Source organism: Panthera tigris, chromosome B2 (assembly GCF_018350195.1).
Source record: "Panthera tigris isolate Pti1 chromosome B2, P.tigris_Pti1_mat1.1, whole genome shotgun sequence".
Taxonomy (NCBI): Eukaryota; Metazoa; Chordata; class Mammalia; order Carnivora; family Felidae; genus Panthera; species Panthera tigris.
In genome coordinates this window covers 88,263,265-88,335,353 of record NC_056664.1, presented here as the reverse complement: position 1 = coordinate 88,335,353, position 72,089 = coordinate 88,263,265, and the positions used below count along the sequence as shown (strand labels likewise).

At 41.2% G+C, this 72,089-nt stretch overlaps 1 protein-coding gene and 1 pseudogene across 1 annotated transcript; both read right to left on the bottom strand.

Moving 5' to 3' along the window:
* Window positions 1–5,269: 5,269 nt before the first annotated feature.
* On the bottom strand, window positions 5,270–8,844 carry LOC122238853 (translation initiation factor IF-2-like). Its single transcript, XM_042987615.1, has 3 exons — window positions 8,269–8,844; window positions 5,753–5,845; window positions 5,270–5,542 (listed from the first exon to the last, which is right to left on the bottom strand). Exons 1-3 carry the CDS (start codon window positions 8,842–8,844, stop codon window positions 5,270–5,272), a joined length of 942 nt encoding a protein of 313 aa, XP_042843549.1.
* A 28,603-nt stretch (window positions 8,845–37,447) lies between these two features.
* On the bottom strand, window positions 37,448–64,299 carry LOC102963766 (annotated as a pseudogene).
* Window positions 64,300–72,089: the final 7,790 nt, after the last annotated feature.

Genomic DNA, 72,089 nt, shown 5'->3' with positions numbered 1-72,089 from the left:
CCGCGGCGCCGCTCTACTGGGCGCGAGCGCGTCGCTTGGTCAGTTCCCTAGCCACCGGGAGCAGGTGCCTGCCGCGGGTTTAGGAGCCTGCGAGCCTGGTGGGAGAGACTCAGGCGCGGACCCTGCCTGCAACAGCGGGACCACCACGCAGGGCCAAGTGAAGGGCGCGGATACTGCCAAGAGAATCAAAAGTTGCTGCCGGGAAAAGAAAAAAAGACCCCAGGGAAAGTGACTTTCGTCCCCACCTCTCACCCTTGGCCCTGTGCGTTGTAGCGCTGGCGCTGCCGGGGGTGGTGGCTTTGTAAAGGAAGCCAAAACAACGCTCAAGGGGAGCACTTTGGGGCCTCCGAGCATCTTAATCTAGACAGCAAAGTGGAGCGGGCCAGAGAATTCATCATGACTAACGAGGAGCGAGCTCTTTGGGGAGTGGCTGAGTTGTTTATAAATCACCACGTTGAGCACCCGCCCGGGCAAGGCGCTTTGGCTGAGAATTTCCACGTGCCCTGTGTTTATGAGCGTGTGTGTGGGAGAGAGAAATGGTTAGGGGAGGGGCGAACCCACAGGCCGCCAACAGGACGGACCTGCTTCCCCCCACGCGCGCACCCGCGCGGCAAGGCGAGGACACACACGGAGTGGCGCTCAGTCCCAGCGCAAGCGCGGAGCCACTGCAGCCGCACGCCTGGGGGCTGCTAGGAATCCCGTAACTTTGCCCGGTTAGGAAAAAATGAAAAAGTCCTAGCCTCGGAGCGCGCAGACTCGGCGGCTGGCGCTGGAGGCTCCTCGACAGGGAGCGAAGGGGCTGGGCGGCGGGCAGGACCGCCTCCTCACGACAGCGGCCCGGAGTTCCCGGCGCTGGGCGCGCGGCTCTCCTGGGGCTTTGGGAGCGCACGGGCGGCGTGCCAGCAGCGTCCCATCCAGGCGGGCCTCAGCCCTCTGCCCCCCCCCCCCTCCGCCTCCCAGCTCGGAGAACTCAGAGATCCCCAGATGGAGGAATCCAGCCACCGGGAAGGGCAGTGTCCGAATACTCAGCAGCTCACCACCCCCCCCTTCGCCCTTTCAGGGCAGGTGTCTGCTTTTCTCTGGATTTGATTTCACATTTCTCAAGGGACAAGGCCCTCTGCAGCCCGTGGGGTGATACACTCGAGAGAAGACAGGGTTTCCAGACACATCTCTGAGAAAGCCGAGGCGGCCGGGTTCGCAGTCAGTTTAAAGGTCTCTCCACCTGCCTCTTCTTCTGCCGCCTCCCCTCAACCCCAGGCTTTGGGCGCTCGGTTGCGGAGTGGGGGCAGGAATATGCTGCACGTGTACATCAAAACTTCCTGTCTGTAAAGGGACTTCACTGGGACTCTGATACCCATCCCACGTAGAGGTCCCGGGTCTCCACTCCGCCCCCACCCGCCCGCCCCCATTTTGCTGGCAGACGTTGGAGCCAGAACGTTCTCAACAGGGCAAGCGGAGTAGTTCTCCCGGATTAATACACCCAATAAATCCCCGGGAGTACACAAAGCAATGCCCAACCCCTGGGCCTCAGCCTCCGCACCCCACCCCCAACCTCGGAGCCGGGCCAATCGCCGGGCGGGCAGGGCTGGGCGCGCACCAGGGCTCTGTGTCCCACCTCCCCCCCGCGCTTCCCCCGCCTCCCTGCTTGTCGCCGGAGGCCCGGCTGGCGCGAACACCGGGTCCAGAGTAGCCTCGGCTTCCTGTCTGTCTCCCGGCGCGACTCTTCCCTGGGGCTCCGGGAACCGAGACTCTCCGGGGTTTTAGCTCCAGATGGGGGCTTCTTCATTTTCCCTCCCCCGCCACCCCCACCGTCGTGGGCGCCTTTTTTTTTTTGTGGCTGACCCGGCCAGGGCAGAGTCTGCAGGTCTGCCTGCCTTTCTCCAACCCGCATAAAAGCGCGTTGAAGGTGTCTCGGGGAGACACCTCCAGGTTTTGATTCAGCTCATTCCCTTTCACTGTTCAAAGCAGCTGTTCAAATACTGAGGCTGCTTACGTTGACGTGGAGAGGATTTCAAACAACCCTAAAATGCTTTGAACTGACAAGGTGTCTTGATATCTCCCTCACTCCAGCACAGCTCTCTGAGATCACTCGCTAGGACAATGGCTGAGCAGGCTGTTCGAGCGGGCCTCGCTGCCTGGGGGCGGCTGCGGGGTCCCCTGGGCCCTTTCAGCGAGAACAGACTTGAGGCACCCTAAGAAGAGATGCAGGCAGCGGCGCTAGCCTGGGCCCTTCCCTTAGGTCCCAGGAAGGGCTGTACTCTGTGGGTATCCTGACCTGGACTGGTTTGAAGAAATAGTGCGGACTCCCTCTTGCCCGGGTGCTCTGCGTGGAGAGGAAACAGCTCAACGTATCCGAACGTAACCGAAAAGACCCCTATTTATCTCCACCCTGTCACCCTCCTCAAAAGAGTGAGCTGGGCCTGGCCCCTTAACCCATGGCCCCCAAAGTCTTCACTTGAATAACAGTAATGGTATCAGTCCATGCTCTCTAACTTGAACTCTAATTTATTAACTCATTCATCTACTAAACACACACTATAGGTAAAACAAAAACAAAAACAAAAACATTTATTTATTTCTCTGTACCAGGACTTGGCAGAAAAAACACCCATAACCATTCCCACACACTGTGCTGAAAAGGCAGTTATTAAAATAGAGAGATGGTATTCATTTGATAGATCTTAATTTATTTCTTATTTAGGTAGTCTCATGATAATAAAAATCAGGAAACAGGGAAATTTCTAGGAGGTGGCAACTGGCTTAAACTTGGATAAAATTGCCTGTTGGTGTCTCCTTTTAAATGTATCCTCCTTGGAGGAGGGTTGTTTGAATCTCTTCTTTTCCCACTCCTCCCTCCCTCCCCCCTCCTTTCCCCCTTCCTTCCCTCTTTCCTCCTCCTGTGTCCCAGCCCTTCATTCCTGTGCTTTCTGCTCTCCTGCTGGCCCCCCAGATGACATTTCATTTGAGAGCTCCCCCACAATCGAATGGAACTTCTTTGCTAAGGGCCTACAGAATGTCAAAACTGAGGCTCCCACCTCAGAGCTACAGCTTTAAACAGCCAATCCACACAAAGAGGCAGCTGGCTGCTTTAATGAAAACCTCCTGAAAGCTTCAAGAACTGCAGTCTTGGGGATGCATTCATAAAGAGCATGGAAAATGCATTTTCAAGTTGCCAGTCCTTATGAGAGACACAATAAACATTTAGCTTCTTAAAAAAAAAACAACAGAAATTAATATATTTAATTATGTAGCAGCACACTGTCACCACAATTTAAAAAATCTCATATTTATATGAATTACTGCCTATACATGTATTTTACAAGTTTCTAAATGTGCATCTGGCTCTATGTCATGAATGGTCTTGAAGAAGGAAAAGTTTTCTGAAAGTGGAAACTCCCATTCTTCATATGCTTGGCAACTCTATGTTTGTCCACACCTCATATACAGATGATTCTTCACTACTGTGTAAACCAGTGAGATATAATGTTCTAAGTTCAGTATTTGAAATGAAATTATTTGAATTCATGGATATTAATCTCTTCCCCCTTTACTCCCAGTTCTGAATCTTGTCATTAAAAATGATCCCCCCTTTGTAGTCCGCAAGTGAATATTTTATAGTCAGGCACGGTTTGAAGACTTCTAAAACCACATCACCCAGGCAGTCTAGCTGTTTCAGGGATTACTTTGAGTAATTTATCAAAGGAAGACTGCTAAATTTTGAGTGGTGAATATGAGGCCTTACAGGGGAGAAAGCATAAAGGACACATTCCATCAGTGCGCGAGATAAATTCTATTTGGAGTTAATACAGTTTGTTTATATTGAAATATCAGGAACAGAACAGGAGGTGATTGGTGGCTCCTAGTTCCTTTCCTGAAATTTTGCTTTTAAAGGACTAATGACTTCCTAGCAATGGAGCCTGAGGGTGCCCACCTCCACCCCCTCCACCAGCCCCCCTCCGCCCCTGCCCTTCCCCCCACACCCCCCACCCCCCCGCCTTAAAGCAGGTGGATAGCTGACTACCAGGAGGGAATGACAACTCTGATAAATTAAAGGGATTTCCCACAAACCTCCTTAGCTCTAAAGCATTTAAAAATAAAGCTCTTGCCCCAGTCCGTTCCCTTTCTTATGCTCTGGAATAATTTGAGAAGCGAAAGGCAAGGGGTGAGAGCACGGACACACACCTGCGCAGAGGCGCAGTGAAAGGGCGTCCTTAGCCGTTGCACTGGTGCGGCGTCCAACAGCTAGGGCTGGGTTTCGATCGCTGGGGGAAACAAGACTGCATTTGGTTGAGGCTGGACTTCGGTTTTCTTATTCTGGCTGCACAGATCAGGAACGTAAATCCCTTCTAAATTGTACGAATGCACTTAACAATCGTGTTGTTAGTGTCCGGGGGACCGCATTCAGCGGGGGAGGGATGATGCGCGGGAGCGAAGTTTTTCTTAAGGGCAGTTAATCACAGCGGTATTAGCTGTGGGCCAAGACTTCCTCCTGGCTTTCTGAGCTTTTAGATCTGTCATTCTAGGCACTTTGGGACTTAATAAAGTTAGGGATGACTATTTTTTTAAAGGGAGGTTTTCAGAACGTGGGTCCCGGTGATGTAAAGGGTGGCATTGTCCGGAAAACGACGCAGAAAGCGAAGGTCTAGGCAGGTTAGAGCATTGAGAACAGTTCACTCCTCTTGTCTTTCCTTCGAGTTTTCGATGGTAATCTGGGGCAGCCGGGTCCCAGCATTAAATGCAAAATAGGAAAACAGGACACGGCCGAGTCACAGGCCTGATCATATTAACGCCCTAGGTCAGAGGGAGAGAATAATGAATAGGCGCGGAGCTCGGTTCGTGGAAGGGAACCTAATTAACCTTGAGAGAGTGAAAGAAAGTCAGAGATCATGCCTAGGATCGTGGTTTAGGATGCTTATATTTACGTGAATGTGAATGTGTGCGGATGGGGGGGGGGGCGGGAGGGAGGGAGTAGTCTGCTTTGTGCATTATACTAATAATTGTTTTCTTAACCCTGAAAGAAAGCTGGAGTTTGTGCTACTCAGGACCATCTAACCACCCACACAATCCCGCGGAGAACTCCGCTGTGGGAGCTCCCGAGCTCTGCCAGGAGGTTCTGTGTCCCGGCCTCGGCCTGCGTGGGGGATCAGCAGGGGTAGGGAGAAGGGGCTGCGCCGGCGTCCCAGCGCCCTGGCCTGACCTCGGGAGGGACTGCTAGGGAACAGAGCAGGATGGGGGTGGGGGCGTTCCCTGCCACTGAGCCACTGAGCTCCTAGGCAGGTCCTGGCTGCGATCCGGTGGAGGAAGACGAGGGCGAGAAGCGGGAGGCCGGGCCATTGTCCAGGGAGGGCGCATTTTTGTCCGGATGCTGCTGGTTGCTATAGCGAGGAGGGAAATCCAAACAGAAGGGCTCAGTTCGCCTTCTTCGGGCCTGGGAGCAGCGTTCTCTCCTCTCAGCCAAAATAAAAGTGCCGCCCGGGGCCTGGCACCCCTTCCCGGGAGAGCTGACCGTGGGCTTGAGGAGAGGCCCGAAGGATCCGGGCACCTAGCAAGGGGAGGGGTATCCAGCCCCGCAGGGAACAGCCAAGCAGGTTACTGCTGGAGCGGACGGAATGCACCAGCCACAACTCATTCTCTCTCTCTCTCTCTCTCTCTCTCTCTCTCTCTCTCTCTCTCTCCTCACTCCCCACTCCCACCCGAGGTGACGTCTTTTATTTAGGAAAAACCTTACAACCTCAAACTCTTGTGACATTACCAGTGGGTGAAACTCCCTCTTCACCGGGGCTGATGGCAGCTTTTCGGTGTTGGAAGCGCCGTCGGAGGAGAGCGACCCGCGCGCTGCGCGACGCTGTGCGGGAAGGAGCGACAATACCAGCGGCAGAAAGACCTGTTTGTTATAAGTTTAAAAATCACTCAAAGGGAAGTTTCACTAGAAATGGGGGGTGGATGAAAATTTCTCACATTTAGAAGAGACTCTTATTTTGCAGTAGTGTGTGTGTGTTTTAATGTCTTGCTATTCAACTTTAGAAACTGTGTGTGGTGGAGAGGTTACAATAAAGGCTCTTTACGGCTTATAATTTCTCCCAACAGTATAGCTCAGAATAGCTAGGGGAAGACAGCAATATTTAGTTAATTGTGAGCTGTTATCTTTAGAAAAATTTGAGTTGGTATTTTAAAAAGGGAGGATATTAGTTTACTCTAGGTCAGGTAAAAAGTTAGGAGGTTATTTGTGGGGACAAGTTATCCACACCAGATGGGGACAAGATAGTAGGGACTTAAAAAAATTAATTCTCTTACTCTCCTGTGACTTTCAAATTCTCTCTCCTCCCTCCCTCTTTTCTCCCTCTTTTTTTCTATTTTCTCTGTTTGTCTCTTGCCTAGACGCTGCCCAAAAAAACTAGAGAGAAAACTTTTATTTGACCAAAGGAAGCCACTTGAAAGACTTAGTCAAAAGCATTTTTCTCCCTCCTCCATTTAAAATATATCCTTTCCTTCCCAGTGACAAGTCCCTTAAAACACACACACACACACACACACACACGCACGCACACACACACACACTTCACACAACTTTGTAAGAAGTTTCTTAATTCATAATAACATTCACATTTTTAAAAATGCTTGAAAGAAATCATGTTAATGAAGAGAACATTTGCAGTAATTTGGTGATAATTATCAGAATCGCCACATATTCGCAGAGGCTTGAACAATACGTGTTCAGAGAAAAGCAAAACACATTATTTTAATAGTCTGATATGCAAACTATGGACCGTTCAATTATGTGGCTTAATAATGCATACATGATGTGATCTTGTTATTGGGATGGGAAGGTCTACGGTGAGTCACTCCTAAGACCAAGTGTGCTTTCACATCCAGTAAAATCCATTGCCATGGATCAGGGGCCCCTGCCAAACTGCATTTAAGAGAATAAAAATTAATGACTGAGAATTTGAGCGTTAAATTAACATTAATTATATGACCTGCATGCTGGAAAGATTAAATTTCTTACGCCCTAATTAGATAACGTCTCCTCATATATCAAGCAATTTCCATTTTCATTTCAGGTTTCAGAAATAAAATGCAAGGTGGGGAGAGGCAGTTAGTTCAGGGTTTTCCTTCTCTGAGGTCAGAGTTGGAATGTCCACCCATCATCTCCTCTGCTTTCCTTGCCTTCCCCATGCAAAGCCTCAGGTTGGAGGTCATATGAGAGAGAAGTAAGCTCTCTCCACTTCTTATTGTCAGCGGTAGTTAGTGAGCAGGGGGCTTGGTGGGCGGACCCCTAGTAGACCTGGAGCATTGGAAGCTGTCCCAAAGAAGGATGGGCCACCAGTCAATGTCTCAGGCCAGGAAAACTAGGGGTTAAGATCCCTGGCAGGGACTCAGAAGAAAGGAAAGTCCAGCCAAAATGCACCCCGGACCCTTTTAGAGTAGACACGTCTAAGCTAGAAGTGTAAGGACACAAGTGATCCTCAGTGTTGTGTTTGGAAAAGAAAAAAAGATTTTCTTAGGTGAGGAACAACCAAAGGCAAGACAAAGCGCACTCATTTCTTTCCGGGGGAGGTTCATAAGAGGTTGGTCTGCGATCTCCGCAGCAGGGCCCTGACATTTTGAAATCTCACACCATGCTAGCCACAGGCACCCATGCCAACGAGACAAGTACGGCCTGTCTGACCCTGTCTGGGGCCAACACGTGGCTGGCGTCGGCCACCAAGGTGAAGAGTGAGCCAGGTGCGCGTGTATGTGCCTCTCCCATATTTGAAAACCTGTTGCCAACGGCGGGGGCGGGGGGGCAGGGAAAGGGCAGGATTAAGGTAAGCAGTACCCTTACCCCCCGAGGACAGATGGTCTGTGGTGGCGCGTCCCTTCTCTCTATTCCTAAAATACAATTTAGGGGTCCTAGGGCTCCGAAGAGAGCTGCCATGTGCATTTGGTTTGGAAACAATGCACGTGGACTTAAATTCTTGGGATTAGAATTCGGAGTCTCCCCTTGGATATTCCTGGTGGCCCCAGACCTCTCACGTTTCCTCCTCCCCCTTCCTCCTCGCCTCCTCATCCCTAGGGACAGTAAAGACTGCCGGACCGTTCGGACAGCTGCCCGGAGCACCGGGCGGGACGAGCAGGGCAAGATTAAAACCTCAAGGCGGCGGATACTAAGTCACTCAGAATAGAGTTTTCACGTGTCAGTGTTTCCATTCAGCCACTTTCAGGCTTCTGGGGAAAAGGGCAGGCGTGCGTGAGCGCGAGTCTACGCGGTCGTAAATAGTGTGTTACATGGCAGGGTGAGGGGGGAGATGTTAGGAAAGTTAGCAGATGCGGGCGGGAGGGGGTCTCTGCCCGCGGGTTCCCCATCCCCGCGCAGCCTTTGGGCGCCGCAGGGGCTGTCGCGGAAGGGGGCGGCGCTGAGAGGGGCGCCCCTGCGGGCCCCAGCAGGGCAGATGCTTTCCGAGGCTCCAGGCGCCGCGGCTCCCTCCAGCGCTCCTGCCCGCCGGGCCCTCGGGCCGCCCGCCGCACGGCTCCCCCGCGCGCTGACCGACGCACGCTCTCACTTGGCTGCTGCTTAGCGCGCACTCCGGGTCGCGGGTGAAAAGGCAGTCTCAGGGTGGGGGTGGACCTGAAAGTTAGCCCACTCGTTTTCGCGGGCTCGAACACGTCGCCTCGGATCCGTGCGCGGCCTGGGGCCCCGGGATTGCGGGGCGGGGAGGCGGGGCTGGGCCCCGAGGCCGCGGGTGGGGAGAGGCTGGGGCGGGGGGCGCTCGGGAAAGTCTGGCGGCGTTTAGCTCCCGGCCAGCGCCAGCTCGCGCTCCCCGCCCACCTGCTGCTCACCGAGGGGGTCGGAAGGGAGGGCATCAGGATCCGGGGGTAACGTAGGTGAGGCGGGAGTGAGAACGGATGAAAGATGGTCCTTCCCGCTTCTCCCCCCCCCCCCCCAATACAGAAATTTCTGTCTTTTGGCAGAGAAACTTCTCTCCTGGCTGGTCTACAGAATTAGAACGTCGCAGCTGTTGTGGCGAGAACTTCGCAACCCCCCGCTACTTGGGCAGAGAGGAGCCTCTGTTCGCTCACCACAGCTCCCTCTTCCCATCTCCGCAGCGCTTTCGGTTTGCAATGTGTTTCTCCTTTACGCAGACCCCACCCCCCACCCCCCAGCGTGCCTTTGCTCGAAATGGTTACTCCTTTTAGAAATTGGAAAATCAATACTAGTTTAGCTTCTTCCGTGAGATGATGCACTGTCTAACCTTACTGGGAGGGAAACAGCCGAAGGCACAGCTCCAGCCCCTGGGGAATTTTACATAGAAATTTACAATGAACGATCCTCCTGAGCGCTGCTGAAGTGCGCTTTGGTTAGTAGCATTACTATAAGCCCAAGATACACCTCTTACGTACGTATTCACTGGTCGTGGTTGAGGTTTGGTTAAATGATTGATCAGAAGCTCTCACTGTGGGTGTTTATTCTTCCTGTTTTCTTAAACCACTTCTTGGATGGTTTCCTGTTAGTTTTCAGATGTCATTTGCAGCACAGACAGATTTCATATGCCTAGTGCAGATTGTCTTCAAAGTTCTAGTTTAAAGAGCATTATGTAAGCCTCTCTCTATTTACATAAGAGCTTTAACTCAGACGTCTCAGAAAACCATTTATTACCAACTGAAACCCATCCAGGGGAGCGGCATAACCGACCTGTATCTTTATGACACTCTCAAGAACAGCAGTAGTTCATTCTATTTGAAAAAAGAGAAAAGCAGATGTAACAAAGAATTGGAGTATTTTGCATTTTTATTCAGCTTGGTTTTATATCACTTAAGCATTATTCTTAAGCTCCAGGCAACGCCAGCTTTTATAGGATACACTTTTTCTCTATGTGGTCAGTATTTAGGCGACAGAGCTGGCCCCGTCTCCCTCAAGTTTAATCCTAAAACAAAGATCTTTTAGAAGTAGAATCAATTAAATACAAATTTTACTAAATTCTAAGTCACTAAAAGGATTCATGAATTCATGATCACTGTAAACAAAAACCAAGCCATAATAAAATATATAGAATGAAAAGGCTTATTTTTTTATTAACTATCTGGACCTTCATCACATTCCTTTTCCCGCAGATAATCACTGCCAGTGGTTCTTGCCTCCCTTTCTTTTCCCCTTCTCTTCCTCCCTCCTTTTTTTCCTTCAGTCTACTTACTAAACTTTGGGGAAGGCTTGTATTGTTATACATTGTTACAGTTACTTTTAGGAAGATGGAGCCTGAGATAGGAAACTTAGTAATAAGGGGTTCAAAATTGGGACAATATAGGAAAGGACAATATCTTGTCCCAAATCGCATAGGATGCTAGCTTTGGGGTATTGCTCTGTGTTAACTGCATTAGCTGAAAAAAAAAAAAAAGCCATTTAGACACTGGCACCTTCATATCCACAGAAAAGATCAACAAGGGTCCTAGGGATATGCATAACTATTAGAAGCAAGAAACACTTCAAGAGAGTTGTTAGAGTCTGAGGTTCTTCCTGGTGGCTCTCTTTTGTTTAGACAATCTTCTTTCTTCCTGCAGACCCAGGACAGATGCTCTTCTACAGCCATGTCTCAAATATGGAATTTGCCTTATTAAGAACTTGTCTTGTTAGGGCATTTTCTCATAGGACGCCCCTCCTAAGATGTAATTAAGATGTAATGAGTAGTTTTACCAAGAGGATTTGTGAATTAGACAGGTTGTGTCTCAAGTGTCCCCTATCACCTGCCAGCCCTCTCCTCACTCTTCCCTATCACTCTGGGCACACAGTTGCAAGTCTGCCTTTTGTGATAGTTTAACACATTTAGACTCTTTTCTCTGAGGGACCCCTCACTATTGCCTTCCCTATCATCATTAATCTGATAAGGTAATCAATACTTAGGTGTTAAAAACTGATAAATGTGGGGCACCTGGGTGGCTCAGTTGGTGGAGCACCTGACTTTGGCTCAGGTCATGATCTCAGGGTTCAAGTCAAGATCTCGAGGTATGTGAGTTCAAGTCCCACACCTGAATCACTACTGTCAGTGCAGAACCCACTTCAGATCCTCTGTCCCTTTCCCTCCCCCGCTTGTGCATGCTCTCTCTCTCAAAAATAAATAAACATTTTTTAAAAAGCTGATAAATTCAAAGAGACATTTACTTTTTCCAAGCAGTTGGAGGGTCCATGTTATAGGCTCACAACAATGAATCTCAGTAGTGGAACTGGAATTTAAGACTGTGGTTGGCAGATGGGGAAGATATTTTAGGCAAGAGGAATTCACAGCATTCCTAAAATAAAGCCACATGGCCGTGAGTCATGTTCTTTGTCCTCTCTTTAAAGACCAGCTCTACCTCTGTGATGTACCCAGATATAATATTTCTACTGAAAGAACAGTGCCATTGTAGAATTCTTTAATAGTAATTGAGCAGTTTTGGAAACATTTTAATGGGATTGAGGTTGTATTGAAGAATTTGCTTCTAGTAACAGGTTCCATGAAACTGAAACCACTCTCTGGGGAGAATGACCCATGATTGGCCAATAAAAAGTATTTGTCCCCATAGTGATTGGTTCAGGAAGTGCACATGACCTGAGCAGACCAATCAGAGCCAATGAGCATTATCCTATAACTTTGGCCAGAGTGATGATAAAGGAGAGAAAAAAAAAATAATGTTCAGATGCCTTATACACTAAAATAAAAGCCTTGATTTTCTAGGTTCTTTGTTGTGGAAATAATGTGCTAGATAGAAACCAATTCAGAGAAAAGCAAAAGACAGAGTAACATAACATGGTGTAATTGAGCCCCTGGATTCAGCTGTGTGTGATTTTTGTTTGGTTTTGTTTTGTTACATAAGCCAAGAAATTAGCCCTTACCTCCCCCCAAGTTAGTTTGATTTTTGGTCACTTGCAATTCAAAAAAAAAATTTTTTTTTTTGAGAGAGAGAGAGAGAAAAAGAGAGAATCCCAAGCAGGCTCCATTCTCAGTTCCCGCTGTGGAATTCATGACATGAGATCATGACCTGAGGCAAAATCAAGAGTTGGTGGCTCAACTGACTGAGCGGCCCAAGTGCCACTGTCATTTGCAATTTAAACTCATGATTCTCATGCTCTTAAGGGCAAAAGGTTGAGTTAATCATAAATCTCAATAAATGGCATGTTATAATCATTGATTCATGCAAAGTCCTTTTCATAGATACCTTCTTTCCTTCCTTTTACCCTCCTTCCCTCCTTCCCTTCATTCTCCTTTATGTCTATATCTCACTTTGGTTCCTATCTCTGTCATAAGCCGCCATTCTAATATGTTGCATGTATTCTTGAAAATGCATACTTGGGGCGCCTGGGTGGCTCAGTCGGTTAAGCGTCCGACTTCAGCTCAGGTCACAATCTCGCGGTCTGTGATGAGTTCCAGCCCCGCGTGGGGCTCTGGGCTGATGGCTCAGAGCCTGGAGCCTGCTTCCGATTCTGTGTCTCCCTCTCTCTCTGACCCTCCCCCGTTCATGCTCTGTCTCTCTCTGTCTCAAAAATAAATAAACGTTAAAAAAAAAAATTAAAAGAAAAAAAAAGAAAATACATACTGATTTTCTGAAGGAATTATTTTTAATTTATGTAAATGACATCATATTAATGATCGCGTTCTGTTTCCTGCTCTTTAACTCAGTACCCTGTATTTAATATTTATTTATTTATTTTTTTATTTATTTAACATTTATTCATTTTCGAGAGTGAGAGAGGCAGAGTGCAAGTGGGGAAGGGGCAGAGAGAGAGGGAGATACAGAATCTGAAGCAGGCTCCAGGCTCTGAGCTGTCAGCACAGAGCCCGACGCGGGGCTTGAACCCACCAACACTGAGATCATGACCTGAGCTGAAGTTGGACGCTTAACCAACTGAGTCACCCAGGCACCCCAATATTTTTTAATGTTGCTTATGTGTACATTAATTTGTTGCTTCCAACTGCTACACAGTTCTCCTTCATGTGTGTATTAGTCAAGTCCCAGCAGGCAAAGAACAAACCACACTAGGTATCTCAATAGAGAATTTAATAGAAGGAGTTGATTACACAGGTGTTGGAGAGCTGAAAATGAAAAAAGCAAAGACTAATGGAATATAGAGGTAATAATTGCACAAAAAGTGGGGCTGGGAGAACAAAAATAAAAGATTGAGGCTACTAAAGCTTTCAAGTCTGGAGAAGGAACCCCAGGGAACTGGGACTCAGACCTTTGAAGAGGGAGTGCTCCTCAGCTGGTACTAATACATGGAGGTAAAAGGAATAGTCTTGAAGAGTTGGGACTCAAACCTCAGGGGTATTGAGGGCAGAACTAACAAGGCTGCTTTTATAGGAGTGACAAAAAATGTTGGAGGTTGAAATACACTGCTGCTTCCAGGGTGAAGTATCTTTGGGTGATACTGACAGGTGTCAAATACTTGGCCAATTTTATGTTTTGCTTTTATTTTATACACTTATTATTTTAATTTTTCTTTTGCTTTTATACCAATTGGTACTCACATATACAACTTCCTGTGAAAATTTTCTTTAACATGTTATGATAATCCTATCAAACATTTAATGGGTATGAACTTACCAAAGTAGATAAGTAAATAACAAGCAAACAAATAAACACACACACACACACACACACACACACACACACATACACTTTTAAACTATTTTGATGCTGAAGAAAGAATTTTGCAGGATAAATTCAGTAAACGTTTCATCCTCAAAGATGAGAGTCTCTGGCTTTGTCTTGTAGGGTTTAAGAATATTTCAGCCTTATTTAGGCCAGGGGAGCAAGCAAATCTCATCTAATTCACACTGTGGGGGAGAATATAAGAGCAAGCATTTACTAAAATTGGAAGCAGGCATTACTGGCTACTCAAAACAGTTTCTAAGAAATGACCATCCAGTAAATAATGTGTTGTGTACATTAATGTTTGTGAGACTGTCCTCCCTGGATGATGGGCTCAGCTCTTCCTGCAGAGCCCAAAGCAGTCCAGATAAAAGCCAAAAAGGGTGCATTTGCCCATTTGTTTCCTAATTTTCTCTGGGTACTCAGTCAAGGCAAAATTGTCTGTTGTATACTGGCTATTTAGTACATAGTTCTATATTTATGGAATTATCACAGTACATATGAAAGTAGAACTCGTTTTTCTCTTTTTCCATTTGAGATACATGAGCAAATCTAATCTTTTCTTACGCTTTTTATCTACTTAAAAAATCTTTAATTTAATTGACCAAGGAAACTCTTTCTGCCTTATTTCATATTGTCTTTCTCAACCCACCATCGAACTCTTAATACACGCCCAAGGGTATAAAGCCAATAAGACACTGTGTTAGATGAAGATGGAAAACAAATATAATGGCGTTTCTCATACTATGAGCTCACAGACTAGTGGCGGAAGATGGATAGGTCAATATTATAATGTGGTATGTGACATCTTTCACTCATTTACTGACTAGGTTTACTTATTCTATTCAACATTTGCCCTGTACACCAGGTACTGTGCAGTGGTTCTCACTCTTGGTTCACGTTAGGTGAACCCATTTGAGAAATCTAAGAAAGACATGTTGGTCTACCCTCAGGGATAATCATTTAAATGGTTAAGCTTGGGTCCTAGGGTTTTGGAAACTGCCCAGGTGATTCTTATGTGCAGCCAAGGTTGAGGACCCCTGTTCCAAAGACATTCTCCTGTCCCCTAGGAAACTCATAATTTCATGGCAGAAACAGACAAGTAACCAGACAATTGTAATCCAGTGTGAAGGACCTTATAACAGATGAGTATGGGGAGCTATGGCTCTTCTTCCTCCCATTTTTACAGATGAAGAATTTAAGAGTCTTACATGTTAATAGATTTGTCCAGTATCATGGATCGATAGATCCAGGATATAAATTTAGATCAGTCAAATTTGACTGATCTAAACCATTCCACTAACTCCCAATAGAAGGAAACTATACTTCCCCATAAAAGGAAAAGGTAAGAACCAGGACTATTTATTTTCATTATTTTACAAAGGAATTCATAGTGTTTTTGTATGTTCTTTTTTTAATTAAATTTTTTTTTAACATTTATTCATTTTTTTTTTTTTTTTGAGTGAGAGAGACAGAGCATGAGTGGGGGAGGGCCAGAGAGAGAGGAAGACACAGAATCCGAAGCAGCCTCCAGGCTCTGAGCTGTCAGCACAGAGTCTGACGCCGGGCTCAAATCACAGACTGCAAGATCATGACCTGAGCTGAAGTCAGACGCTCAACTGACTGAGCTACCCAGGCGCTCCCGTTTTTGTATGTTCTAATATGGATATAGTATTCGTATGAGTTTCAAAAGGTTTGCAAGTGAAAAACTATAGCAGCAGTAAAACAATACTCAGGTGATTCCATGTTCTCAAAATATTTTCTGAACTGGATATCCGTAAAGAAATCCTGCAAAGGCAATATTTTTACATCATGATTTCTATGTGCCTTGGAATATCCACCTAAAACAATTGGACAATGTTTATTTACTTATCATTCTCATGAGAGCATGATAATAACAAATACAATTCTGAAATTCAGGGTGGAGTCCTCTTGGATAATCTGACCCATGATGATTAAATCTTGAAATATACAACATGATGTAATTTGGACATCCCCTACGCCTTCTCAAAAGTGTCATTCTAGTTAGACATTTTTGCTTTCCTAGAGACTTCACAGCATCTTCTATTTTTTTATGCAGGAAACTGTAAAAATCTGAATGCAAAGTTTCTGTTTAAATTATTCTATTTTAGGTTTTTATTTTTTATAGTTTTTCTTTAGGAAAACTTTTGCCTGTGGAAAAACATCTCAGCTCATCATAAAAAGGGTATACGCAGGCAAAAAGCAACATAACTTTTCTACATTTTCTACTGATGTTTTATACATCAGTGAGGTTGTGCGTGACATGTCCAAATTGAAAAGAAAAAAACTGAACCAGCATCTCTGCGATGTCCATCTGGAGGTTTCCTGAGTAAGGAGTATTAGCCAAACTCTAGAAGAAACCCCTAGCCCTTGCCAATACAGCACTGGAGCTGGAGCCGACAAAAAATGTGAAACAAAGCAGAACTTTACAGTTTTAACTACACTGCAGCAGTGACCCAGTGAGAACAAGTCACTGGGAGATAGTCAGCTTCTGAAGTTTGTTTATTTATTTATTCATTTATTTATTTATTTAGAAAGGTGGGGGGAAGAGAGAGAGAGAGAAACAGAGAGAGAGTGCCAGCAGGGGGAGGAGTAGAAGAGGGGCGGAGAACATCCCAAGCAGGCTCCTCACTGTCAGCACAGAGCCCGATGCAAAGCTTGATCTCATGAACCATGAGATCATGATCTGAGTGGAAGTCAAGAGTTGGACGCTTCGCTGACTGAGCCACCTAGGCTCCCTGAGAATGAACTTCTAAAAGTAAACTTTGAAAAGAAAAAAAGCCCAGTGATGCAAATACTTTATGAGGCAATAAACAGTTAAGTGTCATGAGATATTTGAATATTTTTTTTAATGTTTATTGATTTTTGGGAGACAGAGAGACAGAGTGGGGGAGGGGCAGAGAGAGAGGGAGACACAGAATCTGAAGCAGGCTCCAGGCTCTGAGCCTGTCAGCACAGAGCCCGACGTGGGGTTCGAACCCACGAAGCACGGAGTCATGACCTGGGCCGAAGTCAGACCCTCTACCAACTGAGCCAGGTGCCCCTAGTGTCATGAGATATTTGATAGTTATATTATAATGGTTTTGATTCAGAGATTTCAGAATATCTGAAACAGACATATCACAATTATTCAAATTATGAGTATCTATAGGGGCTCTTTTAAATGTCACATAGCCCTTTCATTTTTATCTGTGAAATTGTGTAGAAACTCTATTGAGCTGATTGTATAAAAAGGTCCTACAAAGTTCAAGATAAATTTTATCCCCTAGGTCTCATCTTATAATAATAATAAGCAATGATTACTATTTTTGGTCATTGTGTATGATAAAAACCACTTATTTCCTTTCATGGGTTGATAGATGTAAACCAACTTCCTTCTGGGCCACATTGAGGAAGCAGATGTTTGTATTTATTTGGTACCTTAAAGAGATTGGGATCTACCTGAAATTTAACATGGATACCTCAGCATGAGATGCCCCACAATAGGCATTTGATTCCCAGGAAGCAATTTATGGCGGTTGGAAAGGGCTATATTCCAGGATGCAAAGTTGTACATGTGATATATAGCTTGCCTTACATACAGATTGTGTGTGTAACTGTGCTGTTGTAATGTTGCTACTGACCACAGTCCCCATATGAGGAAGGATGCAAGTGATGATTCCTAACCCCAAACCTAACTGTCTTAACCCTATTGTCCTACTTACCAAGAAATCTCAAGAAAGCATAGCTCCAGTGTTGTTCGCTCACTGGCTCCTTGATTAATCAAGAACCAATGTCTTTCTATTTTTTTCCCCTCAGTTATCTCTCCTTTATCCTCCACTAGCTTCCCTGAAGGTTACAAAGTTGTTGCTGCAGGTCTAGACATCAGATGCAGGTACCACGATGTTGGATAGTAGAAGGATCTTTGATTTCTTTGATTCCAGTGTCTCTTTAGTGAGAGGCAGTTAAATTTTCCTGAGGCCTCCAGTAGTCTATGACCATAGACTGGAACTAAGTGATATGCACATGCCTTCACCAGCTGCTAGCCAAGGAAACAGGATCATCCCAACAGGATTCCTAATCATGGCTTACCCTGAGTCTTATGAGGAGAATGGACACTTAAATTGGAGCCACTTGGTAAAGAAGAAGGTGGAATGACTCTTAGCTGGGCAAAACTAGGTGACTCTCTGGGGAGAATAAAGAGCGTGATAGAGGAGAATGAGAGAAAAAAATAGTTTAAGGAAATAAAAGCTCAGAGATGATTCTTCATAGGAACAGATCGGTTTACAGCTATTGGAAGCAGGTGGCAACAGGGTAGAAGGATTATAATTTTAGCCACCTTAAGTGGTCCTCTATGCACACTAAGTCAGCAATGTGGGTAAAACAGAACGGGGAATTGGAAGCTTCTGGTATTGGTTACTGAATTAATGTCATTTTTTTTGGTTGATTAAGCCAATTAAGGTGATTTTACAATAAAACTTTGCAGGAAGAGGCTGCAGTTAAGTGACTTGCTCAGACTCACATGATAAATTTGACTATTCCCTCCACTTATGCAACCTGGAAACAGATGTGGAAATAGTCTAGGGTGAATGCCCAATTCCCATTCGTTCATTCATTCATTCATTCATCCATCCATTCATTCCCTCACTCATTCATTTCTTTCAAATATTTATTGAGCACCTATGTGCCAAGTACGTTTTAGGTTCTGGAATTAATATTGAAATAAGTATAGAATGTCTGTCATGGAGCTTACATTCTTGAGGGGAGAGAAAAATAATAAATAGATAAAGAACAGATGGTGATAAGCTCTATGGAGAAAAATAAAGCACTACAGACAAGGGTGAGGCAAGTTTGGTATTTTATATGGTGTATTGAGAAAAAACCTTATTAAAAGGGTTTTTGATCTGAGAACTCAAGGAAGGAGTGGCCTTGTGGTTATCTAGGGGAGGAATGTTCCAGACAGAAGGAAAGAAATTACAAAGGTCCTGAAGTAGGAGCTGGCTCGAAGGCCAAAAAGATCAGAGTGGCTGGAGCAGCGAAAGAAGATGGGAAGTAATGGGGGATGAATTTAGAGAAGTAAAAAATACTGCAGGCTGTTGGTTTTCACAGCATGAACCCCAGACCGACAGCCTCAGCATCTCCTGGAAACTTGTTACAAATGCTAATTATTGGGCCCTACCCAGGGTTCCTAAATCTGAAGCTCTGGGGAGGTGGGATCTAGCAATTGGCACTTTAACAAGACCCCAGGTGATTCTTTTTTTTTTTTAATGGGTTTTAAAAAGTATTTATTATTTATTTATATTTTTTTAGAGAGAGAGAGAGAGAAAGCATGAATAGGGGAGAGGGGCAGGGGAAGAGGATATCAAGCAGGCTCCACACTCAGCTTGCCAGGGTCAGTGGGCAGGGGGGGGGGTGCGACAGATGGAAAGGGGCAGGGAGCTCTATGTGGGGCTCAACCCCACAATCCTGGGATCATGACCTGAGCCGAAATCAAGAGCTGGATGCTCCACTGACTGAGCCACCCAGACACCCAAGACTCCAGGTGATTCTGATTCTGTTGCAGGTAAACTTTTACAAGTAGTGTTACAGGTTAGTGTAAGAACTTTGGATGTTAATATTTAAACAAAATATCACCTTTTACACAGAAACAGGATCTGATCCCACCTTTAAACATTTACTTTGCTCCCCTTACATTGGTCTGAGCCTGATCAAATGCTGTCTTCATTCAAAATTTGGACAGGATCTGATCCCACCTTTAAACATTTACTTTGCTCCCCTTACATTGGTCTGAGCCTGATCAAATGCTGTCTTCATTCAAAATTTGGACATTTTGTTCATCATGAAGTTTTTTGCATTTATTTTCATTGAAAAATATTACATTGAAACATTATTTATGTCAGTTACTGAGTTTTTGGCACCTCCTCAAAATTTGCACCCCAATGAATATCTCTCCCAACTTGTTCCACTGTCTGGATAAAATAAAGACAGAGGATTGGAACAGTCAGTGGTGACTCCAACAATAGATGTCTCAGTGATGCTGGTTGGATAAAATTAAACTGGGCAGGTTCAAGAGGGAACGGGCAGGGAGGAACTGACAGACAGTGAGTTTAGACCATTCTTTCAAGGAGTTTTGCTATCAAAGGGGAGCAGAGAAACGGTTATTAGCCACAGGGCACGTGGGGTCAAACGTGGGTTTTATTTTATATGGAGAATATTGCAGCACAGCTGATGCAGAGAGAATGTTGAGAAATTGGGGGGTTGGTAATACAGAAGATGGAACGTGTGTCATAGAGGAGAACAGAAGCTGGACACCTGTGAATGCAAATGTGTTAATGAGAGGGTCCAAGGCTTGGAGTGAGGGCAGGGATGTAGTTTTGGTTTTCCTAGAAGCAACTCAAACCGCCTGTTAAGAAGACAAATGCAATACATTCCTGTAACTAACCCTTGTAACTATTGTATATGTAACGTGTGTAACGGAATGGGCACACATTCTTAACGAGTGCTTCATCACGCATACAGCAGTGTGATCGACATGGATCATTCTTGTAATGTCCTTTGACAAAGGGCCAGGTTGTATCATGAAGAGAAGTTGCCCGAGTACGTAACCTTTTGATGTTTAATAAGATGTAGGTCTAGAACTTAGACTTTCAGAGGAGCAGACAGATGAGCATTCTTACATTTACTTTCTGTCCATTGGGTTTTTGGTTGGAACTGGATGTCAAACATTTCAAGGTGATTCTTTCAAGTGTGGTGTACATCAGTTATGCCCACTGTGGAATAAGAACAGAGGGCATCTTTTTGGGAACCAAGTGGTGATATCAACACATTTATTAAGAAAGTTAGGGAGCCTGCTTTTGTGTTCTGGCCCTGACATGAGGCCTCTGAATCTTCACCTGGGGGGTCATGGACAGAACAAGGGCTTTCCCCAGAAAGCGATTGAAACAATGTTTGGTTAAGACTAGGGAGCATGGCAGAGAAAATTTTAATTTTAATTTTTTCTTAACAGAGGGTGGTACCACACATCCATACCCATATAAAAACGATAGGTTGCTACAGTATGCATTTACTAGCCCGGCACCCTGATGGGACTCCCAGGGGGTGTGGAATACACTCCTTAGATGACAGCATGAATTGGACTCTTGTATGGAATTATTCGTCATTGATGTTTTATTTTATTTTTTATTTTTTAAAATGTTTTTGTTTATCTTGAGAGAGAGGGAGTAGGCATGATCAGGGGACAGGCAGAGAGAGAGGAAGACACAGAATCTAAAGCAGGCTCCAGGCTCTGAGCTGTCAGCACAGAGCCTGATGTGGGGCTCAAACTCATGAACCGTGAGATCATGACCTGAGCCAAAGTCGTACACTTAACTGACTGAGCCACATAGGTACCCCTCTTATTGATATTTTAAAGGTTGGAGATATCAGCCTGGAATTGTAATTTTCATTTAAATTTTGTTGTTGTTGTTTTTTAGTGTTTTTTTTTTTTTTCCTCCCGAAACTAAGATGGTTCCTAGGATCATTTGGCACTTAAAAAAAAAAAAAAAAAACAGTCAAATAAGCAAATACCACAATTAAAATATAGCCAAGCTAAATATTGTGTGTCGTACAAACTCACCAATGGTGCACTGACTAAATTTTGCAAATTTTGGCTTGTGAGGTTAGTGACAAGTACATCCAGGCATAGCATGTGTCTCAAATGTCCTTTTTTCTCCCTTTTTTCTGTCACCAGTGAAGAAACTCTGTAATGGGGGTGGGCTGAGGAAGTGCAGCCAGAGTATCTGAGTATCAGCCTGCCCAGAAGAGCTGGGACATATCAAAGAGGGTGGAAGGAAGGAGCAAAGTCTTCGGGCTATGCTGGATGACAAGGGAGTGACAGCGTGCTGAGGGACCCATAGAAGAGTCATAGGGTTAAACTCATGCAGACACCAAAGTTTCACTGGGGGAGGATCACCAACTGCTATCCTGGGGTTAAAGTGCCAGGATTTTTATGAAACCGCTAAGAAGTCCTATATTTAAGGCGGGAACTATTCAAGTCTCTGGTCTCTTGGAGATGACTCATCTCAAAGTCATTTTATACTTTTGAAATTTGTCAATGATATAATGGGAGCAAAGTTTTTCCTGTAAAGAAGACATAGGCTGTTTGTTCCCTGCAAAGGAAGTGAAAAATGAGGAAACCATCTGGCATTCACTCAAAATATCTAGATAATTGAGACCAAAGTATCTTTTAGCTTAATTTTATATCAATGAACATCCTTCATGCCCCCTTCCACATTCGCTGTATAGAAGGTATCTTAAGGAAAGAGCCTGGACTTTTCTAAGTAGAGTTTTGAGATACAATGGTTATTAATACTATTGGATTGTGCTCTCCATTATCCTTAGCAATTCTGCTATTCTTGAATTTAATATATGTGTGTGTATGTATGTATATATATGTTAATTAAACAGATGTTTTTAAGAATTTTTATAGATTGAAAAACTCCTACCTTTATTGAGAATTTCATAGCGTTGATCAGATATTTCTCACAGGGGATGTTATCTTGCTGTTATCTCTCAAAATTGCATTTCAAAGCTGGTTGATAGACTAAGTGAGAGGAAGTTAATGTCCTTTCTGTACAACACAGGTGTAGGATGCATTTCTGCTTAGAAACATTATTATTTATTGCCAAGGTCATTTAGTAAACTTAGTTTTGCATTTCGAATTCGGAATTGTATGTTTTGTACCATATATTCAAGTTCTGTTATAAAAACTCACATTTCTGGGGAAGACAGAACCATATTTAAAAGACATTTAATAGTTGTTTCCTCACTCTCTACCTAAGTGTATAAAGTATTGTTTTATTATTCTTAAGTGTGATTATGTGATAATATCTTGCCATGTCAAGGATGAACACCACTTTTCATTCCTTATTTTAATCTGGGTATAGATCATTTTCTGTTTTCCTGGGAATAAATGTACAAGACTTGGGAAACATTGTAACTCCCTAAAGAAAAAGAAAATCTTTATCACCTAGGAAACCTAGTATTAACACCCAAACTTGCAGCTACTATGTCAAACTGGTGTTAGTATATTCAGCTGGATTAATTAAGTCTCCCAACTGGTCAGTATTTGAAAGTTGCTGTCAATTTTCGTTTGCATCAGAAATTTTCCTAAATTTCATCACCCTAAATGATATACAAAGATTGTATTATATGTCATGTCCTTTAAAGTTGAGAAATTGAATGGTCCAATTAGGTCCTAGACTTAAAGGGAGCACATTGACGCAGGGTCCTAAAAATATAGAATTTTGTGGTTTTACTGAGAAATAATATATAACAGGAAGTTATATGACAGAAACTTGGTTTTGTCCTTAGTATTCTGTATTTTAAAAATATATTCCTACACTTCAGGTTTTTTCTTCTTCCTCTCCCCTCCTTCCTCCTCTTCCTCTTCCCTTTCCTCCTCCATATCCTTTAACTTAGGGTTCGACTCCATTTTCAACAAAAATTGCAAACGTCCATTGGGGACCACTGTGGTTAACTAGCCAAACAGGAGATGAGCAGCAGCTTTTCTTAGCTGAAGAATCAACATGATTCCTAATTCACATTCCCCCCCCTTTCCCTAGGCCATTCCTTAACTAACCATCAATTGAAGATAACTCTGGTTGATCATTTTGGATGGAATTTGCCTATTTTTTCCCCTGTATTAAAAAAAAAAACCTTCTAATTTAGAAGGAGCTGGCTTACCTTCTTACCCTAAGGAACTACAAATCTGGAAAACATATATGAGATAATGTTTTTTAAGACATGATATTAGACAATGAAGAACAGTGATTCCTGACAGGTTGGAAAACTAAATGGGGAGCCCTATGATTACCCCAGTTTACTGTCTGTAGAGAGTTTCAAGGCTACAACACAGGGAGGAGGGAACCCAAGTAGACTGTGGTAGTCTATCTGAATTCTATACCCAGTGAAAGTATTTATTTTTAAATAAAAGTTAAAAAAAAACTGTCTGGGGGTGCCTGGCTGGCTCAGTTGGTGGAGCATGCAACTTTTGATCTCAGGGTCGTGAGTGGGTCAAGCCCCATGTTGGGTGTAGAGTTTACTTAAAAATAAAATAAAATAATATAGATTTAAAAAGTAAAAAAATAAAAAAAAACTTGTGCATTTTATTGAGATATATTTGACATATAACGTGTTAGTTTAAGGTGTACAATGTGTCGATTTGATATACTTACATATTATAAAATGATTACAACCACAGCATTAACAACTCCACGAGAATATTTTCTAAAAACAACGGTGAAATAAGGACTTTTTCAGACACACAAAAGCTGTAAGAATTTATCACTAGCAGAAGAGTACTAAAGGAACTGTTCGTGGAAGTCCTTTAGGCAGGAGAAAAGCGATACCAGATGGAAATCTGAACCTATAGGAAGGAAAGAAGACACTGGATTAGTAACTATGTGAATAAATGTAAGATATTTAAATCTCTTGGAAAGATGATTGTTTAAAGAAAAAATAATAATGTATTTTGGGGTTTACAGTAGAAGTAGAAGTAAAATGTATGAGAAAAATAGAACAAAGGTCAGGAAGAGAGAAATGAGACATTATTGTAAGATCCTTATGTACTGTACCTAGAGTGGTATAATGTCATTTGAAGGTAGACTACGATAGGATATAGTATAAATCCTAAAGCAACCACGAAAATAACATGGCAAAGAAATTTATCTACTAAACCAACAAAAGAAATAAGACAACATCATGAAAAAAGCTCAATGAATTTCAAGGAAATCAGGAAAGGGGGAACCAAGAACAGGTGAGACATGTAAATATGACGTGGTAGACAAAACCAAATTTTATTACTAATCACATTGAATATAAATGGTCTCAATATCCCCATTGAAAAGAAGAGATTGTCAGATTGAATAAAAAAGCCAGACTCAAATATACACTGTTTACAAGAGATATGTTTTAAGTATAAGGACAAAAATAGAATAGGTTACAAGTAGAAGGAGGGGGAAAGATACACTGTGCTAATCAAACAAAAGCTAAAGTGGCTATGTTAATATCAGACAAGAGAGACAAATGACATTTAAGACAGGTTTTACAAATTATTCATTGCTTTATCTAAGTCTGAAATACAAATATTACAAAACTTTGTTCTGATCTCATTCAGTAATGTGATTCTTCAACCACAGTTTTTAAAAATTGTATATGCATGCTCCTCCATGCATATCTTTCTTCTAAAATGTTTTTTCAAGGCTGGAGAGAGAGAGAGAAAGCAAGTTGGTATTGAAACATTGAAACAAGCACACAAATACAGAATGGATTCTTAGCTCTACAGCTGATTTTGGGTCAGAAGAAGGGACAGAGGAAGCTTTCTTTCTTTTCTCATGAGGACCCTTCCTATTTTTTTTTTTCCTGTTTGCAATTGTTTTACCAATGCCTTAAGGTTTCCCCCAAACATGCTCAGGCACTCCCATTTGTCCCACTTGACAGTAAGTTCACCTTTTCGGTTGCTTAGGCTAAGAGCCTTGGAATCATCCTTGAAGCTTCTCTTAGCGGTTAGCCTATTTACTTTACCTTCAAAATACACCTGGAATCTGATACCTTATCATCTTCCTTGCTATTACCTGGTGGGAGCCACTATCTTCTCTTCCCTGAGTCACTGTGATGGCCTTTTATATGGATTCCCTTCTCAGTGATATGCTTTATCCATTTAAAGTCAAATCATGTCCTCTTTCCTTCAACAACCACCACACTCCACCTTCACTAGCATTCCCTCTTCTCTCAGTGTAAAATGTGAAATCCTTACAATGGCCCTTAAAGGTCCAGAATGATCTGGCCCTAGTACTTCTCTGCCCCCCCTCTTCTGCTCTTTCCCTTCCCTCACTGACTCTGCTCCAAACCACCCCCTTCCTCTGTTTTCCTCCATCACGGTGCACATTCCCTCTTTAAGGCTTGTATTGACTGCTCTCCCTGGGACACTTTCCCCTCAGATATCCTTACGGAGAACTCCTTCACCTCTTTCAGATCCTTGTTCAAATGTTAGCCTCTCTAGGAGCTCTGCCCTGACTGCCTTATTGAGGTCATAAGCATCCTGGCTTCAAGGTCCCTTTCCACTCCCTAACTGCCTACTCTGCTCTAATTGTATTTCTTACATTTTGATCTACTATATAATCTGCTTATTTATTATGTTTATTCTTATTGTTGGTCCGTCTACATGAGCATAGAATCTCCATGAGGACTGGGATTTTTGTCTGCTTTTTCCATTGGTGTATCCCAGTGGCCTTAGAACAATGCCTAGTACGAAGTAAGAGTTTAATATTTATTAATGATTGAATGGCCATTTGCAGAAAAGGGTGAAGAATCTTGTCAGAAAATAACAGTGTATTTCATCTTTTCCACCAAAATGTCTACTACAGAGCCACATGTCTCTCAATTTATATTATTGGTTGGCAAACATTTAAAGCTGACACTTTTGACAGATGAGAGGATGACTAAAGATTTTGGCCACCTCTGCAATTTTTAAATTTTTGTTACATTTATGTGTTAAAAAGAACTGATTGTTCCTATTTGGATGTAATTCTTATATAACTCAGTGAAATGATTAACACGTTATTAGTTGTCAGACCTGAGGGGGTAGAATTTTACCTGTTTAGTTATTGTCAATTGTCAATCATGGAGGAAGGAAATGTACCTCTCAGAATGGAAAATTTCCCTGGTCTCGTGGGTTCCTGAGAATCACTCTTAGGCTTTAGCAGAAGGTTTCAATGTTTCTATAGGATCTGTATGGTAAGTCTAGGCATAGTACCCTTTACATGGAGAAAGATTTGAAGCGAGAATATAGGGAGTCAAAGCTTTGATGTACCTGACTATGGGGCTACTGGACACACACACACACACACACACTCTCTCTCTCTCTCTCTCTCTCTCTCTCTCTCTCTCTCTCTCTCCGCTCCCCAGCCCCACTGTACTCCCTACTCAGAACAGCTGTAGAGCAGTCCCAGTGGAGTTGAAGATCAAGTCAACCAAGGTAGGAGGTGACCACCTCCTTTCAAGGTAAATCCTTTCAGGGTTTGACTTTGTTTAAATGTCTGGTTGACATTTGCAGTTTGCATTTGCTTTGCATTTGGCTAGTAGTCTGTACAAGGTGCTATGTTTAAAGTAGCCAAAAATTATATCTGCAATACCTTGCTATTCTCTGAAATTGCAGCCCCCTGTTTGACTTGGTTGTTATATCATCCGTTGAGCTAATTGAGGACACATATCTTATTTCTTTCGTCGTCTTCCACTGCACTGGTATTACTTGCAAATGACCTAGGCTGTGACAGTGGCAGCCATAACATCAGGAACGACTCGCTCAACTTCTATTTATTGATCATCTGCTACATGGCAGGAAATACATTAGATATTTTACAGCCTTGTAAATGTATATTGTTATTATGCTGTCTTTCATTTTCTGTGGTTTTCTTAGGCTTCATGACAATTTCTGGAGGAGACGTATTTACTTTTTATCTGCCATATTAGGCAGTGTCATTAGAGAGAGCAGGCAGGGGCAGGAATAGGGTGATGGGGATAGGAGTGTGGAATGTGTAGAGTCACTACCAGCTAATCCACAAGCAGACAGATTAAATCTGTGGCCTAAGAAACAATGAGAGCAATAAACCATGAGTTCTGCTGTTGGAAATTCATGGGGGAACCCTTTGTCCAGGATAACAAAAAGATGAGAGATGGAGGGATGGATACCAAGCCTTCCTAACTAACTTTTGATAATCGGCAATGAATCAGTACTTCAAAAACTGTGAAAATATTTTGAATCCTTTAATAGTTTGTCTGCTTGCATATCCCTTCCCTTACTAAGAGTCAAAACAAAATTTGCCAGTTTTCTGTTGAAGTTTAAATTTTATCCTACCAAATTGTGTGTATGTATATATATGTAACACACATACACTTAGGAGCAGGATTGTCAGGTTTAGAGTTTGTGAATGTTTCGCTTTACAAGGTTATGCCACATTATTTTCTAATAAACGGTGCTCATTAAATTATTTGTTTTTAAACGACAGAATTACCCATGATTTATCCTTAGCTCCTGCCTGATCACTGTATTCCTGGTTCTTGGCTGCTTATAGGACTCATTTTGATGCATTAATTTTAACACCAACTAACCTCTCTTTATTGCTGTCTCTAATTATGAGGAAGATCATCTTTAATTTATTCCAATGAAAAGATTTCAGGTCCTGTGTTGTGTAACTCAGAAGACGAAGGAATATCATAATTCCTAGCTCCTCCTAGGAGGTGAATGTATTGTGAAGCTAATGATGGTTAATCTTCAAGACCCCTTATTTGCCTGGGTTCCTACTAGCATCATGGGAGAATATTCATTTTTGGATGCATTAAAAAAATTTTTTTTTAATTTTAGAGAGAGAAGGAAAGAGAGAGCATATGGAGGGGAGAGGCAGAAGGAGAGAGGGGGGGAGGGAGAGAGAGAGAGAGAGAGAGAGAGAGAGAGAGAGAGAGAGAATCCCAAGCAGGTTCCACGTTCAGCACAGAGCCTGACACGGGGCTCAATCTGATGACTCTGGGATCATGACCTGAGTCAAAATCAAGAGTCAAATGCTTAACTGACTGAGCCACTCAGGGGCCCCATGTATACATTTTTTATTCATAATTTAAAATTATGTTTCTTTAAAAGGATTCCAACTTGTATAAGCTTAAGGTCCCATGAAACCTGACTTTGTCCCTAGTTTCTTTTATGTTATAATCTTTTTACTTTAGGGTTTAATTTACATTTTATAACCTTTGTCTTCCCAATATTCTGCAATAACTTTCAAGAGACTTTTTAAAAGATTCAAAACATTTTCCCCTGAATATTAAAAAAAAATCACCTCAAACAGTAGACTAGTCATTTAACTCAACAATGGGCTCTTCCCAAGGGACATCATCCCAGTTTTAGTGAAGTTGCTTGGAAATGAGTTAGAATCCTAACAGTTTCAACACAATGAATTAATTTAATCCACATAAGTCATTCTTGGAACCACTCAGTTTAGTTTGGTTATGATGTGGCTCCATGTGCCAAATCAGATTTAAGAGTCAATGTATGGTATTAGTGTTTCATAGACTGGTCCCAGGGTTTCCCTGTAATCTCTGCCTGATTTCTCTGAATTAAATAATAGACAATATAAGGTGTAATAAATCAATTAACTATTCATGAGAAAGTTGTGTGCCTGTGAGTAGCTGGCAATCTACTGGTGGTTATTAGTATGTTTGATTACTAATTTAAAGATATCTTTATTGGCTTCTGATCATTGACAGCAAGGCATATGACTACAAAAAAAGCGCTCATTAAGAAAATAGAAAAGCTGAATTGGAATATCGTCGTTGTGTTTCTAGGCAGATTATTTCTTGTAAGTGTAACTCTGTGGCAGAGTCCCTTGATTTTTGTTCCAGATCCATGGGATAATCGGAAAAATCTTTGGTTTCTAACTAATGCCAGAACCTTCTCCAGGGCTTTTATATTATGGCACTCTTCCCACACTGGTAATCAAAATCCTCTTTCTTGTTTTGCACCAAGGGCACCAAAGCCTTCCAACCATTCAACCATTTTTCTTACTGGCTCCCTGAAGGTGGAGTGAATCAGGTCAGACCTTTACTGAGTGCTTTGCCCTTTCTGTCCCAACCTAACCAAATGCTATGCTTAACCTTCAAAGCTTCTTATGTGCCTGGGCCCTATGTAGCTTCATTAAAAAATACTTACTTTTGCATATCATTTTTGTTCATAGTATTTTATTCTTTTTCATAAAAGGGCCCCCCAAGTGCACGCATTTCTTTGTAAGGAATTAGGTAATCTCAGGAAAGATTTTAGTGTAAGACAATGTTTCTTGAATTTAAAAACTCTTAGGTTCCTTAGAATATACCCACAGACCTCCATTCAAAAAACTGGCATAGAAAACTTGACATTCCAGTCAACTTGAATATCCTCAAACTCATCAGGGGGAGGCCCTTTCCCATTTAAGCCTCTGCCATGAGCATCTCCTGTGGACTCTCCCTCCATCCAGACCTTTCGTGCTCTGTTCTCTGAGTCCTTCCTGTCCTCTCAGACTCCCTTCAAGTATATCTGTTGGTTACCCTACTCCTTCCCAGAGCAGGATTTGCCTTTGTATTTCTTTCTTTCTCTTTTTAAAATTTTATTTTAAGGAGAAAGATTGCATGTAAGCAGGTGAGAGGGACAGAAGGAGAGAGAGAATCTCAAGGAGGCTCCACGCTCAGCACAGAGCCCGATGGGGGGCTCGATCCCACAGCCCTGGGATCATGACGTGAGCTGAAATCAAGAGTCGACGCTCAGTCGCGCAATCAACTGAGCCACCCAGCGCTCCACCTTTGTATTTCTTAAAAACCCCAGAAGCACCTCAGTCTCTGATAGGGTGTGCACTGATCTCTCCCCCCAACCCTCTGAAAGTAGCACTAATCCATTCCTGACCATCTCAGATTAGACCCCGGGATACTCAGCCAGAGGTAGGATGTTTTTAGCCACAGAATAGCAGCCCCAGTTAATTTGCACAGAATATCTTATTCTGATGTCTCTCTTAGGTAACACTTTCCTTCTGGTGAATGTAAGACTTCTCAAGCAATAATAACTTGCATTTATACAGCCTTATGAACATGAACTCACATAAATCACATTCATTAGTGCCTCTTCCCTTCAGAGATCCCTTTCCCAGGTGACTAGCACGTCGCCAGCCTGGCTCCCAGCCTCTGCTTCGCCTCTATTATTGGTATAATCGTACTTGGCTCTCCCGGGGGAAGCCCACCTGCCTGGTCCTTTTCCTCACTCTTCCGTGACTCTCTCACCAATTTAGCTGAGGTCCATGACTCCCCCCACCTATTCTGCCAAGCTTCTACTGGGTTTTGTCCAGAGGACTGAGGACCTCTGTCTCCTGTGAGCACCAATCTCTCATCTCTCTTCTCCAGCTCAAAAGTCTTGTGTTTTATTTTTTTTTTCCTTTTTACTCCCCCATCTTTCCCATAATATTGGCGATCTCATCAAATGAATCAATACAGCTCTACTATGCTAATACAACCAGCAAAGTGCTTAAAAGCGTAAACTGGGGTTGGCTCCGGCTTGACTGCCAGTTTTCTTAAAAAGTTTCAAAGGTCCTCCTGTCTTTACATATTTCAACCAGGGGGACTATTAAAAAAAGTTCTCTGGGCTTCAGTTTTCTCATTTCTAAAATGGATTTAATAATAGCACTTACCTCAAGGAGAGGTTGCGAGGATTCATTGAGAAGATAAATGTGAAGTATTTATCAAAGTGGTTAACATACAGTCCACAGACAAAAAGTGTTTAGTTTTCATCGCAGACTCATCTGATAGGCTTGCGATTTGGTCTTTCTGTGCCAAGGAGAGTGCAATGTTTCCATTTTGTGCAACATACCCAGAAATGTTTAAAATTTGAAATGTTAACATTTTATGCCACATGTTTGATTTATTTTTAATTAGGGCTCTTAGTGTGACTATCCCTTCTTTAAGTGTTTGAAAATAGAACATTGTTTTCCCCAGCACTGCGTGGGTAGTATTTTTTACATAGGCTGAGCTTTTTAATCGAAAAATATTCATCCATTTTATCCACCTCATTTAAAAAATTCTAGGACAGGAAACATACTTTGTTATTACCATTCCCATTTCAAAGATGGGGCAACAAAGGCATTGAGAAAAAAGGTAATATGCCTGAGGTCACAGAATGACTACGTGGGGAAGCTAAGGCATAAGCCTAGTCTCTTAGTTTGGTCTTCGTGTAATTTTGTATCAATATTTTAAAAAATGCACCAAAAAACCTAATCAGAATCTTCTGAATAGCAATCATGTGCTGAAAGATGGTGTATTCTTTTTGCATAAAAGATTTTCTGCATTACAGCAGGGGGCCCTACCCTGATGTGTCAGGAGGAAGAAGAAAATTCATTTCTTATACCAGCCTGTCAGCTGCCCTTTATGATTGAACCATATACCATTAGACAATCACAAACAGTGACAAGAGCTTTTGCTCTGTAGCGATTCTCATGTTTGAATTGGTTTGCTGAAATGCTGCTCTATGCTGTATTACTGGAAAACACTACAAAGAACAGATGTGCAGTACCATGCAATATTTATCATTTAGATGTTTAATCTGGGTGTTTTAAATACTACTCCGATTTTGTTACAGTGTATTTGCTACTTGAAGGGTTTTTTTTTTTAAGAGCTATGTTAAAAGCACAATAAATGATATATTTTTATGGATTAAGTAAATCCTCCGTTGTGGACGTAATCATATCCTGAAAGTGACTGAAAAATAAAAATATTCCCAATTTTCATAGATACATAATTTTGATGGTGTATTTGTAGCAATTTTACCAGAGTAAATTCACATCCTCTGTAGCTGGTGTAATTCTTACACCTACCTTAGGGGAGACTTCTGTAGAAACACAGAAGATCTGTGCTCTGGTATTAACTCCCAGTAGATTACAAAAAGTAATCAGAACCAAATGGAAGATATACTGTCCATCATATATTTTCAGGCTTGAAGTAGTATTTTTTTTCCTGCATACTAAAGCAAGTAGGGACCTTTTACATTATCTCTGGTCCCTTTATAACTCCTTGAGTAAGTGTATTGCAAATAAGCACATTTATCATTGAAGACTGTTAGTAAAGAATATGGTATTTATTCAGACGATTCAGAGACACAGCGTTTGAAGAGTTTTTAAATTGCTTATTTGGTTTAGAGCCACATTCGCTTCTTGACTAAGGTATTGTTAAGTGATGGAAGTTCGAAAGCTTATCATTTCACTGATCTCTGTCGTAACCAATGAAAATGTTAATTTTAAAGAATTAAAATGTAGGAATAGGCTATATGAATTTTAATAATGTTTCATGCTTAAATTATTAGAAAATTTAATAGAACATATACTCCTAAGGTTAATTTTAAAGACACTGCATTTCTTGAGTCAACATGAACGCTATGAAGAGATTTCAGGATGAAAAATTAGTGCCGAACAAAGCCCACTGTGGAGAATCACTAAGCACCAGCTATGATAATAGCCTATTACGAGGCACCTGGTTATACCATGGATTTGATCACGGAGGTCAAATCATGTTCTCTGTGTACACAGTGATGCGTGGTACATCCCTTTTCTTATGACTTGGAAAACATACAAAGAAAGGGTTCTGTGTGTCCTCTGGCTCCTGCATTATAACAGGACTCCATGTAGTAAGGCCATTAAGACATTTATGAATGCATCCATGGTGAGTTACAAAATGCCTGTGGATGGACAATTCATGCTTATGTATTTATTTATTTAGGATTTTATCCTTACTGCCATGAGGATATGGAGTGGCTTCCATACTGAAAGCAACGAAGTAAATATATCAAAACAAATATTAGCCTTTTAGACAAACATTTTCTCATTAGTCTTCTCTCTGTGAAGAGAATGAGGTTAAAAATGGTTTGAAGTTTCTTAAGTCATTATGTTCTGTGGCTTTTCTAAAATTAGAGTGTCATGTTTTCAGTAACTGTGTTTGTATTTACATAATTTTATTAATTTTTATTACAGTTCAAAGCATACAACCATTTTACCAATTGCCTTTTTGTAATTAGAATGTTATATCTTCACTTTGTTTTGGCTCTCAGTGAATATAGTAGCATCACATTTCATTAGCAAATACAGAACAGTATTTCCTGATGTAATTAGACAAGTGTATTTGGTGTTTAACATGATTTTCATCTTCATTAGAGAGAGATATGAAACTTACGTGTCTCTTTTATCACTTAGAAAATTCTTCTGCCTTGAAAGAAAATCTCTGCATTTTTTTTTGTTACTATTCCTGTTTGATTTTGTGAGGCAACATGTCACCTGAATCCGTGGACGTAGCAAATTATCTGAGTTTGTCTGGTGGAAGAATACAAGGGTGTGTGTAGGTGGAAGATATAAAGGACCATACTTGGAAAAGATAACATAAAAATGATTGTTTTGATCAATCTGAGGAAGTTTTTGACATTAGAGTTGCACATTTGAGACCTTTCTCTTGAATTAAGGACAATTTTTGAACACTGGCTACTTGATTACCTAAGGCCCACTTTGTGGAGATCAATGGTGGGTTAAATAGAAGAGCATTATGCATTAGTAGACAAACTATTATTCAAGAAGATGGAGAAGCAGATCCTGTAACAGCCATTTGTCACTATATTTCCTTCCTCTACTAAAACCAGAAGGTATTCACTCTATCTTACAGAACTTGAGAATCAGCAGTGGAAATAGGGTTTTGAAGAGTTTTAAGCTTGCTTTTCTTTTTCTTTCTTTCTTTCTTTCTTTCTTTCGACAAATAAGTCACCTAATCACATTGATTATCCCACTCCTTTTATTGGCAAAATATGGACAATTTGTATATTTCTATTTATATCACCACTATGTGGTCAGTTTTAATTTGGCTTTTATTTCTATACATTTTTGCCAAGTACAAAAGTTTGTCCTCGAAGTGGTATTGACTTATAAATTTTATAGGATTAGGCACTAATTATGATAATATAAATAGGAATTTGGAAATATATAGGGGTTGAACACTTGTGATATTTTCGTATATAAAATTATTTATGATATTTACTCAAATTTAGGATAGTTCTTTTTAGTGAGGTCTTCTCTGCAGTGGTTTTCAATTATATTCTTAGTTCAGTGGAACATACAGATATCAGGGGACCTTTGTGACAATCTCAGAAAGGCGGGATTATAGGATAAAATATTGTGTTCTTTTCTTGTATCTTAGGCTCTGTTTGTCATATATGTCTATTAAAATACTATTCATTATATTCTGTTTATTTACTCAAGGGATTTGAATTAATTTGTAAAAAAAAAAGGCAAAATGAAAAACATAAAAAAATAAGATTAAGGAAAATAAGAAGTAGAACAAATGTCAAGATCAGAAACAAAATAGGACGTAGGTGAAATAGCTGTGTTCTATGTTGAGGTTCAAGATTTGTGGTAGCCTAACTGTAAAGGGAGATTTGGACAATTATTCGTGATGAGGAAACCAACACTCTCTCTGATGCATGTGAAACTTTTCTCAGGACATAGCCCTAAAGGAAATTTCTCCCATAGAGCTGCATACGAGCAAGCCCCGGATAGGGCTACTCAACAATGTTCTTATCGCCAATACAAAGAAACATTTCCAAAAACCAGGCTATTTTCCTTCCTCTTAATTTGAATGAAAGCTAAAGGCAGATGATGAAAGAATAGTTTAGTATAAGCAACCCCATAAGAGGTCTTGACAATATGGTACTAATGAGAGTTTTTGATATCTACCCCGGTCCCTCTAGAGGAATGGATCATAGCCAGCCCTTCAAATTCTTCCCCACGGATGGTAGGCAGTTTGAGGCTGAATCTCCGGTGAGGAACTCTGTGTTGTGTTAGAATCGAGGTTGTGAGTGCTCGTCGTGCTGTGAGTGCACAACACGTGCCCACCGTCCTTTTATGAGCAAGTATTTCCTTATATAAACATTTCCTGCCTTGTCCTGTGATCTTGCTACTCCAGCCACAGCCAGAATCTGGCCTGCAATCAGTGCTAAGACCCAGGTCAGCATCTGAGTGCCCAGGGAAGATAACTCCATCCACTGTGGTACTCTAATCTGGATGAGGACTGATGGCCAAAATGGTATCTTTGCTCTTAGGGAGCGTGACTTTAAAATAACCAAAAAGAGATGGAGACCAACAGGGTGGTTTTGAAGTGAAGACATACCCTGAAGGGAGACAAGCAGAAGCCCTGAGCTGGAAGGAGGAGGAGAGGGAAACTGAGGCACACACACACAGACTCCTGGAGCTGCGGTTGAGCTGCTGGCAATGCAGTGGAATCATGAGATCTGCTTAGCTATTTCGAAAACCTTGCTTGGGGAGATATTTCCTGCTTCCTTACTTTCTTGAATATCTTTACAATAAACGCCATTATAGAAGGTAATCTGCATACCTTGTTCTTTGTAACCAAAAAGAGCCAAACACAGCTTGACCCTTGTAATGTGGAGATTAAATGATAGTTTATTATTCTTTTATAGAAATTAAAGTTTCCAACAAAATGCTTTCCAGGAGGAATCATTATGTATGTTTACGTCTTTTTGTCATTAGTGATAGAAACAAAACATCTAAAATTTCTTCTTGGCATAATTAGAAGTAACACCTATTGAAGATTATTGAGGCTTATATTTTTGTTAAATCCATAAAAACATCTAAGAATTACACACAGAGACCTGGTCATGTATTTGTTTTGATAGTAACCCTGGGATTAAAAGTTGTGATGTTTTAAAAGAACACAAGATCTCTTACTACAGTGGTGTAAATGTTAAAGAGCACTACAATCTGGAAATTAAGGTCTTCTAGGATTTAGCATGTCATGGGGCTGATATCTGTGGTTATAATCAGAACAAACAGGTGGGCTGCTTTTCCTGCATTATGTTTGTATTTTGGAGAAACAATGTCATGGTGCAATTAACTACCCATTTCCAACAAGAGGAATACGGAACCTGGGACTTCGAGCCCTCTTATTGTCTCTTCCTACTGTAAAATCAGACTATCAGGTTACAGTGAGGTAACTCTAATGAAGCAAAGTACATTCATTCTTCAGCCCCTTAAAGAGCACTCTGCTAATGCGGTCTCCTTTCTTTAACGTTTCAACCCAAATCGGTGATGACCTTTATAATGAAACATAAAACCTACGATATGCAACCTTACTAATATATCCTAATGTAACTAGGTCACACAAAAGGCTTGTTAAGTTTGCAGTGTCTACTTTTGCCTTTGCCAGAATTTCGAGTTATACCCAAAGTGTGTCATTCTTGACGGTATCACTGTAATCCTACTCCAAATAAATAGTTCCTTAAATAAAACTTCTAAACATTACCACCCTGTAAAATACATTAGAGTGCTTGATGATTCAAAAATCATGACAGTTTTACATATGACTAATAGCCATCTTCTATATTATTATGTATATATTTAAAAAGGATTCTACATATTCTTAAAGAGATATAATTTGATAAGTGTGTTAAATATGTTTCACATTTAATGGTGTTTTGTAGTTGTGCTCATGGAATGGCTTCCTCATGAGGAAGAATTCTTTATTTAGAGCTGCGGTGGGGCTGTTGCCTTCCTGAATAAACATCCACGGGGCCAATGTCCTGTAGTGACCACACTTGTTTGTTTGTGGAGCTCTTTGTTGAAAACTGACATTTCGGAGTCACCCCCTAGTTCTTTTGAAAAGTCATTAACCATCTGCCCCATAGACGCTTGTCATATATATATGGATATGAAACCACCCAAAGATCTCTTAACGTAGAGTTCCTATTTTGCATGAATAAATAGGGGAGAAGGAAATCAAAGCACTTGGTATTGCAAGCATCTCCCTTTAGTCTCTTATCTGGCTACACATGGCCACTCATACATACACCAGAGTTTCCCAAGCTGCTGCCACCGCAGACCCGACTGGCCAACGGCTCTCTAGAGATAGGTGGTTGCTTGCTTTCCGTGGGGAATTGATGCGACACAGATAACTGTCGGCCAGAACTAAACGGAGCCCGCAAAAGTTACTGAAGGTATGAGATTAGATCCCGCCTGGTGAAGGGGATCGCAGAAGAGATCCCGGAGGGGACTCGGAGGGAGCGGCCGGGCTCTGCTGAGGCGGCACAGAGGCCCGGCTCCTGGCAGGCGGGTCTGGGCTGGCTTCACTACAGTCAGCCTCCCGTGGATGTTGCTGCAGGCACATCGGCATCTCTTAATGTACTGAAGAAGAAAGGGGACGAGGACAGCAGGGAAGGAAAACCAGGGGGAAAAAGAAACGTATAAAAAATTCACCACATAAATTAGCTGCGTCTCTTGTCGCAAAAACTGACAATTTCATCTGAACGTGAATCCTGGGCTGCTTCTTCAAGTGCCTGGAGGAATTGCATCACGGAACCTACAAGGTAATTATTAAAAATGCATAGATGGTCATGTAGGTACAAAAAAATTGGGCAACTTGTCTCCAGAAAAAAACATTAAAAGGTCCGCATATGTCAATGAATTAGAGTCTGTTTTCTTCTAACAGCTGCTATTTTGGGAATTCCTCTGAGGATGTTTAAAGAGCAAGTTTTGTATATTGAGGTGGCTGCTCCATTGTCGCGGACAGTTGAAACCAGAGTAGGCTATTGAGGGGAGCTAACGGTTTTGGCACTGGTTTTGGGTGTTAAGTATCAACTAACATGTTTATGCCCGCCCTTCAGATGTCCACATACAAAGACCCCTTTCTCTCCCTTCTGGCAAGAATCCAGGCCAATCTTGGAATGCTTAGTCCCCCGCCCATCATTAAGGGCACTGTGTTAATCGTGGGGCTTCATCTCAGAAGCACCCTGGAAAGGAATGCTCACTGACCCACAATATCCACATTTCCGCTTCTGTGGAAATTGCATGCATATGAACATGGGGTTCTGAAGCAGAACTAAGAAACAATCAAGTTCAAGTTCACTTAAAACTACCTAGAGATTTAATATGTTAGCCAGGCTAATGGATAGGTCATTGAGTTGTTGCAATCACTTAAAAAAATGTGTGTTATATTAGAAGTGTATGATATATGTATATCTATGATATAAATATGAGATTCTTTCTCACCATTATTTCTGTGAAGAACACAGATACCACACACTTTATTCAGCGAGTTGTAGACCAAGTTTTAGGCTGCTAAAAAGATGTTAGCTTGATTTGAAATAATACGTTCAAGTTGGGTTTAATAAATACGATGATAAATAGGTAGACCGAGAAAACATTATATCCTTCCTTATAGCTTTAAGTCGAGTACTAGAATGTCCCGGAATAACTAAAAAAAAAAAAACCAAAACTTTCTTTTGTGATCTATTTGGCATTAAAAGTATCTTGATGTTCTGTAGGCTTTGTTAGACTGAAGATTTTAATGAGTTGTATGTTTATGAATTTATTAAAATGAAATCTAGAATCAATGGAGAAGAGAAATTTGAATCATTCTAGTAAGTAATTTGCAAGGTGTTTCTTGGAAAATATAGAAGAAAGGAGTAAATAGTTTGTTTTGTGAATATTGCAGGTTGGGCATCTTCAACTTGTTGTTGGGGGAAGGAGTGAAACATAATCTCACATCTAAAGTTTTCGGGATATTTATATCACATAAATGATTACTTTTTGCTTAAACTTGTGACTTATTTAGGTTACATCTAGAACATTATGGTTCTTCTCAGATGCTTAATATATTTGTTTTTATGATTCAAAACTGAGTCTTGACAACCATGATTCTGTTCTCTGTCCTATGAGTTTTGTTTTGTTTGTTCATTTGTTTTGGTTTTCAGATTCCACATGTAAGTGAAATCATACAGTATTTGTCTTTCTCTGTCTGACTTATTTCACCTAGTATAATGCACTCAGGTTTCATCCATGTCGTTACAAATGGCAAGATTTTTTTTTTTTATGGCCGAGTAGTATTCCATTGTGTACATATTTTTTATATATACATATATAATATATACATTTAATTTATTATAAATTATAATAATTATAATATTAAAATATATAATATATCAACATATTACATATTAATAGATATTACATCTTCTTTATCCATTCATCTATCACAGATGGTATCTAGACTTATTGTGGTAGTCAATGACAGTGTATACAAATATCAAATCATTATGTTGTACACCTGAAACTAATATAATGTTATGTCAATGATACTTCATTTAAAAAAATGAGTCTAGGAGCACCTGAATGGCTCAGTAGGTTGAGCGTCCAACTCTTGATTTTGGCTCAGGTCATGATCCCAGGGTCATGGGATTGCGCCCTACTTCAGGCTCTTCACTGAGCGTGGAGCCTGCTTAAGATTCTCTCTCTCTCTCTCTCTCTCTCTCTCTCTCTTTCTATCTTTCTCTCTCCCCCTCTTCCCCTCCCCTATGCATCCTCTCTCTCTCTCAAATTTAAAAAATGAGTCTTGAATCTTTAGAAAAGCAGAAAAATTCTCCCCTATATGCCAACTATTTTACATATTTATGCTGTCCAATTTACATTTTTTCTTTCAAGATATTAGTGCAAGAAAATAATACTGATGACTAGAATAATTTGTTTACTTCTTTAAAAAGTCCTCACACATTAGTTTTACTTATTACTTCCCCAGTTACTTTGCCAGTATGATATGTTTTTCAGAGGAGCACAGGCATGATTCTTCACCCCTCAGGCTCGAACTGTGGTTTTACAAATCCTTAGGACTGTATGCCTGGCACATAGCTGGCACTCAGTAAATAATGTTTGAATACATGATTGGATAAAGATCTTAGTGATTTGTGTGAGTGTGGGAGGAAACATTAGGCCCCCTCCCCTCCTCTATGTGTGCACTCCGCAGAAGTCACAGCATTTGACAGGCCTACAGCATGGATCGGATCGCTTAGGTTTCATGAGAACAGGCTACAGCTGCTAGGTCCTTTGAGACCAGGCTGCTATAGCCCTTTGTGCCATTGCTGGGAGTGGTCAGACTTACCCAGCCTCACTTCCCTGTTACCACTATGGAAGTGGTAACTTCAGTGGTAACTCCAGTCTTCTACTGGAGACAAAGGAAGATCAGGGGAGGCAAAGCAGGGTAGATCTATCCATTGTTTGTTTTCAGAACTCTCTTCTCCATTCAGCTCTGTTTCCCCTCTCTGATCCAACACCCCGTTGACCTTACGATAGCACCCCACCTCTCTTTGATATTTAATTTTCTGGTGTTTCCATAGTCTTGTTACTCCTTTGGCATTACTTTAGATTTTACTTTGTCCCATGGAACTGCTTCAGCTCTGATGTCTTATTATCACATTTTCTGACCATAATCCATCATTTTTTCCTTTCTCAGTCACAGCCAGATAAGAACCTCCAGTTCCTTGAACTCCTTACCTTCCCCCTTCTCTTTTCTGCCTTACTTAACCTAGACTTTGTCGTCCATCCTTTTAATTATCCTCTTGCCTACAGCCTTCATCCCCCATTGTTCCACACGCTGGTGGAACACAACCCTGGTTCAGTCTAGCTCTTTGCCTCCTCCAGTCCTACACCAAGCTGCCATGCCCACTTGGCAAACTAGAAATTTAGTCATCAACCTTGACAGCTTTTTTCCCACTCTCCCCTCCCTCCCCCACCCTGCCCAGGTTCTGTGCCTCTTCCCTCAATACCTCTGAACTTTTTCCTCCTCCCGTGTTGCCCACGGCCATGCCTATAGATCAGGTTGCTATTACCTTTCACCCACATAGCTGCACTAGTTAACTGGTCTTGCTGCCCTCAGTCTTGTGTTCCTATTAGCCAGGCTCTGCACAGCAGCTATAATGTTCTTCATACGTTTCAACTATGATCAAGAAACTCACTTCTGAAACCATTTAATGGTTCCTTGGTTAAAGGCAGTGTTCAAAGTTTTAATTTTTTTTTTTAACATTTATTTATTTTTGAGACAGAGAGAGACAGAGCATGAATGGGGGAGGGTCAGAGAGAGGGAGACACAGAATCCGAAACAGGCTCCAGGCTCTGAGCTTTCAGCACAGAGCCTGATGCGGGGCTCGAACCCACGGACCATGAGACCATGACCTGAGCCGAAGCCGGCCGCTTAACCAACTGAGCCACCCAGGTGCCCCCAGTGTTCAAAGTTTTAAAGATGGTGTATCCCTGTGTGATCTGACTTCTGTCCATAGCTCTGATTTTGCCCCCTGCCTCTTGCCTCTCCTTTCTGCAACTCCAAAAGTTGCTTTTTTTTTTTTTTTTTAATGTTGTCTGTTCCTTTACTTTTTTCTTCTCCACTAGCACCATGAAAACTAAGTAGGGTCTTGGGGTGCCTGGGTGTCTCAGTCGGTTAAGCGTCCGACTTCGGCTCAGGTCAGGATTTCGCGGCTGGTGGGTTCGAGCCTGGCATCAGGCTCTGTACTGACAGCTCAGAGCCTGGAGCCTGCTTCGGATTCTGTATCTCTCCTTCTCTCTCTGCCCTTTCCCTACTCACACTCTGTCTCTCCATCTCTTAAAAATAAACAAACATTAAAAAAAAAAAAAACCCAACCAAGTAGGGTCTTGATTTCCTTTCCCCAAAAAGCTGCTACCTCATTCCCAGGCAAATGAGGAGAATAGGACTTGAGGCTGGAACCACTGTTAGGGTCTCCCTCCCCCAGTCCAGAGCCAGGGAGAGGAACTGACACATGGAGAGGAAGTGGGATCAGGGAGGGCCTACTCCAAGTAAAGCCTACACTCGGTCTAGTCTTGCTTCTAGGGATGGGAGAGGCATGACTGACTGTCAGAGCCAGGGTGGTGCCTAGCTGGGCCACAGCCCTCTGTAGGGTGGTCCAATGAAACTTGAGGATTCCCAGCACCGCTGGTGTCTGGTGTTTCAAGGTTGCTGTGGCCATAGACACCTCTTGGACCTCTTGGCTTTAGTTCCCCAAAAAGCCAATGGTGACAGCAAGTGGTAGACAGGGAAAGCAGACCCAGCCCTGAGAGCCTGCAGGCTGCACAGGAGAGTAGCCAACTTGGGGTGGAGGCAGCTGGATCCAGGGAGTGGCTGACCCACGAATCATAGATGCTCTTGTTGGGCAGCACCCCCTAGAAGAGGGCATCTAGATCCCAGAGCAGCCCCCAAAGAGGAGGGGAAGGGGCATGTGTTTTAAGGGCCACCCCCTAGTAGGCTGGGCTGGTTGAAGGTGGGCACTGGGGACAGGATGTGGGTGGTAGTGGAATCAGGGGCATTATCACATGGGGAGTGTAGATTGGCAGCAGGAGGTGGGCAGGTGTCCCCAAAGTGAAGCCCTGTGACTCCTACTGGATAGTCCCCAGGTGCCTAGGGTACCCTGCCGTAAGTAGAGGAGCCAGGCTCTGTGCTCAGGGGAGAGGGACGAGGGCCTGATGGTTTCCCCCTGGGAAGTCTCCTCCTGGGCCTGGGGAGGGGGCAGAGGTGCCAGAAAGTCCTCTCAGAGGTCAGAGGTGGAGTGGGCACCTCCACTGTGCCCAGAGCCTGCCCGACTGGGGCTGGTCTGTGGCCCCCCTCCCTGAGGTCCCTTAGCAAAGACACTATGCTGAGGCCCTCACTAGGCAGTGTCTGGGGTCTGGGCAGCCAGCAGGGCCAGCCGTGCAGCACCTAAGGGCCTGGGTCCTTGGCGAGGGTTCCCCGCACCCCTCCTGCTCTGCCAGCGCCGGCACAGGGCAGTGTTCTGCAGCCGAAGCACCTCCACCGGGATCAGGCTCACATCTACTGCCTGGGAGTTGCCCTTGGCCTGGGGCTTCTCAGGGTCCGTAAGTACTTTGCAGAAGCATCCGAAGCATGGTTGGAGGAAATGTTGTGGTGGATGGAATCCTCCCAGCCCTCGTAGTCCTCCCAGTAGTTGGGGAACCCAGCCTGAACCTGACGGATGATCTGGGCCAGTTTCAGCCTGCGGAGGGCCCGGTCTGGATCCCCCAGGAAATCATGGCCAAGTAGGCGTAGGTGTAGGGGGTGCTTGTCGGGCTGCAGGTATCTCTTTTTCTTCCTCTTGGGGGGCTGGGAGGATGATTCCGACCAGGGAACCCCCAGGCATGTGTTGCTGCAGGGCCCCACGCAGAGGAGGTGAGCAATGTGGGCAGGGGCCTGGCCCCATGGAGGCCTCAGGGCAATGGGGCAGTGTGCTGAGGCAGGGCTGGGGGTCTGGGGCTGCCAGAAGCGCTTTTCATTCTGCCCATGCTCTATGCACTCTCTTCCCTTTGCGAATTCTCTTTCTTTCACCCTCCTCTTTACCCTCTCACCTCCAACTTTATTTCTCCTGGTGGGTGAAATACTCCTACTCATCTTTCCGGTTTTTGTTTACTGCTTCAAGGAATTCTTCCTGAGATCCCTCTCCCTCCAAAAATAATCGGACTTAAGCACACTGTATCTCCTCCAGGCTAATACTTAGAATCCTGTATTCTAATTGCTTATTTATCTATATCTCCCACTGTTTCATGAAACCCATGAGGGCAAGGACTCTACCTGCCTTGTTCATTGTTGTGCTCCCAATGCTTAGGACAAGGCTTATAATATACTAAATGGTTAATCATTATTTGCAGCAGAGAGTGTAGAGTGATGGTCAGGTAAGTAAGTGAACAGGAGCCCAACTGCCTGGGTTCAAATTCTGAGGCTGCCAATTACTTGCTTGGATAATCTTGGATAAGTTAATTAACTGCCTATGTCTAGCTTTTTCATCTGTAAGATGGGGATTATAGCAGTGTTCACCTCATCTGGGTATTGTGAGCACTGAATTAATACATGTGAAGTCTTTAGAACAACACCTGACACACAGTAAGCACTCAACTGACTGCTGATTTGTCAAAATATTTAGTATGGCCATTAAAAAATAATGGAAATCTATCTATCTATCTATCTATCTATCTATCTATCATCTATCTACATCTACAGATATATCTAGCTGAAAATGGCCATATTTTTACACACCTTTATGAACCAGTTGCACATATTAAATTGGAACTGTGACTCAATCAGTTGAACAAGTTCCCCATTTGAATAATAGAAACATCAGTCTAGATTTTGTGATGTCGAAAGCACAACTATGTGCCCTTCTACACATTAACCTGGGCTGCTTTGTCTTTTTTGTCTGTCTGTTCTTACAGTGATCTCCCCCAGCACCACCAGCAGGGACTCTGGCTATGACGCTGGCCGTGTCTGCCTTTATATCCAGCTCTAAAACCTGGCATTATCAGGCTTACTGGGTTTTCAAATTAGAGCTTTCCTTAATTTTTAGAGGTTTGAGATGGTTCTTCACTGACACGGCGTGACCAGAGGTGGAAGCAGTCACACCCTTTTTTCCCAAGAGGAAGTTGGATTTCCAACCATCTTTTATCAGTAAGAAGATAGAAGCTTAGAAAGGCCTAGTTATTTGTCCAGAGATACGTATCAGTTAATACTAAAGCCAGGAATAAAGAACTAGATTCCATGGGTCTCTCTTGAATTCACACTAAAACAGTGTATAATTAGGAAAGGAAAAATCAAGTATGAGAATATAAAATATGGTATTCTTTTTGAAACTATAACTATGAATTTATGCTACACTAGTCCAATTTTCTCATAAGGTGAAAAGAATGGATAAAAAGAGGTCCTTCAGCGTGTGTATGTCTGTCTGTACATACATTATGTCTCCCTCTCCTTCTCTCTCTCTGCTCCCCTATCTATCTATAGATATACATACTATATTGCCTGTGAAAATAAAATGAAGCATTGGAGAAGACATTAGATAACAGTTGCTATTTCTAGGTGTGTTGGGGCCAGACCTTTGTTCAATTTGAACTTCGTCTCTTTGGAGAGTGAGGTGAAAATCTTTCATTTGTGTCCTTGGTTGCCCGCGGACTTAAATCCTAGGTTCTGCTATGTGAGCAGCACTCATTTCCTTCTCTCCTTTTTACCCTGTCAATCTTCTGCTATGATGCACTCTTCACCCAGAGGACACTGCTTCCTAACTGCTTTCTCATTGGTCTTTGGCAATCTAGTTTCTGGTCTTTTCATTCTACGTATAAATAACAAAAGTCACCTGTTGTCTTCTGACATTTTCTTAGCTGTGATTCACCTTGAAATTTCTTTCTGGGTAATGCTGTCTATCAAGTCTACATCATTGAGACATACCCCTGCTCTGGTGGCAAGGACCCTGATCTCATCCTGGTCATGCTATCCTGGTTCTCTCCTGCCTTGTCCTTCTTAGCTTCCTCCATTGGCTCTTCTTCCTTCTTGCATGTTCGACAAAGGATTCACCAAATTGAAGCCTCTTCTTTTTCTACTCTATTTTCTGCCCTTTGAGCATTCCATTCTCTTCCACAATTTGTGCTGAGCTTCTTGTGAGGAGGAACTCTGTTATTCTTATTTCTATTCCACATACTTGGCACAATACCTGGGTCATGGTAGGTGCTCAAAGTGGTCTGTTGCCTTGAATGTAAGCTATGTCGAGGATTCCAAAATTTAAATCAGTAATGGGCTTTCTCAACTTCGAGTTCCAATGACATTACTTACTTTCTGTGCATTTCCAATAATAATAAAAATAGTTACTGCTATTAAGCGCCAGTTGTGGGTTGGTCAGCTTGCTAGGTGATCTCAATACATTATTTGTACTCTATACAACCCTACAAGGTACACATTATCATCAGCACTTGGTGTAGGAGGAAATCAACATCTATTTGGATATCTAGTGAGTATCTCAGACTTACAGCCAATGAAGAACCCTTGCCCCAAATCTGCTCGTATCCAGTTTTGCCCCCCAGGAAGCAACGCTCTATTCATGAAGTTATTCTCCACTCAGTGCTTTGCTTTCCGACATCTGATCCACTAACATGTCTAGTTGACTACAAAAAGTACTTCTAATCTGTTCGATTTTCTTCATTTTCCAGGTCAGGACATCATCTTTTCTAGACCAGGGCAAGAGCCTCCTAACTGGGCTCTCCTTCCATTCCCCTGCCCGCCGTTCTCCACACAGCAGCCTGTGGTCCTTTAATCAGATCATGTTACAGGAGTCATTACACCCTGCTGTGGCTGCAAAAACTATTTACCGGTTTGACTTGATGGTATCAGCAGTGTGGCTGCACTCGTGCTCTACTTTAAGACAAATGTTTGAAAATTTAAGTTAGCTAAATATATAAACTGAGGATTGATTCACCTACGAAGGGACTAACATCTACATCCATAGGCAAACCTAAGAAATGACTATTTTATTAGGGTATTCTATACTTTATAGAAACCTAGTCTTTCTTTAAATAGCAGGTACTTAAAATATTAGCTCATTTACCATAATTTATTTACAAAGCACTTTGAAGGAATATACTGAATACATAAGGTGAGGAATGTGCATACCCACATATGGACAATGTATGCTTCTTAAATTTTATTATCCTATTCAAGCAAGTGCAAAATAATATCTCTTATAATATTTGTATTGCCTACAATTTTGATTTTCATTGAAATCTAACTAATGGAAGAACAAACAACCAAAGAGAGAAGTAAGGTAGCCGAGGGAGCTGTCATTCTTGGTGCATGGTTCTGGCTTTTAAATTCCTATTATGTATTTGGGATCAAATTGGCTGGTGTTGGCTGTGAGACTCATAGATGTCACCTGCTCTTGTTGTTTCTGGACTCAGGTACTCTTATCCAAAAAGCAAATACTTGGTTATTAAATATAAGTCCTGTGTATCTTGATGCAGTATTACAGTGCATAAAAATTTCTCATACAGATAGATTCATGTTCATGTCTTTGAACAAATATTTTTTAAAAATCCAGTCATTTTTTATTAGAAGAATATGACTTTTAGTGATTATCAGTGATTTATCAGTAATGCAAATATTTGTCTCTCTTTTAATTAGTGGAGACAAGTTGCGAGCTAATTGTGTTAATGTCTGCTTAACTGGTGCAATTTTCACTGAAAAATATTTACCTATTTCTTAGTCTGAACTTGCTCTCATGGAAGAGCAAGGGTGGAAAATGCCTAAACTTTTTTCTACATATAAGGGTTTTATCAGAGTGTGTTTGTTTGTTTGTTTGTTTGTAATTTGCTCTTGAGTTTTTTTCTGAAGTTTGTACGTTTAAGAAATTATTGACTTAGGTAGAGAATTTGTTGTTTAGAATATCTCTGTTGATCATTTGCAAATAATGTAGTTACTCTTCAGCTATTAAAATAATCATATTTTAAAGTATGGGAGGGAAAATGAAATATAAGGGTATTTTCATCTAAGTCTCCATCAAGAGTAAGATTACATTTTGGAAATTTATGCTCAGATTCTTTATTTTGCTTAAAATTTTCTCATTTATTCCCATTTTCCTTTTCCTTCTTCCTTTCTTTGTGGGCTTTTCTTCCTCATGTAAGCTCTTATAGCCAAGGGTTACATCCTAGGTAATCTCTTCTTCCACATCTGCATGAAATTTATTATCACTGCTAGGTTCACTCACTTCCTTGGCTTCAACTGTGCCCATGACAATAACAAGCAAATTTATATCTTTATGCCTTACTTCTCAACATCTGAACTGTTTTTCTAGGAGTAACTCAGACTCAAAATGTCCCAAAGTGAACTTACTAACATCCTTATTCAAACTTCCTCTTCTCATATTTCTATCTTGGTTAATGCTTGGCCAAGGGACTCGCCGTCTCCCCTGTGGCTCAGACTAGAAACTATGCCATTCTGGACTCTGATCTCCATCTCACTCTCTATCTTATGTTCTCAGGGTCACCAAACCCTGTTAATACTACCGCTAAATATCTTTTTGTTCTATTTCTTTCTGTGCAGACCCATCATCTGACTAAAATCCTCACCATGTCTTGCCTGTGCTTTAGCAACAAAATCTCAACAAGGTCTACTTGCCTCCAGTTTTCTTGGTCTCCATTCCCTTCTTTATGCTGACACTAGGGTAACATTTCCATAACCAAAATATGATTGTGTTATTTCTCTGCCTTGAAACCTCTGATGGCCATACTCTATCAATTTTAAATGCTATTGCAGGATGTATAAAGTCCTTCACAACTTGTCTTTGTATCCTCATGAGATGCTATGTAATGGTTAGGACCTGTGCTATAAGAGTGACTAGTCAACAATTCTGTATTATTCTTATTCTTATTCTTATCATTACTTTTTAAAATTGAGGTCCAATTGGTATATAACATTATATTCATTTCAGATGTGCAATCTAATGATTTGATTTGCACACACTACAAAGTAATCACTGCAATTAGTTTAGTTACCATCTATCACCATACAATTGACCCATTTTACCCTTTTACCTACCCCCCAAACCCGTTCCTCTCTGATAACCACCAATCTCTTCTCTGTATCTATGAGTTTTGTTTTGTTTGTTCATGTGTCTTGTTTTTTAGATTACACATATAAGTAAAATCTCAAGGTATTTGTCTTTCTCTGTGTGACTTATTTCACTTAACATTATACCCTCAAGATTCATCCATGTCGTAGCAAATGGCAAGATTTCCTTCTTTATTAAGGCTGAGTAGTAGTTCATTGTATACATACTACATTTTCTTTATCCATTCATCCACTGATGGACACATGGGTTATTTCCATATCTTGGCTATTGTAGATAATGTTGCAATGAACATAGTGGTGCTTTAAATTAGTGCTTTTGTTTCCTTCAGATAAATACTCAGAAGTGGAATAGATGGATCATGTGGTAGATCTACTTGTAATTTTTGGAGGACACTCCATAATGTTTTCCATAGTGGCTGCACCAATTGACATCCCCATCAATGGTGTACAAGGATCCCCTTTTCTCCATATCTTCTCCAATACTTATTATTCGTGTCTTTTTGATAATAGCTACTCTGACAGGTGTGGGTGATATCTCATCTTTGTTTTGATTTGCGTTTCCCTGATAGCGATGCTGAGCATCTTTTCATGTGTCTGTTGGCTACTTGTATGTCTATGGAAAAATGTCTATTCAGACCCTATGCCCCCTTTTAAAATTGGGTTGTGTGTTTATGGGAAAGCATACAGGGAAGACGTACAGTTTCAAGGACTGCTGGGCAATTACAGTGGGTCTGTCTCCTAACTGGCTCCTGGGAGATCATGGGGCTCTGTTCCCATGGTGGTATCGCGTCTGACAGCCTTGAGACCACAATATCGCTGATGTTTCAGCAATTACCCCATTCACTTTCCCAGGGCTTACAATACATTCTCTAGAAATAACTCCACAGTTTGCTTTTTTGCTGTTGAGCTGTTTGAGTTCTTCGTATGCTTTGGATATTAACCCTTTATTGGACTTATGATTTGCAAGTATTTATCCCCTTCACTAGGTTCCCTTTCCATTTTGTTGATAGTTTTGTCTGCTGTGCAGAAACTTTTTAATTTGATGGCGTCTCACTTGTTCATTTTTGCTTTTGTTTCCTTTGCCTTTGGAGTCAGATCCAAAAATTCATTACCAAGACTGATATCAAGAAACTTACTGCCTATATTTTCTTCCAGATTTTTTTTTACATTCAAGTCTTTAATGCATTTTGAGTTAATTTTTGTATACAAGACTGTGGTCTAGTTTCATTCTTTTGCATGTGGCCATCCAGTTTTTCCAGCACCATCTATTGGAGTGCCTGTCCTTTCCTGTTGTATATTCTTGGCTCTTTTGTCATAAATGAATTGACCATGTATGTGTAGGTTTATTTCTGGACTCTTTATTCTGTTCCATTTCCATGGATCTATGTGTCTGTTTTTACGCCCGTACCATACTCTTTTGATTACTAAAGCTTTGTAATATGGTTTGACATCAGGGAGCGTGATATCCCCACCTCTGTTCTTCTTCCTTAAGATTACCTTGGCTATTCAGGGTCTCTTGTGGTTCCATACAAATATCAGAATTGTTTGTTCTAGTTCTGTGAAAAATTCCATTGGAATTTTAATAGGGATTTCATTGAATCTGTAGATTGCTTAGGGTGGTATGGACATTTTAACAATATTAATTCTTTCAATTCATGAGGACAAAATGTCTTTCCACTTGTTTGTCTTCTTCAATTTCTTTCATTAATGTCTTAGAGTTTTCAGTGTGTCAGTCTTTCACCTTCTTGGTTAAATTTATTCCTAGATATTTTATTCTTTTTGATGCAGTTATGAATGAGATTGTTTTCTTAATTTCTCTTTCTGATAGTTTGTTATTAGTGTATAGAAACACAAAAGATCTCTGTATATTGATTTTGTATCCTGTAGCTTTACTGAATTCATTTATTTCTGCTAAGAGTTTTTTGGTGTAGTCCTTAGGGTTTTCTATATATAATATCATGATATCTGCAAATAGTGACAGTTTAAATTTCTTCCTTTCCAGTTTGTATGACTTTTACTTCTTTTTCTTGCCTAATTGACATGGGTAGGACTTTCAATACTCAGTGGCAACAGCGGGCATCCATATTTTGTTGCTGATTTTTTGTTCCATTGAGTGTGATGTTAGCTGTGAACTTGTCATATATGGCCTTTATTATGTGGATTATGTTCTTCTATGCCCACTTTGTTGAGTGTTTTTATCATGAATGGGTGTTGAATTTTGTCAAATGCTTTTTATGCATCTATTGAGATGATCATATACTTTTTATCTTTCATTTTGCCAATGTGGTGTATCACAACAATTCATTTGCAGATGGTGAACAATCCTTGTATCCCTGGCATAAATCCCACTTGATCATGGTCCTTTTAATGTCTAGTGTATAGTCCTTTTAATGTACTATTGAATTTGGTTTCTTAATATTATTTTGAGGTTTTTTGCTTTATGTCCATTAAACATATTGGCCTGTAATTTTCTTTTTTTTTGCTATGTCCTTGTCTGGTTTTGGTAGTAGGTAAATGCTGACCTCATAAAAATGAATTTGGAAGTGTGCCCTCCTCTTCAGGTTTTTTGAGGAGTTTGAGAAGGACAGGTATTAAATCTTTGAATGTTTGGTAGAATTACCCAGTGAAACTGTCAGGTCCTTGACTACTGTTTGTTGGTAGGATTTTGATTGCTGATCAGTCTCCTTACTAGTAGTCTATTCAGATTTTGTATTTTTTCATGATTCAGTCTTGGAAGACTATATGTTTCTAGGAGTTTATCTATTTCTTCTATGTTGTCCAGTTTGTTGGTGTATAATTATAAACAGTAGTTTCTCATGATCCTTTGTATTTTTGTGGTATCAGTTGTAATTTCTCTTTCATTCCTAATTTTATTCATTTGAGCCCTCTCTTTTTTCTTGGTGAGTCTAGCTAAAGGTTTGTCAAGTTTGTTTATCCTTTCGAAGAACCAGTTCTTAGTTTCATTGATCTTTTCTATTGTCTTTTTAATCTCTTTTTCATTTATTTCTGCTCTGACCTTGGTTATTTCCTTCCTTCTCCTAACTTTGGACTTCATTTTTTCTTCTAGATATAAAGTTAAATTGTTTATTTGAGATTTTTCTTGTTCTTGAGGAAGGACTGTATCACTATGAACTTCCCTCTTAGAACTGCTTTTGCTGCATCCCAAAGATTTTGGACTGTTGTATTTCCATGTTCATGTGTCTCAAAGTATTATTTGATGTATGGTTTGGTTTCTTCGTTGACCCACTTGTTGTTCAGTAGCATGTTGTTCAGTCTCCCCATAACTATTTTTTCCCCCCAGTTTTCTTCTTATAATTTATTTCTAGTTTCAAATCATTATGTTTGGAAAAGATAGTTGATATTTAAGTCTTCTTAAATGTATTGAGACTTATTTTGTGGCCTAACATGTGGTCTATCCTGGAGGATGTTGTGCATGCATTTGAGAAGAATGTATATTCTGCTGCTTTTGGACGGAATGTTCTTTATTTACCTATTTAAGTCCATCTGGTCTAAAGTGTCATTTAAGGCTGATGTTTCCTTATTGATTTTCTGTCTGGATGATCTATCCCATGATGTAAGTGAATGCTAAAGTCCCCTGTTATTATTGTATTGCTCTCTATTCCTCCCCTTAGTTCTGATGATGTTTGCTTTGTATATTTATGTGCTAACAATTTCGTATGATGAACTTCAAAGTTGCTGAGAGACTAGATCTTAGCTTTTCCCACCACAAAATAGAAATCATAATTATGTGATGTGACAGAGGTGTTAACTAATGCTCTGGTGGTCATCATTGCAATATATACATTTATGAAATCAATACATTTTCCTTAAATGTGCACAAAGTAATATGTCAGTTATATATTAATAATAATAAAAAAATGATGGTCTCTGGCTATCCAGGCTTGTATGTCAGTTTGCCCAACTGAACCTTGGGGGTATTATTTAACTTACCTAAATCTCAATTTTCTCATGTGTTAAATTTGGGTTATTTGGAAAAGTGTTTTGAGGATGAAATGAGTTAATGCATGTCAAGTGTTTTGAAGAGTAAATGTTGGCTAAATAATGTTGCATAAATAAAAACCCCTTTTTCCATGTGCATATGGAATTTCATGGTTTCCCAAACAGGCCACATATTGTCTTGCCTTTGGAAATTTGCATGTGGGGTTGTTCTGTTCAAGAAGCAACTTCAGTGTCCTTTCTCTTGTGAAATTTTCTCTAAGACAGGCTAAATGCATGACTCCTTTCTCTATGTTCCAGTGGGGCCTCATAAAAACCTTTATTACAGACCCTGTTGAATTGTTTTGCAATTGTTTATGTATGTGTGTCCTCAAATAGACTCTTGGAGTAGATGATCTTATTCATCTTTTTATTTCCCTCAGTGCCTATCATATAAAAAGTGTTCAATAAACATTTGTTAAAGGAATGGATTAATTGTGGAACTCTCCTTTTTTTGGACTCATGTTGTTTCAGTACCATAAAAGATTTTTTTCCTAAAAGACAAGAGTATTCCAAAGGGAGATTTAATAATTCTGTGACTTTAAAAAAAATCCACAGTTTGTTTAGGATGAACATTTACCTTCTCTGAAACTTCTATCCTGCTGATGTGAGCAAAATGAATACAGTGTTACCCTGATTAAAATTAGGTTAGATTAGGCTTTATTTAATTTGTATTTGGAAAATATGAAATTTCTAGACATAAAATGTTAAAGGAGAATTCGTTCTCTTCTCTTGCATAATTCTTTTGATGCATTATTGCCCTTTTACACTCAAAACTTGTTGATTGCCAGGAAAGTTGCTCAACACCACAGTTATATGTTGTGAGAATTTTTGAGTCTAATCTGGCAAATATTAGCAGTGTTGCTGAACTAGAGCAAAATGTCTAAGTAGGTGAAGTTTGGAGTTTGAAGCCTCCACTCCCAGCCTCCCCTCTCCCTCTGGGATCCTCTGCTCTCATGATGACCTCTGCTTTTTCCAGCCTGAACTTCCAGTCACCCTCCTCAGGACTCCTTCTATGTGCCTTTGCCAGCCCCTCCTGTCTCTGGAAATTTAGTGATTATTGCACTCAGTCCAAGATGGACCTGAGTTCTTCTGACCCCCATCTCAGGTAAATAATCTGCACTGCAGCATCTGGAAAGCAAGCTTTGGCCCAGAGGAGATACTTCAATGGTGGCAATAACATAGCCTTTATCAGGACCCTGTAAGAGACGTTTGATTAATGAAGAGCCCCTCCAAATCACTCCGTTATGGGTAAAGGACCCCTTGCATGCTTGCATGCTCCCAACCGTCATTGGAAACCAGAATGAAAAAGCAATTATTCTTTCATTCATTGTGGTGTTGTCAGAGGGGCATAGACTATGAGGTCAAGAAGACTCGGGTTTGAACTTTCTCCCCCAAAGTCTGGTTATGGTTGTCATTGCATGACTTCTTTCCCAGTTTCAGTTTCTAGCTGTGAAATGGGAATGATGTCACTATCTAGGAAGCGTTTTTCTAATGATTAAATGAGATAATGTTGGTCAACTGCTTAGATGGTTCTGGCACACAGGAGTATGTCATGAATAAAAGACATAACTATTAATATTTTCACTCGTTCAAACTTTAACTGATGGCTAACTTCATCCCAGCTATTGTGTTAATAACTGAGCCTTCAGGTAATCTCCTATCTCTATTTTAGCCTAAACTTTTGTGCTTATCTGTATTCAAACCCTTTCAATGCTTTCCCCAAGTAGTTTTCCACCTTATGGTTAGGGTCAATTCCCCTTGGGAAGACAGTAAATGTTGAGAATGGAAAAGGAGAAGACTGCCATTAGGACACAGAATTGATAGCCTGTCCCAGAATGCAATGTGCCACTGTGAAAATGATTTAGAGAATGTAGAATCTGCCAAAGTTAATCAAGGAGTATCAACAGCTTGTTGAAATCCCTTATATTTAGGGGAGAGGAGAAGAGATAGGGGGAAAAGGAGGCCATTCAGTAGCAAAGTGTTCAAAAGCATAAGTGTGAAGAGCCAATAATACTTAGTTTGGATGATCAGGTCCAAAACAGTGTGAGTTGTTTCCAGGTTCCATGCTGATCCCTTTTCCTCTTGGAGCAGCTCACCTGAATTACTTTTTAAAAAAAGTAGTAAAGGTTCAAAAGGTAGAGTAAGAATTTGTAACTTAGGCCACATACAGTTACTGTCCAGCCGCACTGGAGAGCCTACTCTTTGGGAAATATAAAATCAGGATCATTAATGTAGGCTCTTTAAGCATGTTTTCTAGAAGTTAGGAATATTTGATCACTGAGATTCACTGGAAGAATATTTGCTCCTTTTCTACACAATTTCAACGGCTTATTCTGCTGTACGTGTCAATAGCACATGTTGCTTATATCTCTGCAAGTAGAATCTGTCTGATACTCTCTCATAAACCTTTGATTAGCTCTCAGTTGCTTGAAGGCTATAATTCAGGGATCATTCAGGGATACAGTCACCCTCAGAAGATTGAGCAGACTCCTCCAGGGGAAAGCTGCCAAGTTTCTTTTTGGATGAATTTCTTCAGCAAAGATTTCAGTAGTCATATTTATGGAAAATTGCATTATCTTCTCCATTTATTTTACTATTGGACCAATAAACATCTTTTCCTAAAATGGACTCTGTAATGTAGCTTTTGCTACATCCTTTTACTATTGAAGTTTGATGGTCAAGCCATATGTACTAAAGTTGATATTAATGATGATGGGATCAGATTAAGTATAAGTACAATTTTTAATTTATCACAGTTACTTCATTCAAGCTTAACTGTAATTGGAAAGTTGTAACCAAATGCTTGACGGTATTATGTAAAGCAAAACTTTTATTTCCTTGCTCAAACAGAATTTACATGACAGTGTAACAAAATAATGAACGATGAGTCGGTAATGAATATATCCAAATTTTCAGGTAAGATTTTAACTTCAATTTAGGCAATTTTGCATTACATGAAATAAACTGTAGATAGCTTAAATCAACTTTTAATCATTCAGATATGTTTTTTTTTAAACAAATGATCTAAAGTAGCGCTTCTCAAACTTAAGTGTGCATTAGCATTGCTTGGAGGCCTTGTTAAAACATGGCTGGCCCTCCCTTTTCTCCTTCCTTCTAACCACTACCTCCCTAGCTCCCCCTGGGGGTTGATTCAGTTGGTTTGGGGTGGGGTCTGAGAATTTACATTTAGAGCAGAGTCCAATGAGGCTGCTGCTGCTAGTTGTGAACCACACTTTGAGAGCCTTTGATCCAGAGACTGTGGTGTAAGAGAAAGAAGAGAGTCTAAGGAAATGGATTTTATATCATTGGCTTCTCCACATACATGCAGTGTAACTTTAAATGGATTTCTTTTGGGGGGGGGGCTTATATGTATATTGACGAGATAGGGATAAGAATGTTTGTCTTGCCCACTTCCCATGGATGGGAGGATCAAAGACCACACTCTGAGTAAACACAGGACGGTATTAGCATTGACACAGAGTAGGAGTCGCTTGATGGAAGCATTGGCGCTTCTCAGGCTATTATTTACAAAAGGGTACTTTGAATTAATTGCGAAGAACTGTATTATAGAATGGGAATTCAAACCTCTCCATTTTCTAAGAGTTGTCTTAATTTACATGCTGCATAAATAGTAATATTTGTAGAGAACCTCAGGACTCCAATACATAATCAGGTCAGAGGAGCTGATTAGAGACAGTAAATTAATCTTCTTTTAGTACTAATTAGCATAGAAACTTGGTTCTGAGTCTGCATTTACTTAAGAAGACCTACATCTTTTCCTTCTCAGTCTTTTACTCATCCTGAAAGCGTTTAGGAGGGCCCACTGTGTGTTGGGCACCGTGCTAGAAGGGCGGTGACGGAGATGCACTTGTTGTGTTCATGGTCCGTAAACATACTTACAATTCAAAGTAGTAAATGTTGCATAGAGGAATGTGCTAAGCAGTGCAGGAGCAAGCACAGAGCAGGGAAGACCCGATTCTGCCTGAAGGGGTCAGGGAAGGCTTCCAGTTAATGTTGCTTTCTTTCTAAAAAGCAAATGGAGAGCTATCTCAGAGGCAGTTTCAAAGTCAGTCAAACGTATCACCCTCATAATCCAAAGGAAGGAGGAGAGATGACAGGAATGTGATATTTATTTAAGGAAAACAAACACCTAACAGCAAGATATGATTCCTCCCATTTTAAAAACTCTTGCTTTTGAAGGTCAAGTAGTTTCAATCATTTATTCACTCACCCACTCATTCACCCGCTCTCTATTTCTGAGCATTTAAGGGCTTATCAAAGCACTTACAATGAAGTCTCAATGGATTGTCATGGCCAGTAAGGTCATGAACGAGCTGGCTATGACATGGCAAAAGATGGTCACTGCCTCCCTCACTTTTTGCCTCTTAGCTCTGTGCTCCCTTGAACTACACTGGTTGCCTCTTGGTTCTTTACCAAACCACAGTCTCAATGCCTTTGCATTTGTTGTTTCTTCCACCTGGCTCTGTGCATGACAAACTCTTCTCATCCTTCTGGTCTCAAGGTACAGGTCTCCTCCTCAAGATGTCTTTCCTGTTCATGGAATCTGAGACCCATCCCGCTCATTTCCATGATCCCTCATCAGACCACTCTGTCCTGCTCCGCTGTAGCATCTCACCAGTTTACATGATGTGTTGGTTTGCTACTTATTTGTTATCCACCTTCCCTATTGTTTTGTCTCCACCGTCAATCACAATGCTTTGTGTACAAAAGAGGTTTTTAATTTCCATTTGTAGAATGAATAAATATTTGTCGAATGCTTGCCAGGGTTAGAAAAGTGATCACCTGAGATAAAGCTGAGAACTTTTTGGGGGGCTGGACTGCACAATGGAGCTCAAACAGGGGCTCCATTTTCCAAGTAGTGGGACTGGGATTTCTGAGCTTCCTCCCTAGGACTTGGCTCCCAGTAGGAGCAAAGGGGATCCATCTGCTGGCAGCACAGCCATGGCATGTTGTCACTCCTTTGCCTCACAAAGCAACTACTGCCTCTCTTGTAAGTGTTGCTGCTATACATTCGGGGAAATAGTCCGGAGGGATCATGAGGATTCTACTTAGCCTAAGACTTTCTTCTCGGTTTACCCAACCAGCAAGAACTTTTCTTTAGCATCCAAAGGGCATTACATTAGAATAAGTAGGCAGATAGGCTATGTTGCATTTGAATTCAATTCAAGAAGATTAAAAAAATTTTTTTTAATGTTTATTTTTATTTTTGAGACAGAGAGAGACAGAGCATGAATGGGGGAGGGTCAGAGAGAGAGGGAGACACAGAATCCGAAGCAGGCTCCAGGCTCTGAGCTGTCAGCACAGAGCCCGACGTGGGGCTCAAACTCATGGACCTCGAGATCATGACCTGAGCCGAAGTCGGACACTTAACCGACTGAGCCACCCCGGCGCCCCTGATTTTTTTTTTTTTAAACAATGTCTTGCACTTAGTACTCACCTGGGAGGCAATGAGAAGGAATAAAGGTTTTTGATATGTAGTCCCTGTCCTTAAGAAGCTTCCAGCTTAGATGAGGAGATAGGAAGTTTGGTTAAGTAACTGGTAAATCAAAATGTGGAGCGATTTCTAACTGTAAAATGTGATGAGCACATTGGACTTTGAATGCTTTAGGACAAAATGTTATATGTTCATAAAACGGCTTTATCTCTATTGGAAAATAGCCATGGTCTATAATGTAAAAGACCTCCTGGTCTAAACAAAAGATGTGTTGTCCAGTAGAACTTTTTGCAGGGATGGAAATATTTTATAATCTGTACTGTCCAGTAAGGGAGCCACCAACCACATGTGGCTTTGGAGCACTTGAAATGTGGCTAGTGTGAATGGGGAACTGGATTTTTAATTTAACTTAAGCTAGATTTAAATAGGCACATATGGCTAGTGGCCACTGTATTAAATAGTACAGGTCTATGGGGAAGGACAGAATTTGTGTCCACTGGAATGTTCCGCAGAACCAATATTATATATGTCTATATATAAAATAATTTTTTATGATCAGAAAATAATTTATCAGGGGTAGCATTGTGGCACAATATGTGTTTGTTATTATCATAAAATAAAAATTCTAAATAATATATTTGGGTCATCTGTAGCACCTTTAAAATGAGGTGGCTTAAAGGAATGTTTGTTTCTATTTTTAAAGCATATGTTCTTGAAAATACTCTATTTCTTGAGTTTGCAAACTTTGGTGCTGAGACTTCTATAATTTTCAAATGATTGTGATGACAGAAGGAAAAAAGTAATTGGAATTGTAGTTGAAGTGGGTACTCTGCAGAATTTTCTTTCACTAATTTAAATAAATCAACATCTTTCCTTGTATGTAAAATTTTTGAAATAAATGCAAAATTGTCTTAAGAAAGGGCTCATAAATATCCATGTACTTTTTGGATATCATTTAGTTAAAGGGCATGAGAAAGGGAGAGGGAGAGAGAGAGAGGCAGGGAGGAGGAAGCCGTATAAAGCGTAGCTTTTCGGCAAAATTTGGGAATAGTCTCTAAAGTTAGAGGAACTGTCAAAGACATAACTTGCATAATCCATTCATCCAACAAGTATAATCCAGATCAATCACCCACTATAAACTAATCAGTCACCCAAAAGACACAATCGTTCACCAACTCTGCTCACCTCACCCACCAATAACTCTTTACCAATCTTGCCTCAACTCCCACAGAATATTGAGCAACTGTGACTCATTCCTGCAAAATATTCCACTGGCATTAACTCAGGAAACTAAGGGTCTTAGAGTATTAAAAGCTTTCTGCAGGTAAAAAACCCAGCCAACCCACCAAACAAAATCTGCCCAGCATGGCAATTCAAAATTGCTCTATGAGAAAACGGATGCAGTTTTATCTGGACAAATTGGAATAACTTTCCTCCTGTTTTGCGAAAAAGAGCAATGAAATTCTGAAGAATGACCCCAGTTGTGGTTGTAACAAACAGTATGCCTTGTCTGACTTCTGATCGCTGGCTCTTAAATGCTTTTTTGAGATTTGCCTGCAACAAGAGTCCTGCATCTGGTCTTATTGGATCAGCTTTGGAAAGAAAACACAGTGAGACTTCATGACCCTGGTGGAATTATTTTGTTTCAGGGTGGAATGGTCTTTCAGTATTCCCTTAAAGTTTGCTGAAGAGCATTTATTTGATTTTTAAAAAATTGTACAGAGTAAGTAGAAGAAATCCATCATTCTGGAAAAAGTTTATCAGAAGATAAAAGCTGGCACTCTGCAGCCGGTCAGGGCACAATCATGGAGAGAGTACACATGAAAGATGCTGTAATCTCCAGAACAGAATCATTGAGGCACGCGTCTCTGAGTTCCGAGAGTGTGCCTGAGGGCCTGAGCCGTGTGCCCAGTGGTCATGTGCCCTGGCTGGTGAGTGCGGATTGGGAGGTCTGAGAGGGGCACACATGCCTCAGAACCACCCATATGCCCAGGGAATGGGTACACTGGGGTTCTAGAGAAAAGTCTCTCCAGAGAACACGCTTATCTGAAAGAAGTGTGGGTTTTCTTTAATAAAGAAGTGGGAACCCAAAGAACTTTGATCCGCTTGCTTTTTTCTTCCCCACATATTGGAGTAGGAGGTCCTTAAGTTGTGTGCGTGTGTGAGTGGGTTTTTATGGGTGGTGATGGGGAGTGTCAGAATGTGATCAGTAGCTGTTTAGTGAAGGCTCTTTGCAGGTGGTGGTGGTTAAGTGCTTTAGTGGGTATAATAGGAACGAGTTTAGGTGTTTAATTGGGGCCTCTGGACAGCTGTCACAATCCTGCCTGCAACTAGGGAGGAAGAAAGTGTAAATAATGAAATTCACGTAGAAAATTAAACTAGCTTGTGTGCTGGAGATCATTACTTACATGAATTACAAAATGAATATTTTATGTTTGACAGCTAAATCGGTTAATTTTTTTTAAAAATAAAGGGTTTGGATCAGTTGTGGAAGTGAACATTTCATCGAAATCTGTCCGGGAGCTTAACGCGTCTCACCCTAAATGCACGCAACTCTCATATGCTACAGAAACACTCAGCTATCGTTGATGAATCATAAATGGCCAACTAACCCAGACCTAGATTGTAACTCATCTTTGAGGTATTGAACTCACTTATTCCCCCCCCCCCAACCCCCAGCCTGAATTGGTGTGCCCAAATAAAGATGCTCTTCTAAAAAAATCCTCAGATGCTTCTGAAGTTCTTTGTTAAATCAGACTTACCCCGTGGAGGGGTGGTAGTGGTATTTGGAGTGTATCTCTCAGTAGAGCTCAGGAGGGATGAAAAGGCGAGCCGGTCCTTGGAGCGGATTGCCTGAATGGGCCACTTTGCATGTTGTGAACACATCTGCCGGGTGTCTTTCAGAGGAATAGAATCAAGTTGCCGCGTACGGAGGCCGGTGTCAGTTTATAATAGGAGGTGCAAATGCTTTTTCCTAGCCGTTGATACACTTTCAGAATTTCTTTGGGTTGAGGGTCTACCAGATAAAATACTTAAAAGTGATTGTCCAGGCTACTAACTCAGTGCTCAGTTCCAGGGTGAGCCAGAAACTTCAGAACCAATGGGCAAAGGACACATTGAATATGCCTACCAGGAAACATTTGGCGGATTAGAATAGCCGCTATTTTTGTCAGCAGTAGCTCCATTACTGGGCCTGTCCGGTGCTTCCAGGAGATGTTGGAATTAAAAGTGGGAAGTTGCACATTGTATCTATGTCCTTCAGAATATTCCACCAGTTTAAATAATCTTCCCCGTGGAAAAGTCTGTGGAAGACTTAGGTGACACGGTCACAAATAAACGCTTTACTTGTTTGGGAGGCCCTGGGCGCTGGTGGCCATTTGCCTTGATCTTAGCGGAAGGGAATATTTGGAAAAGGGAAAGGACAGACACTGTGGGGGAGACATTTACAGCTACATACGTACTGAGGCGGGGGCGGCAGCGTTTAGTTTACAAAAGGAAAGGTTAGGATGTGCAGAGATCAGTGCCGTTGTTTATCTCAGAGATTTATACAAAATACTCCAAAGCAGGATTCTTTCAGTTAAGGGCAGGGCTAGACCACAACGTACACAGGCTCTGGAGCCGGACGCCCAAGTGTGAGTTCCCATGTAGCCACCAGGCGGTGACTCAGCATCTCTGTGCCTTAAGTTTCCTTGTCTGTAAAATGATCACAACTGTACCTACCTCACTAGGTTATTATGAAGATCAAATTGTTTATTAGTAGTAAAATGCTCTTAATAGTGCCTACACATAGTAAATACTACTCGTGTTCATTAAATAAATAACACTGATACTTGAGGTGGCAACACATTCTTCAGACTTGGACCAAGACTGCTGATAAGGACGGAAGTCAAGAAAATGGATGAAAATTATTTTTGTCTTATGCTGCTTAGCATTTCTTGTACATACACCTTTCTTCAGAGTACATATTCAAGTTTTATCAGCTCCTTGTCCCTGGAGCTCCCCCAGGTGGGGGTTGTGGAGATACAGGTCCTCAAGACCTGGGATAGGCTTCCTAAAGAAGCCCCCTTTTGAAATCGAAGAGAGTGAAAGGCCCTTAGGTTTACATTTGACAAGTGTGACTATTGGACAATCAAGTAGCTAGCAGAGTCTGAGGATAAGAACATTAGTTCAGGTCAGACATGTAAAGCAAAGTTAAGTCATGCTCTACCTCTGAAATGAAAGTCAATGCTGTTTAGAATAGATGCTATTTATTATTAAGGGTACACCCAAGCCCTATTTCTAGAAGCACCATGAGATGTATTGATGAGTCAAGTTCCATTTCCTTCTGATAAACTAGGCAAGTTTAATTCTCTATTCATAGGTTTGGTGAGGATAAATCACCAGCCTATAAGAACCATTAAGTTCTGATGTTGCGATCTACCTTTGCCCGAGGGCCCCACTCACCCCGCTTGTGCTGACAATGCAGTTTTGCCCACGTGTCTCCTTACTGGCAGCTTCGATCGAAGAGCTCCTTTCTCTTCCTCCATTTTTATGTTACCGGGGATGGAGATGGTCAGAACCAAACTAGCACTCTGCTCTCTATGTGCTGCAAAGTGGGAGAAAACAATGGATTGGACCTTGACAGAAAATCCTGAGAGGCTCATCAATTATCCCGTAGTTTCTCTTTGTCCCAGCTTGCTTTGATTGTCTCATTCTGCCAGAGCAGAAACCACGTGGTCCCTCTACGGCGACATTTTAACTTGTTTTCAAGGAGGCTTGCTCCTTAATGGTGTTGATGTCTACCTTGAGCTCACAGTGCTCAAGGATGCCTCCTATTTTCTGCTTAGTGGGACCCCAGGCCAGGTTGCACTTCCTGTCCTCAGCATTCTGTCTGGAACACACTGAGTTAGGGGCTCGGCTAATGCTAAGCACCCTGAGGTTGATATGTGTATAAAAGTGGTCAGGATTATTGGTGTCGAAGGGGTCTTATAAATGGCTCCTATTCCCCACCACATTCATAAATAACTGAGGGAAAGGCAAAAGAGTTGGGTGGATGAAGATAAAAACTCCAGTTTTATTCCTGATGGAGATGTTGGAGAGCACAGGTGAGGTATGCTGCCCCCGAAGGGCTTCCTAAACCAAGCCCGGAGTGAGACATAGTTGCCCACTCCACTCCAGGTGCACGAAAGAACCTCCTGTTGGAGGGAGAGGCAGAGCTGAAAGGAGAGTTCTCCTCGAGATGAAGGCAGATCTCAAAGGAAGCCGAACAAGTGGCCAAGCCATGGATACCAATTTAGGGTTCTCCTAAATTGGTGCTTACCAATTGAGCATTCTCCTAAATTGGTGCTTCTTCTCAGAGTGTGGTCACTGGTGCCATGAGGTCAAAAGTATTTGCATTTTCACTCTCTTTCTCTCAAGAGTGTATGGTGGAATTTTCCAGAGGTCACATACATGTAATATTACCAAAGGTTGACATGAAAATTCATCTACCTTCTCTTAAGTCTGACACTAAAGAGATTTGCAAAAGTGTTACGCAATAGTGCTCTTCTCACTACGATCTTGTTTGGCAAATATATTCTTTCATAAAATGTTATTTATGTCGACATCTGGTGAATTTATTCTTGTTATTTAAAAATAAGTAATCTTTAGAGTTCTCAGTTTTAATTTCTAATGCAGTAAATATTGATCAATATCACCCTCCTAACTAAAAGTTCTTAGGGGTTATTTATGAATTTTAAGAGTGCACAGGGATCCTGAGCCCAGAAAGCTTGAGGGTTGCTGTCTTAAATTAATAATCATATACATCCTGCCTTCTTCCCCAGGTAAGAATGAATGAGGGAGAAGAGAAACCAGAAGGTGTTAGCTTAGTACATTTCCCAGCACAGGGTGAATGCACTACCCGCCCCCCCTCACTAGGAACCCTAGGACAACCAGGGGTAGTAGCTGCTAAAGTTCATTGCTCTGATGTTTGTGAATGATGCCGGGAAAAGGCAAAACCCTTTTCTTAAAAAAATTTTTTTTTGTTTTCATTTTATTTATTTTTTAGAGAGAGAGAGAGAGACAGAACACACATGGGGGAGGGGCAGAGAGAGAGAGGGAGACACAGAATCTTAAGCAGGCTCTGAGCTGAGCTGTCAGCACAGAGCCCGATGCAGGGCTCAAACCCATGAACCGTGACATCATGACCTGAGCCCGAGTCAGTTGCTTAACCGACTGAGCCACCCAGGCACCCCATGGACAAAACCCTTTTAATTTCAAATGTAGTGACATTAAGTTCTCTGATGGCTCTGTGGATGGGCAATCGGTACCAGTGAAGAATCTTAAGCCGGATTTTGAGATGGGGAATTGTCTTAGAGTGTGGAGACTATGTGATATCTAAAAGGAAGTTGAAGAAGGAAACGGTAGATCAAGAGTCGCTGATACTCTGCAACGTATCTCCTGATCAGTAACGGCTTGGATACCCTCAAATGCATTGCGACTTTTTCCATATTTTTCTCTGTTACTTATGAAAAAAAGGCCACTTCTGGAGATGGTAGGGCATAGTGATCAATATCTACTCTTACACCAACTTGGAGAACATTTTTTTTTTTTTCAGGCTGGTTTTCTCTTCTCATTTGATATTTCTTTTTTTTAATGTAAGGAGGGTTGAGATAGGGAGAGAACATGCTTTAAACATAGTAAACTAATGCATATGCTTTGATTAAATATAGATTGGGAGTTGGGACTCACTTGCTGGAGATATGAAGAAAGGCCAAGTTTTATTATATCCAAATAGCCTGATCCTGGAGGTAACAGCATGCAGACATTGTAAGACTCAGTATTTGTTGAATAAATGATACATTCGCAGCTTTGGTCTCAAAATGTAAATATTAAAGGTGATTTCAAAGTCCCATTCTCCTCAAACATGGATTTGTAAGCTGTGAATAATTGAATAAGAATGATTAATTAAATAAATAACAATTGAAGGAAATATTTTAAATTAAGCCTTTATTATTCTCTCTGAAATGACAAGTGGATATGCCTGGGAGCTAAGGCCCTGACCACCCACAACAAGGCAGGGATGACTTTAAGGGTGGTATACTGATGTTTGATTCTCGCAACCATCCTGTATACTGGGTTATATGACTCTGCCTGCGTCATATATGGAGAAACTGGAAAACTCCGAGCGGGAAGAGAATCTGAACGCTGGCAGCCCATTCAGGGCCACGGTCAGTGGCCGGGCACGTTGGCTACCATTCCCCCACCTACACTTGAGAAAGGTGAATTTGGTTCCTTTACAATCGCTATGCTCGCTTAGGAGGCTGTGCTGGTATCGATTGGTTTGGCCAAAAGACAAGTTTGGAACACTTTCTGCGGCTCTCTGCCACCCAGCGTGTCCTCGTCTCACGCGAAGCACGTGGCTTCAACTTTCCCTGTCAGTTTGCTCCTCTCTAGGCGGGCTACCCCTTCGCTGGAGGGTCTCAGTGACGAGGGTGGAGAGTGTGACGGAGCCGGAACAGTAGCCTCATGATTACACAAAACCCCTCCACGTGTTTCTTCTTTTTCATCCACGACGGAAACAGCTTTATTTTGTCCTCTCAATAATTTAGCTGAAAAAAATTTAAACTCTGTTAAAAAAGAATCGTTGTCAAAAAAATAGAAATGAACTTAAACCTTACATTCATCTCTTTATATACACGTACAAACACTTTAACACATCATTTTACACACATGGGATCATATCACATGCTATCTTTTAATACAGGACTTCAAATCATTTTTTTATTTTTTCTTATCTCTCCCTCCTCTTATATTTCTCTCCTACTACAAATCACTCTCCTTTACCTAAAAGAACCCATGCTATTCATCTTTTGTATTTTTCTATGCTTTCTTCCAGCTTTTTAAGGAATCTAAAATAGAGTTACTATGTAATACATATATGATTATTGTTTTTGATGTATATCTGCACATATAAAATTTTTGCCATTTTTTACACACAGTAGAATTAAATATTTATTTGGCTATATCTTGTTTTTTCTCATTTAATAAAATCTCATGAATATTTCTCAAATTTATTGGTATATATCTAATTCATGTTTTTAATGACACCATTATAGTCCATGAACTGGAGGTAGCTAATACCTTTTCAGCTATCAGCTACTGATGGGCATTCGTTGTGTTTCTTCTTTTCTAAATTAAGATTTTAAGACTCTTCCCAGCCACCTAGGGATCTTGAAAATCTTATCTCTGGTGGAAAACTAGAGGAAGGTATTTCATAGTTTACATTTTCGATATGGATTGGAAAGATGTTCAATATTACCAATTTATAGATAAATAATGCAAAATGGTTCATATATAGTATTGCATCTGACAGAAAAAAATCTTCTTTGACCCTGAAACTGTGGGTTTTAGTAAAATTATTTCTTGGAATCCCTTATATGTCCCACAATTAGAAAAAGTGCTTGAATAAGGAAATGACTGCGTTATTAAAAAAAAAAAAGTGTGCAAACATCCAAGGGGCCAGTAGTGGCCAGCAGCATTGAATTTCTTATTTCTTAACAGACTGTGTGTTAGGAAGCAGACCAGATAAGGCAGGCCGCGTGCTTGTAGCTGTGATAGAGGATTGCTTTCTCATTCATGGCGGGAGATGGCCAATGAGGAGGAGAAACAATACCAGCCTGGGCATTGTGTGTGATGCATGGGGTCTGACTGCAGGCAGAACGGTTCAGAGGAATCTAGGAAATAGCGATCCTAATCTCCTGGTGTATGGGATCAGGCTGAAAATGAAAGTGAAAGAAGATAGAGCAGAAACAAGTGAACTTTGGAATGGCCCGTTTTAATAGAATGCAGAAATTGTTAAGAATAGGTTGGGAACTCATGGAAGAAAAATAAGATACGGCAATAAAATTTCTCGGAAAGTCATGAGAATGCCTAAGTGAATTAGCCAACTAGTAATTTAAGAATTATAGTGGAAACAAGATAAAAGGCATACAGAGTTATGTATTAGAGACAGGGAGATTAAAAGAGACCTAATAAAATTATCAGTGGTCAAAGGCTGCTAGAGAGAGAAAATAAAAACATAATAAAACAAAGCTTAGCTAAAAAGGCACCTGGACTTTTCCTAGACACCAAAAGGCATCTGGTGATAGAGAAAATGTGTCATTGAGGGTTTCCGTGAGCTTTTTGCCTTGCAATCGCAGGGGTAGGTGAAGGTTGCATTTTGGAAACTGGGATCTTTTTTTCTCAAAAGAAAGAGGGAGCAAACAAAGTACTAAAGATTCTGATATCAGAATAAAGGAAATTGACAAGAGAGAGAAAAACCGACTCTTTGGATAAGAAAGACAGTGTGTGTATTCAGTGTTTTATCAAGAGTAACCTGAGGTCTAACAGAGACAAGACATCTTTATCAAAAGAAGATCTCTGTCGATGGACATTGAGGCTGCTTCTCTGAATCGTGCTACAGTGAACGTAGGGGTGCTATTGGCCCTTTGAGATTCTGACTTCAGTTCTTTTGGACACGTACCTGAAAGTGGGATTGCTGGATCATTTGGTAGTTCCATTGTTAATTTTTAGGGAGCCTCCGTACTGTTTTCCAGTGGCTGCACCATTTTGTATTCCCACCAACAGTGCGCAGAAGTTCCCATTTCTCCACATCCTCACCGACGCTTACCATGTTTTGTTTTTCTGATAATAGCCCTCTTGACAGGTGTGAAGTGGTATCTCATGGCAATGGGATGCTTACTATTCAGCCTTAAAAGAGAAGGAAGTTCTGCACGAGGGAACAATATGTGAATCTTGAGTATATTATGTCAAGTGCAATAAGCCAGTCATAGAAAAATAAATACTGCATGATTCCACTTCTATGAAGAATCTAAAATAGTCAAACTCATAGAATCAAAGAGCAGAATGGTTGTTGCCTGGGGCTGGGTGGAGGGGAAATGAGGAGTTACTAATCAACGGATATGCAGTTTTAGTCAAGCAAGATGAATAAGTTCTAGAAACCTGCTATACAACATTGTGCCTATAGTCACCAATAATATATTGTGCACTTAAAATTTGTTAAGAGGGTAGATATCATGTTAAAGGTTCTTTCCACAATAATAACAATAACAACAATAATAATAATAATAATAAAAGAAAGTGTCTGTGTTAATGGGAAGGTCATCTAAAGTTTTAGTAGGACTTTCCATCAGAAACCTAGAGTTTTGGGCAAAAACTTCTAGGTGCTTAAAAGTAACAAATGACTAAAATTGGCGTCAACAGCACTGATTTTGTTTTGCCAATTCTGAGCCCAAAATACTAGCAAATATCATTCAATAAGTGTCACCTGGTGAAATATTTACTTTCAAAATTATGGTGGCTACCTAATGCAGGCAAAGACATAATTATTAAAAAAGTTTAATTATAGCAACCTAATTTACATCATAAAATCCGCGTTAATAAGTTAACCTCTGAATGTTTTTACTTTATGGCACATTAGTTATGGTATCCATTTCTTTAAAAAATGAAGAGATAGAGACATAAACATTTTAAAAAATTGATGTGATATGGATATGATAGGCTCTCTGGCTTACATGAAGGAAAAGAAGAAAAGCAATTGAGAGCTATTACCACACATGCAAACTGCGGTATTCACAGTCGGCTTTGTTTAACCTTGTATGAAATCTGCCTCTATTCCTATTGAAAGTTGAGAAAGGCCTGTAACAGTTTTTAAACCATTTTAGGAACAGGTAAACATGGATCTACATCTTAAATATAAAGCCTGAGGTAGCATTAAAGATGACAGTTGTAGAAAGAAAATGACATAGCTTTGGTGGAGATATTTTAGCATGTAATTTCCAGCACAAAATTCATATAATCAAAAGGCTTGAGATGACCTTGAGAGGTCATCAGGCTCATCCGACTGCTATTACAGGGAACGGTTAACGCAAGGCACCGTGCAATGATCAGTACAAGCAGGTGAGGTAAGGGCAATGACTGCCTTGTCTAAAAGTAACATTATTTTCATTTGGGTTTCAATATAATGAATGGCCTTCTAGCAAATACCTGACTCGCTTGGAACTTGCCTAAATCCTGTATAGTAAATATTTTTTCTCAAATTGCATTCAGCTTTATAAATAGCAATTGCATCATCATATGTTGCAAGGAGATAGTTTAAGGTAGCCATCAAGGATAGCTATTGAACTAAAAGCATTTTGTAATGACAAAATTTTCAGAATTTGTGCTGTGGCTCAGAAAAATTTTGAATATAGTCCTTGGTTCCAAATTTGATTATCTTTTGTCCTAGCTTTTATTTTAGATTAGGTTGTGAATCTATTTTGCAATTTAGGACAACCTTTCTTTGGACGTATTTTCACAGAAGAATAAATATAGTAGGTCAGATTTTAGGGATATAGATGGTAGAATAGAGAAGGATCAAATAATTTCCCTCCTCCCAAAGCTTAAAAACATTGTAAAAAGTCTGGCCCTAAATTCCCAGCAGCAGTCAAGTAAGGAAAAGAATATGCTTTTTATTAATAAACTTCAAAAATTGGGGGTGAAAGAAAGAAAATGGAAGATTATGGTACAGGGAGGTGTTACTTCTTACTTTGCTCCCAGTTTTCAGGAACAGTGCAGAGGAAAGGTGAATGGGAAAAAAAGAAGAAGAAAGAAAGAAAGAAAGAAAGAAAGAAAGAAAGAAAGAAGAGAGAGAGGGAGGGAGGAAGGAAGGAAGGAAAGAAGGAAGGAAGGAAGGAAGGAAGGAAGGAAGGAAGGAAGGAGAGAGGTAGAGAGAGAGAGAGAGGAGGAGAGGGGAAGGGAAGGGAAACCAATTCTGCCTAGTATCCTATTTTGGGGAAAAGTAAACTGAGTGCAGTCTTTTTCGATAAAGTCAAGGAAAAATCCTCTAAAACAGAAATCATATATATCCAGTAGTGACAAGAAGGGTAAGAATCCAGGCCTAGCCATTGTCCAGGGCACTGAGAGGGATGGACATTTCTCATGACTAAATAGAATGACTATCATACTAGATATTTAATGAGATTTATCAGTAAAACCCAGAACCCAGATTCCTCAGCAAATTTACACTCAATCTCAAAAGTGTTGACCATTTCCTTATGTGATGATTAATTTTATGTCAACTTGGCTAAGCCACGGTATCCAGATATTTGGGCAAACATTCTAGATGTTTCTATGAAGGCATATTCTTAGATGAGATTAATATTTAAACCAGCAGACTTTGAGGAATGCAGATAACTCTCTACAACGTGGGTGGACCTCACCCAATCAGTTAAAGGTGTGAATAGAAAAAAGATGCTTCTCCCCGGAGGAAGAGGGAATTGTGCCAGCTGCCTGCCTTCAGATTAAAACTGTAACATCAATTGTTACTCAGCTCTTCAGCCTGCCAGCCTACCTGCAGATTTTGGACTTGCCCCTTCCACAGTTGTGGGAGCCAATTCCTGAATTCCTCTCTCTCCCTCTCCCTCCCTCCCTCTCTCTGTTTTTGTATATACACTCACATACACATCTCCTAGTATTCTGCTTCTCTGGAGAACTCTGACTAATATAGCCTAGTAAGGTAACTCTTATCTCTTACTCTTGGACTTGCCAGTAAAGATGTTTTGGGTTAGCACATGGCCTTCTATGAAGTTAATTAGGGGTCCAAGTGCCTTCCAACTAATTCTAGGGTCTTGAAGTTCTCTTCTTGAAGTTCAGGTGAAGAATCCCGGTACCTGGGCAGCAGGCATGGGAAGAATGAAGAAAAATCACTTATGGGAGGCTTCTCTGGGTTGGACCTAGCACTGCACACATCACTGTGTTCACAGTCCATTAGGCTGAACTCAGTCGTGGGCTCACCCATCTGCCAGGGAGGCTGCGAAATACTGTGTATCTGTCTGCCAGGGAGGAAAAGAAAATGCACTTTTGCAAACTTACAGGGGTCTCTGTCATACTGTCTTACCTAATTCGTATATACGCTCGGATTACCGAATGAGAAAATGCTTGAAAACAATCAAGTCTTAGCCAAATGTGTGCTATTATGATCATTATCTCAAATATCGAGGTTCTGCAAAAAAGGCTGATTTTTCAATTCCGTGTTGAGCTCAGTATACTATCTGATATAAATAATCATGAAACATATTCAGTGTGGGGCATTTGAATGGACTGCTTAAAATAACATTTATTGTTCTTACTAATGATAAAATAACAGGTGCATTGTAGAAAATAGGCAAACTAGAGTGAAGCATAAAAAGCAAATCCCAGGTGTTCCCAATCTTTGTACACACGATCTGTACAATTAAAACTCTTCGAGTTGTAGCACTTCTCGCCGAAACTGGCTTAAGCAGAGCAGAGAATTAATTGGTTTGCAGAACGGAGCAGGCCAGGGATCCGTCTCTGGCTGTAGGCAGTTGAAGGCACAGTTCCGGTCCGCAGCGGGACTGACTCCACTTCTACGTGGTCCTTCCATCTTCACCCCCGCTGGGCGCTAACTCGGGCCTCAGGCGGCTCTCTCCTAAATGCAGAAAGAGCTGTGGAGAGCTGTGGAGAGCGGTGGCAGTTCCGGTCATGCGCTTACAGTGTACTAACCAGAGGAAGGCAGGGTAGCTCTTTTATTTTTTTTTTTTAAATTTTTTTCAACGTTTTTTATTTATTTATTTTTGGCACAGAGAGAGACAGAGCATGAACGGGGGAGGGGCAGAGAGAGAGAGGGAGACACAGAATCGGAAGCAGGCTCCAGGCTCCGAGCCATCAGCCCGGAGCCTGACGCGGGCTCGAACTCACAGACCGCGAGATCGTGACCTGGCTGAAGTCGGACGCTTAACCGACTGCGCCACCCAGGCGCCCGGCAGGGTAGCTCTTTTAGTCTCTTTCAGTTGCTTTCTCTGCAGAGCTAAATAACTTTTTTCCCTTCCATCCAGAAGCTTCTTCAAAAATCGTGTGTCTCATGGGTCTGAAATAGGTTGTGAGCCCATCCCTGATCCAAATATGGATGTGGGGTTTGCTCAGGTCAGATAGGACTCACCCAGCAGCTGGGTGCAGGGGCGTGGAGGGAGTGGGTGGGAGTGGGAAACAACTTCTCTCTGAGCGCATAGGCTGCAGGGGGAACGGGTACCTGATGAAAGTTACAGAATTGCTATCAAAAAGAAAAAGGGATGGACACGGGCTATTCTAAAGCAGCAAATAAATGCCTCACACACTCATGAACGCACACACACAGCACTTAACAGAAGAGTGGTGTCAGCACCCCACAACCTCTTTCTTTTATAGCCTGTTTTATTCTGCCTAGGGATACATCATAACCATGCAC

Bases quoted from the DNA above. Each gene is read 5' to 3' on its own strand.
- LOC122238853 (XM_042987615.1), bottom strand. From the start codon at position 8,844: ATGCCCTCCCTTCCGACCCCCTCGGTGAGCAGCAGGTGGGCGGGGAGC. The intron at 5,846-8,268 runs GTAACACACTAT...CTTCCCGCACAG, and splicing joins CTCCCCCCTCACCCTGCCAT to CGTCGCGCAGCGCGCGGGTC. The intron at 5,543-5,752 runs GTAATGTCACAA...TCCCCTTGCTAG, and splicing joins AGAGGGAGTTTCACCCACTG to GTGCCCGGATCCTTCGGGCC.